Genomic DNA, 72,089 nt, shown 5'->3' on the forward strand with positions numbered 1-72,089 from the left:
TGGTTTCTGTTTCTCGTTTGGACAAATCAGGTTATTTTTGTTCGTTCGGAGACAATAAAGTTAGTCTCTTTTATAATTCGAATAATATTTATTCTGGTCATTTGGTGGATAATCTATATAGGCTTAACTTAAAATAATAATGAAATACTGCAAACAGGTACAAAACAAAAACTAAATGAGAATCCGACATCATTATGGCACAAACGCCTAGGTCACATCTCTAAACAGAGAATTCAGAGATTTGTGTCGGATGGAATTCTTGGACCCCTAAAAATTGGCGGACTTTGAAGTCTGTATTGAGTGCATAAATGGGAAAAACAACAAACAAAAGAAAATTAGGTGCCGAGAGAGCTAAAGATGTCTTAGAACTGATACACACTGATATATGTGGCCCATTCCCTACTGTATCTTGGAATGGACAACGGTACTTTATTACGTTCATAGATGATTACTCTCGTTATGGGTATCTATATTTAATTCATGAAAAGTCCCAAGCCTTGGATGTTTTCAAGTCTTTCAAAGATGAAGTTGAACTTCAACTTGGAAAGAAAATTAAAGCTGTCAAATCTGATCGTGGTGGTGAATACTACGGAAGATATGACGGTTCAGGTGAGCAACGTCCCGGGCCTTTTGCTCTTTTCCTAGAGGAGTGTGGTATTGTTCCGCAATACACCATGCCAGGCAAACCTAGCATGAATGGTGTTGCAGAGCGAAAGAACCGAACTCTTAAGGACATGGTGAGAAGTATGATTAGTCATTCTTCCTTGCCTGAATCACTCTGGGGAGAAGCCTTAAAAGACCGCAGTGTATATCCTTAATAGGGTGCCAAGCAAAGCAGTTAACAAAACCCCATATGAAATTTGAACTGGGAAAAAGGCCCAGTATAAAGCATTTGTATATTTGGGGATGTCCAGCTGAGGCGCGACCTTATAGGCCGCATGAAAGAAAATTGGACTGCAGGACAATTAGTTGCTACTTTGTTGGTTACGCGAGTGTTCACGGGGGTACAAGTTTTACAATCCTGCATCAAGGTCTATTTTGAAACAGGAAATACGAGATTTCTTGAGGATGTTGAGTTTGGGGAAGGAGATATTAGAAATGTTGCTTTTGATGAGGATTCTGTAACTGACAATGATCAGGTCTTTGTACCTATTATTGTTCAAGACACAGTTATAGTACAAAAGCACAATGAGAATCCTACTGTAGATCCAGTTACAGTACAAGAGAACAATGAGAATATCGTTGTTGCTCAAGATACTGCTACAGCACAGAAAAAATAATGAGAATCCTCCTCAATCCCAATCCATACAGCAAGCTCAACAACCTCAAGAAGTGTCATTAAGGAGATCTAATAGAGAAAAGAGAAGATCCATCTATGATCTCAAACAAGCTTCCTGTTAAATGGTATCACAAGTTTAATCAAGTCATTACCTCATATGATTTTGAGGTAAATATTATAGATGAATGTGTATACCGCAAGTTCAGTGGGAGTAAATACATCCTTTTGGTCTTATATGTTGATGACATTCTACTTGCTAGTAACGATATAGGCTTGTTGCATGAAACTAAGAAATTTCTATCGGACAAATTCGAAATGAAAGATCTTGGTGTTGCCTCTTTTGTATTAGGAATCGAGATACTAAGAGATCGTTCTCAAGGTATTCTTGGATTATCACAAAAGAACTATATCGATAAGATTTTAAGTAGATATGGCATGGAAAGTTGTAGACCAATGGACACACCCGTAACTAAAGGAGACAAGATCAGTCTCAAACAATGCCCTGAAAATGATCTTGAGAGGACAGCAATGCATGATAAACCTTATGCATTAGCACTAGGGAATTTAATATATGCTCAAGTCTACATACATCCTGATATATCATTTATAGTGGGAGTGTTAGGTAGATACTTGAGCAATCCGGATATGGATCATTGGATGGCTGTTAAACGCATAATGCGTTATCTAAAGAGAACAAAGGATTACATGCTTATTTATCGGAGATCAGAAAATTTGGAGATCATTAGGTACTCTGATTCCGATTTCATGGCATATGGTTGCGAAACTTTGTCACTAAGCTTCATATAGTAGATGACATTGAAAGGGCCATTAAAGATATTTTGTGACAACAAGTCAGTAAGTACTATACTCCAATAACAATAAGAGCTTGACAAAGTCGAAGCATACAGACATCAAGCTTCTTAGTTGTCAAGGAGAAAGTTTAAGAAAAAAAAAACAGATTTCCATAGGACATATGGAAACAGAGTATATGCTAGCAGACCCATTACCAAGGGATTGAACCCTAAAGTTTTTCATGAGCACACTGCTCGGATGGGTGTCAATATTTATGATGCCTTGGTTTAGTGGGAGTTTATTTCATGCTATATGTCCTATGACAGATATTGAGTTATTTTTCTGCAGAATTAAGTTGATGGTTTATTTCATGTTATATGAAATGTTCATTTTGCAATATTTGTATTGTGTTTGATCTCAATAAAATTGGACCAGCTGGAAATAGACATGCATGAGATCACTTGGCATGTAATTTCCATATTACTCATCCAAATTTGATCTATGTCATTAAGTATATTAGGATGGTGATTGGCGTGGTTTAGTCACGGCATTTAATGTGATAAAAGCTGCGGTAGTTCCATATCTAATGTATGAGACGGACCAGATTGTTAAAGTAATGAAAGAAATAGCATTCAGATGCGCGCATAAAGTTTATAAAATGTGATTATGTCAAGAAAGAATATATGTATAGCCCAAGTGGGAGATTGTTAGGAAATTATTTGATTTCCTAACTTATTTGTGGGCAATACATATATCAATTATAATCACAAATGATGCTATTTCAAATTAAATGACTTATATAATGATGATCTCATTTATTGTTATAAATGCTAATTGAATAAGTCATTATTACTTTTGATTTGGAATTAAATGAGAATAAAACCGGATATTATCTTTTGTTCCTTAGATAATTATCTTTTTGGATTTTAGATATATTATCTTTTGGGTTTTAGATACTATTTTATTTGGGCTTAAGGGTTTAATGGGTGCCATGCTCAAATATAAATAGACTTTCAGGGTTTCGGTCCCCAATATACCAAAGCCGCCTTTGTTGCTCTTTCCCCATCAAAAGAGTTACAGTTCAGCCGCCTAGGAATACAGAAGGCTTTGGTTGAGGAAGATCGAAAGAACCACAAGATCCAAACTCTTCCAATCATAATTTATGTTTATGAATTCAGGTACGCTTCCGCATTATGTTATATTTTTGGTGATTCAATATGGATGATCTGGGTTATTGAAAATTAATTTATTCTAACAAGTTTCTAAATTCCTGGCTTGGCTAGCAATGGAGCGTGAGCCACTATTTGTTACATTGAGAATTAAATTTTTATGCCATTCTTATAATACACACCATTAGCAACATATCCTAGCACATTTAGTTTTATATTTATTAACAAATCATTCAGTTTTTTAGTAAAAAATTATAAATATATTCAGCAGCTACCTTAGTAAAAATAATATTATATAAAATAAGTAAATAATATATATCAAAATGAAATTTAATTTTCAAATATTAACATTACAATTAAAATATTGAACTCTTTTTGCTAATTTTTCTTCAAAATCAACTCTTTTACTTTTAATTTGTCTTTTGAAAAACTTAAAAATACAACTTTGATAACATTTTTATTTAAATATTTTAAAATACTTGTTCGATATCTAATTTTTTAAAAACACAAAATTCGAACGAAAAATGTACGTCTAATAGATTTAATAACAAAAAAAATATTTATTTTTTTAATGGCTTCACTGAATCTAATTTATAAACTTTGAATTGATTTCAATCCATATATTTTTAACTTTAGGTTTAAAAAAAAAAGAAAAAAATTAATTCATTGCTTTGATACTTATATGAAGATTTAAATTTATTATCTAATGATATTAGATTTTTTTTATTCTATTGTGTCCAAAAAAAATATATTTGACTATTTTAATATTAAAAAAGATTATAATTATTAAATTATCGTAACTCAAAATTCATTATTTATACCTTCTCTTTAATAATTTATATATAGATAATAATATTTTTATTCCTAAATCTTGTTACTCTACCATGATTTACTAAGAATTTTATACTATATTTTAATACGTAAATTATGAGAGGATAATTATTTTACAAAAATACACAAATCATGATATATCTTATCACTGTTTATTTGTAAATTTAATAGTATTCTTTAATACATAAATAATGACAGAATAGTAAATTTTTAAAATTGTACACAAAATTCATTAAATATAATTTGCTAACACAATTGTTGCTAAATATGATTCATGTCCATCATGGATTTCAATAATTTTTCCACCATAACATACTAATAAATTTATTTTTTTAATACATAATTAAATTTAAATTACTAAAAATGACATTTTTAAATTTTTTAACGATGTCTCTGTGTATATAAATTTAGTCATTTGTTTAATATGGAGTTAACTACTAGTTTAGTCCTCACACAACTAAAGCTGTGTTCACTTCTTTTTTATGTTTCGCTTTCTTGCGATTCGTGTGTGATGCGAGTTCTGATTGTTTTGTTTAATTTTTTTTTAAGGATCTTAGTTAAATTTCTTTTCATATATGCATATGTATGCAGTCTTATTTTTAAAGACCCTAATATCTCGCCACCTTTAATTTATGAACTTAAACGTAAAATTCTGTATGGTAAGATGTTACACTTTTTATATCATATGATATTGTTTTAACTTTAAAATAATTTATTTTGGTATAAATATGATTTAACATTTATTAAATTTAATTTTAAAAGTTAAATTTGTATTAATATATTATATAAAATTTATAAATTTGTACCTTCTAATTTTATATCTGGTCAATCCAATTTAATTTGATTTATTTTAGATCAATTTAAGGTCGGGTTAAAATAAATTCAGTGAGATATTAGAGATCCAAATCTAATTGAACCATGTTGAGCCCGACCCATGTGCACCACTATTTGGGTTGTAGTATCAATATTAGGATAATTTAAATGTTAGGAGCATAGTTATCAGAATCAAATCGGTAATCGAATTGATCATACTGCTACCAAATTATTGATTCAACTAATAGATTACAAGTTGAACCGATTAATCCATTCATAACTAAATAATTATATAAAATTTAATTTAATTTTTTTATTTTCATAATAAATATCTTTTTTAGTAATTTTATTTTATATTCAATTAATTATTAATTTTAAATTTTAGTAACTCATCAATTAGTTTATATTTATTATAACTCTTCAAGTATTTATAAATTTATATTTATTATACTATTTAAATATTTATAGAAAAAAATAACAATCATAGAAATAGAAAATATATTATAGTTAATAAAATATTATTTTTAAATTTATAAATATAATTTTATTTTATTTACATAAAACATCTAATAAAAAAATTATGTATAAAAAATAATATTTTTTTAGTTTAATTGAGCTTGATCAAGTTTGACCGAATCAGTTTAACCAATTTTAAATAAATTTGACTGAATTTTATTATATTTAACTAAGTTTGACCGGATTAATTATTTGACTAATTCAAATAATAATCCAATTCGAACTAATGACCGAATTTCAGTTCGAATTTGATAACTTTGATTTTGAGTATGTTTGAATTTTATTATAATTTTGGAATAAAAAGATAAATAGTAAAAATGAGTAAAATAAAATAGTTTTATAATTTAATTTACACCTATTAAAAATAATAACAACATAAAAATATATAATAAAGTAATAAACTAAATAAAAACAAATGTTAAAGAGAGACTGAAATAAAAAATAAATCTATCTAGATGACTTAATTTATACCAATTCAGCTAACTTATAGGCTACTTTTAGTAAATTCCAACACAAATCTAGCCACCTTCTAACTAGCTTGGGCAAACAAGGAACTCCAATTCTCACATAATCATGGCCAATATTAATATATCAAAAGATTTATTCGTATCTGAGCTTACATAATATAAGTCCAATCCATTTCATTTTGGTATATAAATTACATTAAAAATTAGATCAGTTAAAATCAGCCTAATAATGCTAGGTCCATTACAAAAGGTTTTGTCTACCTTGGATCGAACTAGTTAGATATGAGTCTCTAAGATTTGTATCTGATCCGATTTAAAGAGTAAATTAAACGCTCTTCTACTATTTCAATTATCACTCCTAAATAGTAATTACTATGAACATGAGAACTAACTTTTCACTCTGCAAAAAAGTAACCATCCATAATCTTCAAGAGTCATTTTAAAAAAATTCATTTTTAAAAGAATAATTGTTTATTTTGTGGTGTTTTAAAAGTAATTTCTACAAAAAATTTTTTGGTCTCAAATTTTTAAGGATCTATCATAGGAGATTGTCAGTTTTGAAATAGGTTAGAGTGGATTTGAAATTTTCAGTGGCTATAGTTATTTCAATAGGAGTTGAAACTAACAAACCAACTTCATGCGATCCTGCAATCAATGGAACTGACAATTGAGAGAGAGGACAGAGTAGTCCGAAAATTTGATAAAAAAAAAGTATTACAGGTAGAGGTACTTCCGACAAATATCACAAGTTATAGTTTCACTAGTACTATTTGGAGAGGATGCGTCCCACCAAGGATTGAGTTATTTACTTGGTTTACACTGGTTGGTAGGGTGAATATAAGGAAAAGATTGTGTAAATTAGGTATTATTGACCAGAATGATAACATGTGTGTTTTATATCATAAGTCTATTGAAACTTCTTTTCACTCGTTCATTAGTTATGAGCTCATTTGGTAGGTGTGGTGTGCTTGGTTGTTCTCTTTTGGAAGGATATGGACTATTTCAAGTACACTCAAACAACACTATGAAAGTTGGACGGATATATCAACGAGAAAGATAGAATGGAAGCGGTTGTTGGTTGATTTTTTTGCAGTCATCTGGACAATTTGGTTAGAAAGAAATAATAGAATTTTCAAAAATTAAGGTTTAAGTGTGATAGATATTATTAACAAATCCTTTACAAGTTACAATGAATGGATTGGTGGTAAATCCTATGGTTGTTGATGACAATGCCAGAAATGACTAGGGGTTGTTATTTTTAACGTTATAAGTTTTTTTTTTCTTTTCTTTTGCTCCACATTATTGTATTAAGCTTTTTTACTTAAAAAAATGATTAAATTTTACATCACTACTCTATAAATACCTCATTAAATAAGTATTTTTTGGAGTCCAATTCTCACATAATCTTATTAAAATTCTTACTAACTTAAGTATTGAAATCCCTTGCAAATACCCTTCAGGTGAAAACGTGAAATAAATAACCGTACCGACAAGCAAGTCGAAACCCTCACCCAAATGATTTTTTTTAAATACATAAATATCACAAAGTATAATATAGTTATGAAATACTTTATTTAATTTTTTTTATGAATAAAATACAGTTTATTCTTATAAACTTTGTCATTGTACAATTTTACGTTTTTATAAAAGCAATTCAATACCTTTACATTCTCAAATGTTAAATGATGCATGACCTTGCTAAATTTTCTTTCAAAACTATCTTTCAATAAAGAGCTGATTGTTTAACTAAGCGTAAAACACATATATGAGATTATTTAAGTTTTTAGTCCTACAATTAGTGTTTTTTTTTTTTGTTTTCAAGCTTTCAATTTATTTATTTAAGTTTTAGTCCCAAATTTTTTAATTTGATCCTTGCCATCAAGTATAACTGATGACTTGGCAACTCTATCTAATCATCATCCTCCCATTCCCACCTTTACTTCCACCACCACTACCACTATCACCACACAACAACAATAAGAATCACTTCTCTTCATTACCTCCTGACGTGTACCCCTCATACTCGGAACTTACCCTCATAATCGGAATCCACCTTCGTACTCGGAACTTACCCTCATATACGGAGCCTACATGCCTAACCCTAATCTGACCTATTAACCCGAAAACAAATAATATCACCGTTATCCACAAACGGACTATACTAATTAAATACCACTCCTGATCCTACGTTGGTCAAAGATATTAACAACAACTCCCACTAGGAATATCGGAGAAGCTCATCAAAATCAACACTCCACTCGCCTATAAAGCTAGGTCGGGTAGAACCTTAGAGTCAGGTTCTTCAAAATACACACTGATTTATTCATTTTATTTTCTCACTGTCACTATTCACATTCTCACTTGAGCGTCGGAGTCCTTTTTGCAAGTGCTCCCGCCGCTGTGTTCCAGAGAGCTGAGGTTATCGTCACTTCGTGATATATGGACGCTGCCCAGCTCGGTCAATGATCCAGGTGCTCGGACGAGTCACAGACCTCGGCGCCTTCGAGACGGAACATTTGGCGCCCACCGTGGGGCACGACATCTAACCCCACCTTATTCCCACGTTATATTTTGTTTTCTTCTTTTACGCAGGGTTCATCGACCTTCTGACATGGCTGACAATGGAGTTCATCAACTCAGTCAGGCTGAGCTTATGACTCAGATGTCCGAACTACAAGCGGAAGTCAAGAGGCTAGCAGAACTATCGACCCAGAACAACAAATGAGAGGAGAGCAACTCCAAGGGCTCGACCCAAGGCGGCACCGACTTAATAGGTGTCAATCCACCTAGGAGAAGCTGACTTTGGACAACCCCTTCTCTGAGGAGATCACTAATTATCAAATGCCGAAGCATTTCACACTTCCTTCCTCTCTTGAGCCGTATAAGGGGATTGGTGACCCCCGGGCTCACATAAAAAAATTTCAATCTATGTTGTTTTTTAACAGACCTAATAACGATCCTGTACTTTGTAGAGCTTTTCCTACTTACCTTGACGGAGCTGCTTTGCTTTGGTTTTCAAAATTATCTGCAGGCTCAATCGCTTCCTTCGAGGAACTAGCAAGATCCTTCATCGACTACTTTGCAGCGGTGCGAATCTATGTACATGGATCAGACTATCTCAGCACCATCCGTCAAGGCCCACAGGAGAGCCTGAAGGATTACATGACCAGATTCGCAGATGCCACCATGGAAATACCTGATCTCAACCCTGCCGTTCACCTACATGCTCTCAAAGCCGGTCTCCGACCTGGAAAGTTCAGAGATATAATCGCAGTTACAAAACCAAAGACACTAGAAGAATTCTGAGAAAGAGCAGCAGGACAAATGGAGATTGAAGAGCTCCGGGAGGCTAACAAAACCGAAAGGAGACCAAGAAGAGAGGACGACAAAACACCCAGATCAGGAGGTACTAAAGACCTCGGTAAACCATTCAAACTCACCCCTAAATTCGACAACTACACCAACTTCAACACAAAGAGGGAAAGGATAATCAAAGAAATACTCAACGCAAAGATTATAAAACCACCAGCAAGAGCCGGAAGTTACCAAGATCAACGATTCGTCGACAAAAACAAATATTGTGCCTTCCACCAAAAATATGGTCACACAACCGACGAGTGTGTGATAGCCAAGGATCTCCTGGAAATGTTAGATCGGCAGGGCCTCCTGGATAAATACATCGAAGGACGGAAGTACAGAGAGAGCGACAGAAACAAAGAGGAACGACAGCAAGCCTCGGCAAGCAAAGATACCAACAAATGGTCAAATAACAACCCACCTAAAGGGGTTATAAACTGCATATCCGGAGGATTCGCAGGAGGCGGCCAAACAACTTCGGCACGAAAGCGAAGCTACAGAGCAATGCTAGCAATCGAAGGAACAATGCCGCCAAACAACAAAGACGCGCATGACTTAGAGATCACTTTCAACCAAACTGACATATACTCGGCCACCCCCAACACAGATGATCCAGTGGTGATCTCCGTCCAAACAGGCGACCTTCTGGTAAGAAAAGTCCTCTTGGACCCAGGTAGTAGTGCAGACGTGCTCTTTTACTCTACCTTTTCAAAAATGAACTTATCTGAGAAACTAATACAACCCTCATCCGGAGAATTAGTAGGATTCTCTGGAGAAAGAGTGCCAATCAAGGGTTATATTTGGCTTAAGACCACAATGGGAAACGACTCGTTATCAAAAACTTTAGATATACATTACCTAATAGTTAACTGTCCTAGCCCCTACAATATTATTCTCGGAAGACCTGCTCTGAACATGTTCAAAGCAGTCATATCTACTTATCATCTTTGTGTTAAGTTTCAGGCACAAGGCGGCAAGATAGCGAGAATACATTCCGACTGCCAACAAGCTCGGCAATGCTACAATGCAAGCCTAAAAAGATCGGACACAAGTCAACAACAACGTGAAGTACAATCAATACAGGGCACAGAGGTATTGTCCCTGGCCGAGCTTGATCCTCGAGGGGACACCCAAGAGAGACCTCAGCCGGCAAATGAGCTCCAGAAGATTCAACTAACCCAAACACCGGAACAGGTAACGTATATCGGTCAAGCACTACAAGGACAACAGAGGTCGGAACTAATAAGATTATTACAAGCCAATGCTGATCTATTCGCCTGGACCCCGGCGGATATACTCGGCATAAGCCCAGACGTAATCTGCCACAAACTGGCCACTAATAGGACAAGCCGACCTATAGCTCAGAAGAAGAGAAACCTCGGGGAGGAAAAATCAAGGGCAGCTTTAGAAGAGACAGAGAAGCTCCTTAAAGCTAACTTCATCAGAGAAATCCGCTTCACCACCTGGCTCTCAAACGTGGTAATGGTAAGAAAAAACTCAGGTAAATGGCGCATGTGTGTCGATTTTACAGATCTAAACAAAGCATGCCCTAAAGACGCTTACCCTTTGCCATGCATCGATAAACTCGTAGACAATGCATCAGGTTTCAAAAGCTTGAGCTTCATGGATGCATACTCTGGCTACAACCAGATCCTTATGCATCCAGGAGACCAAAGCAAGACTGCATTTATAACTGAACATGGTAATTTCTGTTATAGAGTCATGCCATTTGGTCTGAAGAATGCAGGTGTAACTTACCAACGGCTAATGGACAAAGTATTCCGACACCAAATAGGTCGAAACATAGAAATTTATGTCGACGATATGGTAGCCAAGACTACCCAGGAACGATCACACTGCAACGACCTCAAGGAAATATTCAAACAGATCCAATCATACAATATGAGACTCAATCCAGAAAAATGTGCCTTTGGAGTTCAAGGGGGTAAATTCCTCGGATTTATGTTAAGCTCACGAGGAATTGAAGCAAACCCGGAAAAATGTGAAGCAATACTAAACATGACAAGCCCTAAAACAATGAAAGAGGTACAACAATTAGCAGGGAGGGTAGCCACACTTTCTCGATTTTTGCCAGCAGTATCAAACCGATCTTACCTGTTCTTCCAGACGATCTTAAAGAATAGAAAATTCCAATGGACAACAGAATGTGAGAGGGCTTTCGACGAGCTTAAATCTATCTTATCATCACCACCTGTGCTACAAAGGCCTATAATCGGCAAACCCCTATATTTATATTTGTCCATCTCCAACCACTCTATAAGCTCGGTGCTTTTCGTTGAGACAGGAAAGACACAACAGCCAGTATACTTCATCAGCAGAGTCATGCAACCAACGGAACAATGGTATCCGAAGATAGAGCAGCTAGCCCTAACACTTGTGACCACGGCAAGAAGACTAAGACACTACTTCCAAAGCCACACAATAATAGTAAGGACAAACCATCCACTAAGGCAAATATTGACAAAACTAGAACTGGCCGGCCGCATGACCAAATGGTCAATCGAACTCTCGAAATTCGACATTCAATTTCAACCTAGATCGGCCCTCAAAGCATAGGTCCTCGCCGATTTCATCACCGAACTAACACTTGACGAGCATAACAGAACATGGGAGTTACACGTAGATGGAGCGTCAAGTCGAGAAGGAAGTGGAGCCGGCATAATTCTGAAAGAAGGAGACGAAGTAGTAGCCGAACAAGCCCTCCATTTCCACTTCTCGGCAAGCAACAACCAGGCTGAGTATGAGGCCCTCATCGCAGGACTTAAGCTCGCCCTAGACCACCAAGTACAAAGTCTGACAGCACACTGCGACTCCCTCCTGGTGGTCCAACAGATCCGAGGAGAATTCCAGGTAAAAGATCCTTTGCTAGAGCAATATTGGCTCAAAGCAAAAGATCTCATTTCAAAATTTAGCTCGTTTAATATACTACATGTGCATAGAGAACAAAATGTTAGGGCATGCATACTATCCAAACTCGCTGCCACTAGGGCAGATACACAAACATCTGTATTATCACAACTTACACTCACAAAACCAAGCATTGAACTATTATACATAGAAAACATTAACCACCTCCACGATTGGAGAACACCTTTTTTGGAGTATATAAATACAGGAAACATACCTAGGGATGAGCTTAACCATCAACAGTTCAAACGTAAAGCAAGCTTCTATACAAAAGTAGCAGGGGAGCTATATAGGCGCGGTTTCTCACAACCATTGCTAAAATGCTTAAATAACGATGAAGCAAGAGAGGTGATGGACGAAGTACATGAAGGTGTATGCGGAAACCACATAGGAGGACGAGCTCTAGCCGCAAAGATAGCCCGAACAGGATACTACTGGCCGACCATGAAGAGAGATTGCATTGCCAAAGTCAAAGCACGTGACAAATGCCAAAAACACGAAGTCATTTCCACAAAGCTGGCCGAGGTATTGCACAGCATGGAGGTAAGCTGGCCTTTTCACAAATGGGGGCTCGATATCCTCGGCCCATTCCCAATAGCGCTAGGACAGGTAAAATTTCTTCTAGTATCAATAGACTACTTCTCAAAATTGATAAAGGCACAACCCTTAGCAAGAATAACAGCCGAAAAGGTACGATCTTTTATATGGAAAAACATAATATGCCGATTTGGAATACCAAAGGAAGTAATATCAGACAATGGTAGACAATTTACAGATAATAAACTCAGCTCTTTTCTAAAAAAAAATTTAACATTCAGCATCATTTTAGCTCGGTCGAACACCCACAAACCAATGGGCAGGCCGAAGTTGCTAACCGAGTTGTATTGCAGGCAATAAAGAAAAAGCTCGATAATGCGAAAGGCGAATGGGCCGAACTAATCCCAGAGATATTATGGAGCTACAACACCACAGTACAAAACACCACGGGCGAGACACCCTTCAGATTAGTCTATGGTTCAGAAACACTAATCCCTGTAGAAATCGAGATCCCTACGTTGAGAACCGAACTATACGACGAACAACGTAACATACGAGCTAGAAATGCCGAACTTGACTTGGCCGAGGAGGATAGGGAGATCGTTGCCATCAAACAAAGAGCCCAGAAGCAACTAGCGGAGAAGAAGCACAATAAAAAGGTTATTCCGAGGATATTCAAGGAGGGCGACCTAGTTCTCCGAAGAACGGAAGAGGCTGGACGACCTCTTTCGCATGGTAAGCTCGCCGCAAACTGGGAAGGACCGTTCCGAGTATCGAAAGTAATCGGAATGGGGGCTTATAAGCTTCAAACATTACAAGGCAATCCAATCCCAGGAAATTGGAACATTTCCTCCTTAAAGATGTACACATCTTAACTTGTACAACAAGCGAATGAAGGTACTCTTTTTCCCCCTTAAGGCCTTTTTCCCAAAAAAGAGGGTTTTTGCCTAAGGTGGGTTTTAATGAGGCCGGACGCACATAAAACAAAACGCGAAAAGCCACTATCTCAATCCATAAAAAAGCAAACAATACTAGCATCAAAAGTCTAACCGACAAAGCAAAGGTCGGCAAATACCCAGCGAGTTCAAAGTCAAAATATCCAAATCATAACAAACAAACAAAATAGAAATATTTGGCAATTACAACTACGAAGGAGGAACATTCTCGCCATGCTCCTCTACAGTACCATCAACAACTAATTTACCGCCGACCACTATCTTAGTCACGCCCAACCGATCCTTATCAAACTCTGGCGCCAGCAAAGCAATCTGGCTCACAGCACGATCGAATCCATAAGAAAACATTTCCATTCTATTTTCTTCTAGCTCATGAACTCGGGCTGTGAGCTCACCTTTAGCAACATCATTCTCGTTCACATCGGTTTGCAACAGACGAATCTGATCTCTCAAGCGGATCACATCCTCCTCAGCCTCCTTAGCCTTAGCAACAGCATTAATAGCAACGTCCTCTTTTTCCTTCAATAATTTTTCCAACTCGGCATTTCTCGCTTTTTGCGACCTCTCCAAATCAGCAGCTTTATCCACTACCTCCTGCTGCTCAGCACCAATGAGCTCGGCAGTACGGCCAACACAAAGCAAACGAGAAGCGACAACCTACAAACACCCTCCCATGGTAAAAAATAACGTTGAGAAAAACAAACGAAACTAAAGCAACAAACAAGAAATTACCTGAACGAACTTGCCAAGCGCCTCCATACCAATTCGGCGAGTCATAAGCATATCACCAGGATACTGCGACGCCCTATCAGATAGCTCGGCAAAACTGCTCGCTCCAGAGGGAATGAGAACTAGAACCAGCAATAAAGCCGTGAAGTTTCTTCTGCCGATCAAAAGCAAGCTCCCCACCACCAACAGCTTCCTGACCACCCTCAGAGATAACCTCTAAGGACACATCATCCCTTTTCCTTTTGAACGAAGATGTGGGATGGGCAACAGAAGAGAAAGCTTGCTCTCCAGCATCCTTTCGATCACCAGAGCCACCACCCCCTTTTTCCTTCTTCTTATTTAGGAAAGACTGAAACTTGTTAGGATCCAATAAAGGGACTCGACCTCCTACAAGAAACCATCAATATCAGAAAAAGCAACAAAAAACCACAATACAAAAAACACACAACCAAAACAAAGTACCTATATAAGCCTTTAAACCCTCAACATCACCAGAATCATACAAAGATAAAAGTTCAGGGATAGATAAACACTCCCCAGAGGCAAAACACTCAACCAAAAAATCTAAATACGAATCTTCTTCCTCACTCCGCTCCGAGGCCTCAAGAATCTGGCTAGGTTCGGAACACCAATACAGCGGAAATCTTTCAATAAGCTCGTCGTCCAAGTAAAACGGGTACTCAGTCTCAGCCGACCTAATTTTAATGAAGAAAGATTTAAAATTTTTGAAAGAAGACTTGCAAAGAAGGAATAAAGAACGACCCAGGAAGCTACTAAGACAGACCCACAAACCCTTTTGAACCCCTTTAGCCTGGAACAAAGAAAAGAACAAAGGCAAGGAACAAGGGAAAGAAAGACAATCCATCAAACACTCAAAGGCGCGAAGAAAAGCCCATGAGTTGGGATGTAGTTGCGACGGTGCACAATTGAGTTGAGTTAGAACGTCACACTCAAAAGAAGAAAATGGGAACCTGACACCAAGTTCAACTAAACAAGGAGTATACATGTAAAAGTATCCCCAATCACCTCTCCTCTCACACACTTTGTCACTGCTAGAACAAGGAAGAAACTCGATGGCAATACCAGACCCAGCCCTCACGAAATTTGAAACCCTCAAATCAACCACAGACTTGACACTCGTGAAAGAAGACGAACGGGTTCTCACGTCATCATGAACCCAATGGTAAGGATCATCTTTCTTATCTTCAACTGCCTTCAATTTCTCTTTCCCTTTCTCTCCCGCCATGGATAAAGCAATAAACAGTAACAAAGGATGGTCAGAAATACTAACCTTTCGAAGACATTATGGAGTTAAGCCACAAGAAGTTGAAACAGTGGAGTTACGATTTCCAAAACAAATGAAGGATATTACTACGAAGCCCACTATCTTAGTGGATAAAGCAACTCATACCCACTAAGGAACGTGGAAAACCCAAACGACAAGACAACAAATTAAACGCTACACGTTTCACAAAGACAAAGTCAAAAAAATCTTCTCAACAAAAAATCTATTCAAAAACGACCAAGAAAGACCTAAAAGACCCACGTGCAAATTAAAAACACATCAAAGCTCGCCCGCCGTCCTGCACAACGACAGACGACCTTGGGGGCTATGACGTGTACCCCTCATTCTCGGAATTTACCCTCATAATCGGAATCCACCTTTGTACTCGGAACTTACCCTCATATACGGAGCCTACATGCCTAACCCTAATCTGACCTATTAACCCAGAAACAAATAATATCACCGTTATCCACAAACGGACTACACTAATCAAATACCACTCCTGATCCTACGTAGGTCAAAGATATTAACAACAACTCCCACCAGGAATATCGGAGAAGCTCATCAAAATCAACACTCCACTCGCCTATAAAGCTAGGTCGGGTAGAACCTTAGAGTCAGGTTCTTCAGAACACACACTGATTTATTCATTTTATTTTCTCACTGTCCCTATTCACATTCTCACTTGAGCGTCGGAGTCCTTTTTACAGGTGCTCCCGCCGCTGTGTTCCAGAGAGCTGAGGTTATTGTCACTTCGTGATATCTGGATGCCGCCCAGCTCGGTCAACGATCCAGGTGCTCGGACGAGTCACAGACCTCGGCGCCTTCGAGACGGAACACCTCCTATTTCCATTTGTAACAACCCAAAAATCTTCTCATTCTTTTTAATAAGTCACGAGTAATTAATTCAGTTTGTAACTAATTATACATGAGTAAATTGTTGCAATGATTTCACACCGTACATTGATAATAGCTAAGTGAGTTCAAGAAAATTTTTGCCTTTTAGAGGCAGGTTTAATTCCGAAGCTTACCTATGGGGTGTTAAGGAAGGAATGTTAATTGGAGGTTATTAACATTCTTCCTTGCCAAAGGTAGCATGGACTCAATCATGTTCTTGGACAAGGGATTGTTGGCGATGGACCAACCAACACATTGCAAGGATTGGAGTCATATCTTGTCAAATACGGATCACAAAATTGGATGCAATAATAGGGAGTTAGGCACTCATACTCTGTCATCCAATTAACCTATGTTTATATCAAACTTTCACTTGATTTGTTAACCCAAATATATATAAACATATGAATTTATATAATCATTAATTTTAATATTAAAAATATATTAAATAATTGTAAATGAATATGAAATTTCATATAATATATTTTTTGGTTTTACTGTCGTCTTCATTGAACCTAAGTATATTGTATGCACCAAAGATATGCCCCAAATAACATGTTTTACAGAAAGCCAAAGATACGCCACAAGAAACATGTTCTATAGAAAGGTAAGCACTGATACCCTAACCAATCTCAACAGTCGTACTTGACAAACTCTTACTGGGACTCAACCTAAAACCCTGAATCATTTGAGACGAATTAGTGACATTACATCAGAATCTATGCTATCATGCATTGACACATTAAAGCGGAAAATCATTCATATAAATTGACACATTAGAGCAGCCACACTCTTGGCAAGGCCAATAAATTTCACTAGAAATGCCATGGAAGAGACATGACATTAATCATGTGGCAGCAAGAATAAGGTGCAATTAAGAGTAAACCACAAATTTATTACAAAATGATTTACACACATACAAAAAATACACTAATGGTGTGTTTGTTTGAGGTGAAAATGAGAGGAAGGAAAAGAAATGGAAAGGAAAATAGTTATTTTTCTTTGTTTGGTTAAAGAGAGAAATGAGAGAGGAAAGAAAATGGATGGAAAAATTTTGGTAAGATCCACCAATTTTTTTTCCTTCCAACAATGAAGAGAAAATGGAGAGAAAACTAATTCTCTCTCTCTACTTCTAATATTACCCCTTTACTTTTTTTAATGTATTTTATAATATAAGGGTAAAATTGTCTTTTTATAACATTTTTTTTCTTCTTATTTTCCTTTCATCCAAACACATCTAAAAAAAATAAAAATCCACTCAATTTCTTTCCTTTCCTTTCTTTCCTTTCTATTTCTTTCCTTCCAACCAAACAGGACGTAAAAGATCAAAATAACAAAAACATTATCAGATTTTAGAAGTTAAAAACGTGACAAAAATAACTTTAAATATCAATTTTAATTTTTACAAGTGACAAACATATTATGTATTTAACAAACAATTTGATCTGAATTTTCATAAAAATATTTGAATAAATATTTAAAAAATAAATACAAAATATTAGAATAAAATTCAATATCTAGAACTTTCTTTTGCGATTTCTTAAACTCTAATACGCAAAACTAATCTACTTAACTTACAATAACTAATTTTTAAGGGGAAAAAAGTCTCATTATTCAACTCATACTTTCAAAAGGTCACAAAAAAATAAATCAAAAACTTTAAAACTTTGAGAATATAAATTTAAATATTTGGTTGTTCTTACCACATTTTAAAATATTTTATAAGCGTTTTTCTCATTTTAATCTTTCGTGAACTTTTTTCTTTTAGCGTTTAAATCTTGTGTGAATATTTTTGATAGATTACTATGCAATTACTCAAAAGCATTCTGCCTATCTCAACCACATCTGTGGCTCTGTACTATTTGCTTCTTACGTTTCCAGCACAATTCTTGGGCATCAGGGGTGCTATTTCTCAAAGCCAAACAAATCATATATATACTGATATACATATAATTCAAATTGGCATTCTATGCTAACCTACTGCTTATATTTACTCAAGTAGCGAAGGACAAGATGAAATTCTTGACGAAAAGCTTGTTAAGGAGTGTTCCGACGTTATTGTGCGCTACTTCGAGTTCGAACTCTGTCAATAAGCATTTGCCTTCCAGACAAATCCTCTTCATAACCAACAACCTGCATCAAAAGAAGAGAGTTGACACTAATATCTGCACAATAAAAGGAGGTTCTAACAAGGAAATATTCATAAACCAGAAGATAATATCAAGAAAAACTTAAAATGTAGTATGACAAATTAAAATGTAATACTAATTGCATGTAACTAAGAAAACCTGAGATTCTGTTTGTGTTTCGCTAAAATGATCATAAGTTTCAGCTCGTCTGTCTCGAGAAGCCTCACCATCATCATCTTTTCTGCCACCTCTGAGAAAATTATAACTTTGTTAGAGATTTAGAAGTGTGGTGAAAAATCATGTACATGATGATACAGCTGGCATAATATACAACAAAATGCTAACCTGTTTAACCAGTGTTTCGACAATCCAAACACAGCATTAGGATTGGAATTCTCTTCACAAACGATAGTACAACCCGATGAATAGATCTATTCTGGCATCAAGGATCACTTTTTCGAAAATTACAAATAAAACACAACCTCAACGAAGTTATAAATTTTAAAAGGATACACTTCTCTCACGCCCTGTACTCCCTGGTGACCTCTGATCATGCATCTTTGAGGAAAGAAAAAAAGCAAGTTAACCAGTATACAGGGAAACAAAAAAATTGGACATAGTAGAGCAAAAACAAAGCGAATGTAGCATTAACAATAAAAAATGGAAAAACAAAAAAGAAAGACTTATACCTTGCTTGTCTCCTCTAACAAGTCCTCAATTGCAGCAGCAACATCAGGAACAGCATGAGGAACCTGTCCAGCATCTTTTACGGTATTGTCTTCAGAAAAATTCATTCCATTGACATGATGAATACCTGAATATACTGCAGAAGACACCCTATCAGGATCTTCCACAAGCCTTGCCTTTTTGCTCTGAATATTTGATATTTTTAAATCGGTCCCATTACTGGCAAGTCCGCTATATATGCCTCTATTTACTTTGTCTGTCGAATTTTGTGATTGATTCAGATACTGGGACGTCAGATCACTTATCATTTGAACGGCCTGAGTAGGAAATTGACTCACAGTACAAATTCCTGCCTCCCGATCTTGAGCAGTGACTTCTTTTGGTAAAAAATGGTCTATGGCAACAACTCCATTCTGAAAAATAAAAATAAAATAAAATAAAAATTGGAGATCAGAGAGGAAATATGTCACAGAAATGCATGCATTAAATATTTATTCCAGGCTTACATTAAAGTCCTAACTGTGCTGTCAACAGCCACTATAGATAACATTACCTGTTTGACACATTCAAACAGCCATTCGGCAGTAACTGACCGGATCCCCCATTTACAAGCAGCATCATACTTGGGCCCATTCTTGAATTTACACAACAAATGGCTGACCTTCTTCGTTAACTTCTCCACAAATTTAGCTCCCAAAACAAAACACAAGTTCCGTAGTAGAATTCTTTCTTTTTCCTCATATTGCGAAACACAAAACCGAAAGCTTTCAAACCCGGGCAAGGGAACGCGACAGGAAAGTGGAGAATAAAGAATATGACTGCCAACATCCATTAGGTATCCGGCCTTTAAAAGAAAGAACATAATCTCAAGATTAGTATGTACAAGCAACAATAACAAGGACCTAACCCACTAAGTGGGGCCACAACATTAGTAGGTAAACACACAAAAATATCATTAAGACATGGAGAAAAATAATAGATGACGGGTGCAAACTTCTTTTTAGAACATCTTTTAGTTTTACGACTATAATTTACCATTATCAAAAGCCATCAAACTTAATTGTTCAGCCCTCTCCTCTTTGGCTTTTGGAACAGCTTAATATGCACTATTCATGATGACTAGTGAAGGAAAATAGAAGAAAGCAGAATGAAACGAAGGGGAAAGAGGGTGCAGAGCCGAGAACTAGGTGTGCTTTCTTCTGATTAATTGCTCTATTCCACATTTTATCCAACCAGAATGTATTGTACTCACTTTCCATCCTCTCCTCACTCAATAAGGCTATTCTTTCCCAAGATTAATCTATAATTCCTGACCAACTCAAACCCCTCCCCCTCCCTCCCCCCTCCTTTTTTTTCTTCCTCCCTTCAATTGGATACAAAAAGTATAGCTATGACATAAAAAGATTAGCTCTGTAACAATGCACGCCAATCCCCTTGAATATCAGCTAAAGAAACCCCGTTACAAAGAATATATGCACACCAGCTAAGACATAAAAAGAGTACAATGCATGTTAAACATCAGATAAAGGAGCACTATTAAAAAGACTGCTGAACACCAAACAGAAGCCAAAAATAACCTTATCCCAAATTAAAGCCAAAATTTCAACTGTTTCATTCAGTATAAGTGTAGCAAACTGAAAAAATGACTTACGAGTGATTTAAAACATTAAATTCTTGCAGTAATATATAATGGATAGACGAAAACAAAGTTGTCTCTTCCATCAGCTTACACAGTATTAAATAATATCAAGATCTATTACTGATTAGGCATCTAAAAATGACAAAAAATAAACCTGAAATGGAAAACTTGGCTTCGTGAGTACTTGCCCAAAATTAAACTGTGGCTGCTAGGATTACCTGTAAGCAAGATCGTATCCAATGACTCGAAACATATGTACTTTGGGAATTTGCTGTCATCATGGGTGTTACACCATGACATTCAACAGTAAAATGGACACCATGTTTTACTTTCCCACTTATTACTTGTCCTCCCCCTTGATGTATCCATTCGATGACCTCAGCTCTCTAGCAGAAGAGATCATGAGTAAATTACACAACAGCATATAAATACATAAATATATACATATGGAATACTGATGAAAAGTCATCACAAATACACTAATCGCCATATTTATTTGGTATCAACAATTCTAGATTGTTTATAAAACTGTCCAAAATATAATAAATCAACAACAGAGTAAATTAACAGTTGGCACATTAAGAATATCAATACATTGGAGCTGATAGTGTTTCAATGTAGAGAGAAAGTTTGAGGAGGAAGTATACATACATAAATAGTGGAGTGCTGAATCTTTTTCTAGCTAACAGTTATTTACAGACTGCTATCCTAGCTGGCAGAGTCTGTTATCCTAGCTGGGAGCTGTTGTAACTTTTTCAACAGCTTCCAAGCTGCCTGTGGCTTATAGACACTTAACTCTACTTACTCTAGCTCCTAGTTCCATCAACTCAGCTTACTCTATTAGAACCCAGTTCAGCAACAAATTGCCAAAGTTATGGTCAGTGAACATTGTTTTGAAAGGTTAATGTAGAGCAGAAAATCCATTTGGTTATGTAAAATCATATGTTCATTTTTCAAGTGAAATTCAAGGCCTTGCAAAATTAGTGTTTTTGCAATTTTTTGAAGAACCAATTATTATACAGCCTAGGATAGCAAGATGAAGATTTTCCCTTTTGAGGTAATTGTAAGAAGCATAGGTCAATTCTAAGTTCATCCGCGTACATTAACCTTCCAGATACATTTCTCCAAGCACACCATTCAGGATTCCTATTATCTGTTCTCCAACTTTTCTAACATAATCATAGTGAGCATTGATCCTCCAGTTAAAAGTCTATTCTACACATCATACTTATAAAAAATATTTTACTTACCCTTTCTTCAGGAAATAAATCCGAGAAACAAAATATTTTCCCTTTGAAAACTGTTGTGGACTTAACATATTCTACACTGGGATCACGTTGTGTCACTGTCATCTTTGGAGCTGTCATCTTATTAGAAGCATGTTGATTTTGCCCCATTGCTTTACTGAATGAGTGAACACTTGTACCCACATCCAGTTTATCTTTCCCCAAAGATACTGGCTTTACACCTCCAGAGGCCATAACTCCCACCACCTGAGCACTCTGCAAGCTTTTAGGAAAACCACAGCTTTTACCTTGAACCATGGACATGCTTGTTGATGCTCCTTTGACAATGCTTCCTAAATTTAGGAAACCAGAGAACAACAAAAGCAATTAATTTCAATAAAGCATATTCACTATTTCGGATTGACTTACTAAAGAGCATTTACTAGCCTGAACAATTAGCATAACTAAGACTAAGATACACAACAAAGATGAACACAGTAATAGCAGACCTTTTGGAACAAGTAGATCAGATGCAATGTGTCTCCTTAGAACAGGGACTTCTTTCTTTTCACGGTTACAATCTTCAAGCCAGGACGTTTTAACAACATAAATGACACCTAAAGCAGCAAGACTCCTTACATCCTTCTTTTCCCTTAAAAATCCAAATCATGTCGAGATCAGTCATAACTATTAGCAATGAGAATTTTTGCCAAACTGTGCACATGAAAATAGTCACATTAGTGAAAATAACGTCCAAATATCATCAACATTAGCATTGGTAGCAACTTTGCACAAATATTCAAGGAAGTTATCAAACAAAGAGATGATAGATATCCATGAAGTTTCTTCATAATCTCAAAATAGACTCACGATTCTGAAGGGTTTCCAACAACTATGTGTGTCAGCTTGGCATTTAAAGACATATATCGGGAACCTCCACCTTTCCGCACCATATTAACTAGTTTCCGCATGTCAGAAGCTTCAAAGCCAACAAGAAAGATTTTGCACTCGGATAAGTACAGATCATTATCATCAGATTCAGAATCATTGGCAACAGGGCCATCAAGGTTCAATTCATCACTGGGCTTTCCTCGAGGTGCTTCAGCATTTGTATCTTTGACAAATGTAGCAACATTTGTAAAAGAAGACGTGTATTCTGAACATGTAGCTTCTTGGTCTTTATCTACAAACTCAGCATAAGAAGAAACCAGCATGTTTGGATCTGTAACAGCTGAGGATACTCCAGATTGAAATTTACTAATATCCGTTTCTTGGCTATGCTGTACATCTATGTCCTTAATCACTTTCTGTGAAGATACAGGTCCATTCTGAACTGGGTAGGACTCCTCGTTCAGACATGCTACCAATGAAAACAAATAAAACAGAACAATGGATACTCAGAGTGCAGTTGAAACTTAAGGGTTGATGTAGAAAAGGAGAGAAAGTGAGAGAGAATATTTAAGCATTAGAACTCTGAATAACTCTTTTAATTGTTTGAAAAATGTTTCTTTTAACAACTGTATGAAATCATAATCATAATCTTCAAAAAGTTTCTTATACTTATAACCTGTTTTCAACTTAATATTATTAACTTTCGATTCTAATCTATTTTGAAATTTACCCGACCTAGTTTTAGAATCTGTTCTCCAATGATATAGAGAATATCAAAGTGGTCTTTAAAAGACAAAAGGTGTTACAAAGCTATTAACATGCATATGTTACCTCTTCGAGCAATAGATTGATCAAACCATTTCCTCGTCACAGTATAAATATGGCCCCAACGTTTTGCTACCTTATATTTGTCACCTTCAGGAGCTTAAAAATTGTCAAGAACACAATTATGCACCATGCTGAAGCCACATCAAAAGATGTTTGAGTTCAATACTGAACTCAGTGATAGAGGACCATATGCACAAGGGGGGAAAAAACATCATTTGAAGCGTTTATGCAATTGCAAGCAAAGAATGACATCAAAGCACAAAGACTATACAAGGTGGGACACTAGGAGAGAAGAATAAAAGTTAGCACATCAGCAGAAAAGCTCACTCATACAGGAAGCCCAATATTGCAATCACACAGCAATACATTATCAAAATGAGCCAAATGTTAATGTTGACTTGAGATGAGAGTATGTCAAGAAGCCAACAGCCAACTTAAAAAGAATATTAACTAGAATTAAGAAAGATATGCAGCAGACACTGAAAGCAAGTAGATTGTGCCTATTTTGATATCTGAAAAAAAAAAAAGAAAAGAAACACCCTCATTAAAAGTAGAGGACCACTGGAAGGATATATCAGAAATCAAATGAGTGCACTTCTTTGTCAATTCTGCAGAGTACTTTCCACCATTTTGTAAAGTAAGCTTCTCAATCTCTTTGCGTTTATCTGAAATAACTGAAGCAAATTAACATCCATGATCCAACAATTCTATTATGACCAAGACCAACAGATAGCTATGTTATAACCTGCTGGAATCCCAGTAACACAAATCGTCAACCCGGAGAAAGGAAGGACCTTGTATGACTCCTGAGGAACAACACGATGCTCCTCTGAGCATTGCTTTAACCATTCATAAGTAACTATTGGTTTCTTCAGTATATTCAAAGCCCACTGCAAGACACATAAAGGATATTTGTAAGACGTATATCATGAATATCCAAACCTCCACAAAGAGTGGATGAGGGATAATGGGTTTTTCAAATTTTATAAAAGAAGAATGGACATCCTGAATAATTATAATTGTCAAACAAGTTTTTGAAATGGCTATATTTCCACAATCAAGTAGACCTCTAGATTCGGTGTTTGAGATTTGAGAGGGAGTCAGATAGACCAAGAAACAAGATGACTAATGGAAAAGAAACAAAGGATGAACAAACTGAGCACTAGTTCTAAATATGTGCAAAACTGTTGAACCATTAAACATCTGATATAACTATATATTCAGGTTAGCAAAAGTAAGCAACATTATATATCAGATCATGTGCTATATCCGAGACTGAGACCAGACCTTGTATTTTGCAGCCAAAACATTTTTCACAATGACAAAGTTCAAATCCAGTGATGCTTTAGTATGTAGAAGACCACCCATTTCAGTCACAATCTCTTCTATCTTAAGCTGTGTGTTCACATACATCAAACAAACAAATTTAGAGCATAAATGAGAACAGAGAGAATGATAAGACATCCGACAAAATAATTCCTTCTGTGTGCATAAATAAAACAGGATAATTGAAAACAGGACCTTTAAGTAGTCATGACAAACTGTTAGAAAGATCAACACGGTGAAGAGGAAAAAAAACCAAACTTATCCATAAAATTTACATTTAAGGGATGAAACAACAAGCCTTATCCTAATAGGTGGGGTAGGCTAAATGAAAGGGGACAAGCAAGAAGAAAATTATGAATGGGCATAAATAATAGCTAAGATCAACAGATATTTAAAACCAGAAGTTATTTTGTACAAACGGAAAAATCTTATAACTCTAGTTGTTGAATTACAATATTACTCCAACTGATTTTTCATTCCTCCTATATCCATATATCACTTTTTTCTCAAATAGTTTTAGATACATTACAGTTGAAGATGGGAAAAATCATCCAAGCATAGCCAAAAATGCAGTTCATGTCCATGCTGAATTGCTGATAGTGAAAGTGACAACAGTTTCAACCTTAAGTTCAGTTGGAAAAAATAATAATAATAAAAACAATGATTATCAAAAAATGGAAACATGCACAATACCTTCTCATTGGTATCGAAGCCAGATGCAAGTATTTTGACACCATCCATGGCAAGGCAACACGTAAATCCAACTTTAGGCAAAGGCTTAAGTTCTTTAGCACATGAAAGAACACATCTGGGTCCTGTCCAATAACAACTAAACATAACTGAGGAACAAAACCAATTTTCCTTGCCAATATCATAACAACACATGATCAGTGAATTCTGAACCACATAGATATTCATTCATGCTGCAATGATTTTTTGAAAACATCAATGATTCTGCATTTAACTGTCAAATTGGTAGCACTTTCAGAGACCTACCCTAACTACCAGCAATCAGCAGGCATTTAAAATCATCACTGCAACAAAAAAAATTAAAACAAAAAGGAAAATGGAAACTTATACTTTCAACATGTACCAAGCAATTTGCAGCCTTTGGCTTTAAGATCCTCAAACTTCTCCTGCAAAACGTAGAAAGAAAACACACCAGTTTAACATTAGTCAGTTAATTAATTATGAAGAATTGGAATTAAAATATTAAGAGAGCAGAGAAAACAAAAGTGGGAATGAGGGAATACATGTTTACTGCAAGAAATGACATGGTAATCATTGGGGCCATTGCGGGAAGGGTCGCAGCAGAGGTGCACTTGTGCACCGTTGTCTTTGAGCACATCATGAAGAGTGTCGAATACCTCGGGCGGAACCAGGTTCCGTGACATGAACACGTTCGCGCCATTGAATACCTTTGCCTTTAACATATTACTCTTCGTTCTTTGATCTGTCTGTCTTGGTGGTGCGCTGAAGCATAGATTCTTATGGTTGTGAGGTGAATGAAAGCAGCCTCTGGAAGGATACCTTGAGAAGATGAATCGGTGAGAGTGGATGAAAGATTAGGTTTATGCAGTGAGCCTGAAAGAAAGCACTACACAATAATGTTTTTTTATAGACAAGTATTACGTGCTCACAAATCAAAAACTGTGTCAGCGAGTGACTGGTACATGCAACTTCAATCGCAATCAATCTTATACAACCTCAAAGCTAACACAGACCAACAGAACACAGAAAACCTCTTCACAGTCCCAATCCAGCCCTTGTGTATCTACTGTAACCACATTCTAATCATAGTTTTTTATTGCGAATGGCAGCTCATGGTGGTGAGCCAAAAATCCGCCATAGAATTATGGCTGATGGTGCTGTGGGAAATGGTGGCTTACCTAAAAATTACATATATATGCACAAAAAAAAGAAGTAGAAAATTTGCAAATGTATAAAATTATAAAATCTAATTAATTTAAGCAATTTTCTACTCATAAGGCATTCAATTAATTCAGCAAATGCAGTAGCAAATTCAACAAATAAACATAACATCAAGTCATAACAGACATAAAACATATGTAAATTGAAATAAAAGATGGAGAAAAAGAGGTTTATAAGATAACACTGAACCTATGTACATAAAAGGGGAAACCGGAGAAAGAAAAAAGGAATCGGAAGCCGATGGCTTGCAGAAACTAAGTTATGAAGAGAGAGAGAGAGGGAACCGGTGGCTTGCAGCGGTGGCAAGGAGTGGCAGCAAGCAGTGACGGCAAGGAGCGGCAGCAAGCAGTGACAGCAAGGAGCGGCAAGTCAGCAACGGTGGTGCCTGGCACATCAGTGTGTCAGCGAGTCAGCAACAGAGGTGCCTGGCGTGTCAGCGTGTAAGCGAGTCAAAGATAACACAAGAGAGAACATCAGAGAGGGAAGATGGAGAAGGAGGAAATGGAGCCAGACGGTGGTACCTGGCACTGCACCAGTGGTTCTTCTGGCAGCAGTGAAGAGGGTTAGAAGAGAGTTTTGGGAGCATTAGAGAGGAAGAAGCTGTTTTCTGAAGAAAGGAGGCTGAGGAAGGTGAGTTGTTGCATTTAGGATTTCCTAAATTAGCAAAATAACCCTCAAATTTAAAAAAAAATCCCAAAATGCCTGCCATTTCTGCTGTTTCTATAGCTGGCCGCCATGGCCCCACCATGAAAAACTCGTTGCACCGAGCACTGAATGGCTGTGGGGATGAATTCTGCCACGTCATGGCAGCACCATAAGCACAATTTTAAAACACTAATTCTAATTAACTCTCTTAGCAACATTCAGAATTTTTGTCAGCATCAATCCAACTAAATTTTCATCTCCAAACATAGCAACATTACTGTACAAATCTCTAACAAATTCATTAACATTTTCACCTAACATCGTCATTCTAATAAATTTGAACATAACATGACAACAGCAACAATAACACTTATAAGATCAAGAAGGGTATGATATTAGTTTATATAGATGCAATCTCGATCCGCTAAACCACTTCAAATTAACTTAAGAGGAAATTACGAAGCATTTCCCTTCTTTAACAATTACAGATACCCCCACTTTTCCTAGTTTTAATCATACAAAGACCTTCCTTATATTATTACTACCATTACATATACACCCACTTACCTTAATCTCATAAATCAGTAACAGTAACAGCAACAGCAGTTCCATCCAGACCTTGAATTATCACATTCCACCAAACTCAAATTGGCATAAAATCCATCTAACAACAATCTTTTCACGAAAATATCTCAACACGCTCCAATTATGATGCACTCATAAATAGGTTTCAGTTATACAATTCTGTCACTGTCATCAGCACACCAAAACCACCCAAAATCAGCATCGAAATATTTTCACCAAAATAACTTCCTTCCTTAATAGAAGGGATTGGGATGATTCATCTTTACTCTGCCTCAATTTAGTACCATCAGTAACATAGATGTAACTTATTTAACACACTTATAAATAGCCATAAACCAGTTGACCACAAATCACCAGGCACAAGGTTCAATCAAATAAAGATTAAGAATTTCAGGAAAAAAAAAAAAATTGCCACAGTCTAACAGGCCACAGGTGGATCAAAACCCTTAGCTAAAAAGTAACGAAAAAATAGGAAAAATAGGTTACAAATCTAGATTTTGTTTGTGAGAGATGACTGACATCGAGTTTATACTGTTGAAACTTTCATAAATAATATCCTAAGCAAATTGAGATCAGAAGAAACAGGTTAGCAATCAATCAAAATCATAATTACATCTGATGCTTCAAGTTCATTAAGCCTAACAAATTAACTTGATGAAGCCTAGATGAACCAGGTCACTCTACACGAGAAGAAGTGATTTATTCTATGCAAAACCAAAGAGGAAGATAAAAGGAATGAAGTCCCCAATACACAAACTAGAATTTATAGCAACTAAAATCTACATTTCATACCATGAACATTTTACTCACTGCACTTATTATCAACTCCGAATTATTAACTTTGATTTACTAACATTCCTTTTGCTTTTACAAACCATATTACTACATATTTGAAAACCGAACCCCATATCAAACCATTCTAGCTACTACTACGATGGTTCAAAGGTTCAACTGATTTAACCAAAGTTCAACTAGAACAACTGCAATATAATAAAATAATATTTAAACTCATAAATAACCCCCTCCTCCCTCCCCAAAAAAAACCTTACATAAACATATTCTAATTAACCAAAAATTAAAAATAATTCTACTAAGATTTTTTTTTCTTTTATTTCAGTAATACACTAATATTTGAGAACTCAAAACCAAAAGGAGAACCCAAGGCAAGTTCAAAGCTCCAGATCAAGATATATATACCTCACTCTATATATAGTTATACACTCTTATCCTAAGGGATCTATCTATATATGTCTACAAAGAAAGACATACTAGAAAGCAGAAACAAAGTCTTGAGTAAGTACCCCCATCTAAACCAAGAGCTAAGTACTAGTTTATCAGAAAACAAAACAACCTCAAAATAATACAGCTATATACCAATATAGCTAGTTTGGCTCCCACCTCTAAAACCGCTTGACTGCTGGCTGATAAAATTTCTAAGCTTTCAAACTAAAAAAATAATTGTTAAATACATACCGAAATTGTTAGAGAGAAGAAACAGAGCAGAGCATACCAGATCTGAAGGCGGCGGGCTGCGGCGTGGGAAGAGCGGCGGCATGCGGCGACGAGCAACGAGTTACAAGGGAGCAGGGGCTAGCAGCAGCATCCGGGAGCTTCAAGGGAGCAGAGGCGAGAAGCCAGCCATACTCAAGGGTGGACAGGACGCGACAACGCGAGGAAGGGGAGCAATGGCACGACGGTGCAAGGCAGTCCGGCGAAGGCACGACCACTCGAGATGGGAGGCAATGACGCTACGACGTTAGGCAAGGCAGCTAAGGCGCGACGGTACGACAACACGTGGTAGGGAAGCACGCGGCGGAGAGGGTTAGGACGCAACACGCCACTACGAGAGCGAACAGGGAGAGAGCGGTGAAGGAGAAAGGATTCTGGTTCTGGGCTTTTGGCGGGATTAGCGTTGGGTTTATCAGTTTTAGATCAAAACGGCATCGTTTGGCGGTTCAGGCGGTTTTCTTCAAAAAAGTTTCAAAAAACCCCGGCTTTCGGGTTAGGATTTACTAGTTTTTTTGCCCAAATCTTCAGTTTAAAGTGTTGTAAAATAATTATAATTGTGGATATCATATTATGGAGTATGGAGTATTTTTTTTTTTGGTTTATCCAAACGGTATCTCCCAACCCGACAGGTTAAGGACTAATCCGTCACGGATCTGAGCTCCATTTAAGGGTCTGCCGCTGGCCAATGGGTTGCTGCATACACAAGGCGGAATTCGAACTCTCGACACTTGCTTAAGCGGACAAGTGAGCTGACCACTCGACCAACCTAAGTTGGTTTGGAGTATGGAGTATTATTATACATAATGGAATTCGGGTGGCAAAGTGGGTCGGCCTGCTCCAACTCGTCCTGCCTAGGCCCGTCTTATAAATGGGGCTAGCTGGCCCACCCCGTCAACTAAGATGGGTTTAAAATGCTAACCCGTCTCACTTTATGGCGAGTCGGCGCCCTAGCTCGCTTAACTCTTTTTTTTTTTGAAAAATAAAATTCATTAAAATTAACCAAAAATAATAATTAAAAAATCAAATACAAATAAAAAATAGTCAAATTATAATATAATTTCTTTACTATCTTTTTTTATTTTTAATTTCAATAAAATTGTTCAAAATAATATTTATCAATAGAACCATTTTTATTTTAAAAATAAGTTACATAATTTGAGCAAATATACGAAATTGTAAAATAAAATAAATAACTAAAAGAATAATAAAAACAAAAACAAAAAAAAGTGTTTAAAAATTTTATAATTATTAATTTTATAATAGCAATCACTCTTTTATTTAATAAAAAATTTAATAAATAAAAATCTTCGTCCCGACGGACCGGTCCACCCCACCCTGGTAAAACCCGCTAATTTGACGGTACGGGTTTGACAAATTTTTTTAATTTGGCAAGCTCCAAATTCTAATCCGACCCGTCTTTTTAGCGGGTTGGCCCGACGAGTTCAACCCGTTTTCGTACCCCTGAATGAAATATGGAACATTATCATACATAATGGAATATAAAATATTATTAATTAATAGATATAGATTTTCATTATGTATTTTTATCAATTAATAAGTGGATTTAGTAAATAATATCATACTATTATTTATTTGAAACTTTTATCTATAAATCTATAAATAGATCCTAAAAGAAGGTTTTAACACACTAAGTTTACATGAAAAGTTTCGATTACCTTCATAGCTCATAATTTACTTGCTCAGAGATAGCGCCTATTAGGTAAAACGGTGCTCTGTTAGGGCTTTTATCGTAGCGCCCTATTAAGGTGGGTTAAACTCTCAAAATCAACACTTCTTTACATATCCCAAAGTTGCTACTATTACCAGACATGGACGAAAGAGGAACATATCACAATCACTATAATCCAAAGGCTAAAGGGAATAAGGAGGATGTGGTGTTAATTGAGGAGGAAGACATATCCATTAGAGTACAAGCCTATAAAAAAAAAAAAAAGCCTTATGGGGAGAACCTTTGTTGATCGAATATTCTCTGTAGGCACAATGGAAAGCGCTATGAAGGCAATATGGAGTAGACCGGAGGGTTTTCAAGTGGTAGAGAAGGACTGCAACCTTTTTCAACTTTTCTTTGAAGACGAGGATGAAGCAAAGAGAATTGAAAGAGGATCACCATGACTATTCAAAGGGTACGTGCTCCACATTAAAGAATGGAGTGAAGGAGGAGCTCCGATTTGGATTCAATTATGGGGTTTGCCTGAACAATTCAAAAGCCTCGAGGTAGGACGCAAACTGGAAAACAAAATTGGTTCAATCACAACATTGTAAGGGAAAAGGAAGCAAGAATTATAAAAGCACAAATAGAGATAAATAGCTTCAATAAATTTAAAGACTTCCTGAAACTGGCTAGACCGAATAAGAAAATTATGAAAATTGGACTCCATTATGAACGTTTGGGAGTAATCTGTAATTACTATGCTTTGCTAGGACATGAAGTGAGAAATTGCCCAAATTTTTTGGAGGATTCAAAGAAGCAACAAGTCAAAATGGAAGGCATTTGAAATTGGGTTAAAGCAGCTCAGGTAGATAAACGGGAAGAAAGAAAGGAAGCCACTGAATCAGAAGTAATGAGGAACACTGGTGGCTCCTTCCCACAAACCAAGGAAAAAACCAGTTCCCTCATGACTACTGGAGGAAAAAAAAAGAAAACTTCAGAATGCAATTCAACCTCATGCAGAGAAGTAAGCGAACATATGGTTGAGAGAAATAAGGGCAGCTCTTGGAAATCCAACCCAGAACCGATTGGTACATGGGTATTGGCAGAGATTCTGATGCCGGTGAACACTGAGAAGATTGTGGTGACAAATGATGATAGCCTATCTGCAAGATCAAAGATGAATAATCTGAAAATGCTAGCCAGACATTAAGGAAGTTCGAAATTGATGTATGCTGGTAGTAAGAAAGGAAACATTGGAAAAGAGAATGAAAGTAGCTGGAAGAAAGTCTACTTGGAGAATGATAATGATGTTGCTTAGAGGGTGGAGGGTGCCAGCCGTAAAATGGCACCCTCGGACCCATGAAGGTGCTAATTTGAAACTGTTGGGGTTTGGAGAGACCCTTGATAGTCTAAAACTTTAAAGGAATGTGTCGATTCCACTCTCTTGAGGTTGTGTTCCTTTGTGAAACAAAAAAACCAACTTCAATTGGTGGAACGTAAGCTAAGAATGTGCAGATTTCATGATTGAAGAATTATTTATCCAAATGGGATGGCTGGAGCATTAGTTATAGCGTGGAAAGAGGGGGTAAATATAGAAGTGGTTGCAGCGGATTACTCTTACATTGCAGCCAGAATAAAGGATGAGGTTGCAGATACATCTTGGGGATTAATTGGAGTCCATCTGAGTTGCTCTGATCAAGTTCGGCTAATGCAGTATGGAGAAATCTCTGATGTGTGCCAGCAACTTCAGGAAAGATCGTGATATTTAGGGACTTCAATGCAATTGTCAGTCAAGAGGAGGGCTTAAGGCATGGAGTTCTATAGTAGAGTTCACAGAATTTATAGACGATAATGGATTGGTTGATTTGGGTATGGCAGGTAGACCTTATACGTGGTCTAGTCGCAGAAGGGGGGTGGACCTTGTCATGGATAGGTTAGACAGATTTATGGCAAATGGAGATTGGACAACTATGTTTCCAACAGCTTCGGTTCTGAGGTTTATAGAAAATGGCTCTGATCATGAACCAATTCTTTTGGTCTTAAATCCTCAAAAGGAGAAATCCAAGCAAAGATTTAAGTTCTAAAGGGGTGGTGTGGCCTTAAGGAGGTTCGGTCACTAATAACTAAAGCATGGAATACTCATTTTGAGGGCTCAACCATGTTTAAATTAGCACAAAAGCTGAAGCTGTGTAGGCATAAGTTAGTAGAATGGCAACAAAGCACTAACTGAAATTCCAAGAAGAGATAGACAGGTTGTGTGGGTAGATTGAGATACTTAAAAATGCAGGGGTGTTTAGGGGAGACGCGTTAAGTTTGTTGGAAAAGAGACTAAAAAGGGCTAATAGCAAAGAGGAGAGCTACTGGAAGGAGAAGTCAAGAATCAAATGGTCGAAAGAGGGGGATAAAAACTCAAAGTTCTTTCACCAATCCTTCCAATCCTGGACTCGCAACAACAAAATCTGAAAATTGAAAAGGAGTAACAGAAGCTACGTGACTTCCCGTGAAGATATAGCAAAGGTAGCTGAAGAGTACTTTCGGGCCATTTTTTCCTCTACAGAACATGAAGACCCAAAGCCTCTATTTGAAGACTTCTCGGCCAAGGTCTCCCCAGCCATGAATTGTCGGCTTCTTTCACCAATTTTCTTGGAAGAAGTGAAACGAGCAACCTTCAGTATTAATTCTAACAGTGCACCAGGAGACGATAGTTCCAGGGCAAAATTTTTCCATTTCTATTGGGATGTTGTAGCTGAAGATGTCTATAAGGCAGTGAGGAGTTTCTTTGTGAGTGGAAGAATGTTGAGGAGTTTTAATTATACTCAAATCTACCTAATTCCAAATATCACTGATGCACATGGTATGTCTCAGGTTATATCGATTAACCTCTCATCTGTTGTCTACGATATTATTTCTAAAATAATTGTTCACCGGCTGCAATCTATTATGAATTTGATGATTAGTTTTAATTAGTGTGCCTTTCTAAAAGGGATATTAATTTTTGATAACATCCTTATTGTCCATGAATACATGCACTACTTAAAGAACAAAAAGAGGGGCTTAAACTTAGAAATGACGATTAAGCTGGATATGAGTAAAGCCTATCATAGAGTTGAATGGCCTTTTATATGGTTTATGTTGGGGAAGTTGGATTTTAACCCTAAGTGGATTAAATGGATTCAAGATGTGGTTACCACCGTTTCTTATTTTATTGTTGTTGAAGGACAACCATTTGATTTCTTTAGATCAAATAGGAGTATCTGACAAGGTGACCCCTATCTCTATACCTATGTCTTTTTTGTGCAGAAGGTTTATCCTATTTGCTACATAAGACAGAGCAAAATGGTATCATCTCTAGTATTCAAATTAATAAACAGTGCCCCTCAATAAATCATTTGTTATTTGTAGATGAATGAATCTTATTTAGCAGGGCTAATGAGAAGAGTTGTGATAATATCCTTTATCTACTTGAGAGATATGAATGATTGAGTGGTCAAAAGGTTAACCTGGATAAATCTACAATCTTCTTTAACAATAACACATCCATGGATTCTTGGTTGGGTTTGGTAGATAAGCTCAACATTCAGAACTTCGGGGACCAAGATAAACATTTAGACCTCCCGTTGGTAGTACAGAGATAAAAAAAGGCCATTTTCAATAAGATCAAGGAAAAAGTTAAACGTAAAGTATAGGACTGGAAACACATACTACTAACACCAGCAGGTAGGAAGATTTTAATAAAAGCAGTGGGTGCGGCTATTCCCACATTCTCTTTATCCTGTTTTTAGCTTCCAAACACACTCTCAAAAGAGATACATGGAATTCTTCAGCTGCTTTGGTGGGGTCGAAAGGGGGGCAGAGAAGAAGATGGCGTGGATAAGTTGGGAGACGATGACACGACCAAAAAGAGAATGGGGTTTGGGCTTTAAAGATCTTAGAGCTTAGAATCTAGTGTTACTAGCTAAGCAGTGTTGGAAAGTCGCAACTCAACCAAATACTTTACTATCTAAAATATTAAAATGCAAGTACTTTAGGTACGATAATATAATGAGTGCTGAGTTAGGGACGTTACCGTCATAAGGTTGGCGGGACATCCTGGAAGGAAGCACTGTGCTTGAGAAATGCCTGATTTGGAGCATTGGAATTGGTTTAGTGGTTCGAGTTTTCCATGATCCATAGTTGCCTTCACTATACCCGTTTCGACCTTCTCCTTCTCGGAGCCAGAAACTGACTATCAGATCCCAAGAATCGTATGGGTGAAGGACCTCATCCTGCCAAATGGGACATGTAATAGTGAATTGATAAATCAAAAAGTCTCAGCAGATATTAGTCAAAGGATCCAGGCCATTACAATCTCAGATGAAGCGGATAAACTCAAGTGGCTCCACACTAAGAACAATAATTTCGAAGTGAGCTCAGGTTACAGAATAGCATACCAGAGTAAAAATTGGAAGGAGTAAAAATGAGAGAGTATGTGAGATATAGTAGTGGATACATTGATAATGGATCTATGGCCAAAGCTTGGGGTTTGGTTTGCCTCGCTCTATCTTTCTCGATTTGTTTGAGCTGCGCCTTTATGCGTGTCAACTCTTGGTCTTTTTTGTGAAAATCAGGGCCAAAATACTGAGTCTGGATATATGTCTTGAGGTCTTGATCAAGTTGTTGAGCTTGCCTGGTTAAGCGTTCTTTCAATTCATTGACTTGGGCTTGCATAGAATACACTTGTGCAGACAGCTTGTCAGTTTTTTCAACAAGTGTTTCTAGGGTATGGTCAATTTTTAGCAAGACTTTATTTTGACTAATAGCATTATCAGTTTGCCACTTTAAGACCTCATCTTGTGGTGTGGTTGACTGGTATCCTTGTGGAGTTACTCCCTTAGGGGTTACATATGGTCTTTGAGCGACTCGTTGATCATCAGTGGTAACCTGAAGAGGAGGAAACTCTTAGTCATAAGATCGGATAGTAGCCACACATGGTAGAGTAATAGGACTTCTCAAAGGATGTTCTTTGAGGATTTTTTGGGATCTCTTCTTTAGATTGAATCTTGGTGTTTCATCAGGTTCATCTGGTGAGTAAATCCTTGGTGGAGCAGCACATCTCTGCTTCTTTTTCTTTTTTCTTGACTGCTTTCTCAAGCATTCTTCTTCCTCAGAGTCACCCCATAAATCATAATTATAATTAGAATCACATATACTAGGATCAACATCCCATATAAAATGGTTATTAGTGTGCGAGACACAAACAGGTTTTCCTTCTTGGAAATAATGGTTTGGGGGATCCTCTTGCTCACTTGTGTGTTGGATGGTAAGAGGAGAAATAGTACAAATTCTCCTGAATGATGATTGTCCTTTTGTTCCTGGCTTTTGGAAGACTGTTCTAACAGTTCCATCTGATGCTCGGCTCATGACCGAAGGCATTGTTGTATGCACATCAGGAACGTGTTGTGGAAAGCTCTTTCATAGTTAGAGATCCATTCCAAAGGTACTATAGAGGAAAGTTCTTCTGTAGTAATCATTCTTGGGATGTTAACTATGATTGGCCCATGATTCTTATCAATGAACATTAAAAGAGCATCTTCTGTGGAACTTGGAAGGTTTAGATCTAAGGCATGATCTTGGACTCTATACAAGCCTTGATGCTGGAGTGTAGCTTGCTCAGCACTAGCATTTTGTGTCACTCCATTCCGTTGGACTTGTATATTGATCCTTTGAGCAAGTGTTAGATTAGTGAGTCTTATGATAAAATTGGGAGAGATCGTGAGGATCACACTTCCATTTGTCAAGGTGGTGACAAGTACTCCAATAAGAGTATGTTGGTATTCTTTGAATGTGGTATCCAGGAGTGTAATCTTTGCTGTCACAGGTAAGCCTTTTCTGCCATGTAAGGTCAGGATTAACCTTATCGCTCCTAGATGTAAATGAGTGTACCCTTGTTGCAGGTAATCACGAATAAGCTCTTGTGAGATCTCAATCGTGACATATTGCTCAGCACCTGTGGCTTGAAGGCCACATTATTGTAAATGTGAGGTCTGGATAATTTCTTTTGACAGGAAGTGTAAGATTTCTAGCGATGAGATGACGAATATTGGTTATGCCTGATCGTTTCTGTTTGTGGTAAAAAGTGTATGGGTTTATAAGTGTTTACTGGGTTACAGGTATTTTTAAACCATTCTCAAAAGCAAATTTTTTTTGCCAACCTTGTACATGAAGGGGCAAGTGTTGCTACCATTATTGGTACAAGCAAAATAATTAATGACTCTAGAAGAGTTGTTATTTTGTTTTCTAGAGTAACAAAACTCACATAGATAATGCGTTGTTATTTACAAAGTCTCAAAGGAATTTGTTAAGTTTTAAAAATATCCGTAAAGATGGATATCATATTGAGAAAGTAAATAAAGATAACAATGAGTTTCTCTGTATTACGAGTTGTAATTCAAATAAGAATGTCATATTAGAAAAATTGTCTATACTCTCTTCTGATATATATTATACTCATATTAGTACAATTAAATCACATGTTATAGTAAACCAGAAGTTTATTAGCACAAATGAATTCACTATTTAGAAAGACCGATTAAGTCACCCTAGACAATAATAATGCGAAGGATCATTGAAAACTCACAAGGGCATTTATTGAAGAACCATAAGAATCTTCAATCTAGTGAGTTACTTTGTGTTGCATGTTCTCAAGAAAAAATTATTATAAGGCCATTGGCAACAAATATTGGATTTGAATTCCCTGAATTTCTTGTGCGGATTCAAGGTGATATATATAGACCAATTCATTCACTATCAACTTTTTAGATATTTTATGATCATAATAAACGCATCTTTAAGATGGTTTCATATGTACTTATTATCATCTTGCAACTTGGTATTTAACTTTGGAGACTACTTGCACAAACTATAAAATTCCAATCAAATTGCCTTAACAATGTTAATGAATTTACTTCCGAAGTCTTTGATACTTATTGTATGGCCACTGGCATAAGTGTTGAATATCGTTACTCATGTTTATACACAAAATAAGCTAGCAGAATCACATATTAGACTTCAATTGATTGCTAGACTTTTGCCTATGAGAACGAATTTCTCAATTTTTGCATAGGAGCATACTGTTTTACAAGCTACAACACTTATTTGTTTAAGACTAACTAGTTACCACAAATTCTCTATTTTACAATTGGCTTTTGGCCAACTGCCAAATATATACAATGTGAGAATATTTAGATGTGTGATGTATATTCCAATTGCTCTACCTAATCACACCAAAATGGGACTCCAAAAAATATTGAGAATATATATTAGGTATAATTCTTCTTCTATTATGAGATATCCAGGGATACAATCAGAAGAAACAAAGCCCAAATATCAAAATATAACATTAACCTAGAGAATCACATCTTTCTTAATTTATGCCAAGTTGCCAACAGAACAGCAATTCAAATCTCAAAAATTCAAATCTCAAAAGAAAAAAAATAACACGTGATTGGCTCCTTTGTCCCTCTTTCCTTCTCTCTTGTGTTGTTTGGCTGCATTTTTATCTCTGTGCACCTTACTAAAGAGAAGTGGAAGTTCATTTCTTTTTGACAAAGGGTTGAAGGAAAAGCGTTTTTTTTTTTTTGGGGGGGGAGAGACGTCGGGATTAAAGCTAACTGAATGCTTCAACTGGACAAAAGTTCATGCCTAATGAGTTCCTCAAAAGCCAATGGTGGCAGTAGAAGTAATGGTGATTCTCGTGCGATTCACCGGTTCAATTCCAATTTTACAATTGGACGATTTTCTTTACAAACCGAACCACTTAAGTCATCAATTTTCGATTCGACCGACCGGTTTTCCAAATCATGGGGACAAGGTTATTTTGTGATCAGTCAAAAAAAAAAAAAAACTAGCGTTTCAAAGCAAAACTAATTTCTCTTATAATGATATTTTTTGAAAACTTAATGTCGTATAATAAAATTAAGTAGGGCTTATTTATCCAGTATACATTGAAAGAAATCTGCATAAAGGATAAATTTCTACGCCTCCAACCCGGGCGGTATGATGATACTTGAGAACATCAACTACAAGGAAATAACAACATGCAGCTTCAAGATTTATACTCGCATAAACTACGCGTACACCTTAGTAATCAAAGCTCTAGCTGCGAATTGAAGACTTCAATCAATTTCAGGTCTCTAAGCAGGAGAGAAACATCAAAAAGCACAAATTGTAGATTAGATGCAAGCTACCTGAACCCCCACAGAACACACACCTCTATCTACGCTCTCGTGAGTAGTCATCTTCCATAGCAGGATCGGCATGCATTTTTCTACCAAAAGTCTCATATGCAAAGTCATCATCAACATTCTCCATGGTTCTCCCAGAAATAAATGCCTTTGTACCCATTGTTGTAAAAGGCATCAAGCCAAAAGCACGAGCAGTTTTAATCTCTCTAGCAACCTTCCTTTGAGCCTTCGCACTAATGCCAGTCTACTCAAAGACATCAAGAAATGGATGGTAAGATCTCACAAATCAAATACACCTGACGAGAGAGAGAGAGAGAGAGAGAGAGAGAGAGAGAGAGAGAGAGAGAGAGAGAGAAGAGAGAGAGAGAGAGAGAGAGAGAGAGAGACCTTGCTTCTCTTAATAATTATTCCTGCCTCTGTTATGAAGTTTGCTAGGAAACTAACATTCTGCATATAAAACATTAAATCCATCAAGAGTCATTCCAAGAATAGCAGTACCAGAGATCTCATACATTAGCAATGGATCCTCATTAGCAAGAATGAAGCAAAAAGATAAAGTTGCTGCACAGATTGTCACAAATATTCCGTTACCTTCATCTGCCTTCACAGCAGTAAAGTAGAATTACCCAAAACTTCATGATGATTAATTTATTATTAACATGAGGGACAACGAAAAAATTATTAGGTATGAGTTGCCAATGAAAAATGTAAGCCGAACTTTTTACACTTTCATTTAAATTCACATCAAACTGGCTATTAAAATTCACACTATGTAAACTTCATTGCATCTATTAAATCAACTGAATATAAATAACATCTGCAAGTCATTTCTTTGTCATAAAACAAAAACATGGCAAAGGCTAAGACAGTATCATAGTTGACTCATTGGCACCATTTCAAACAATCTTTGAGAAGATGAACAAAAATGTTAACAAGCTAATACTTTGTAACTCTAGTGCAGCTTTTTTTTTTTTCCATTATGCTAGTATAACCTATGCCTTAAACATCTGCATCAAACCACTCACAACATTAACTAAACCTTGTCCACCTAGTCAAGTCTGCTAACAAACCACAAACGAATAGCAAGAGTTTTATCTTTATTTGTGTTTTACTAAGTTAACCACATGGATCAGCAATGATGGATGTATATTTTAGGTTTTCAACACAGTTGCATGAGGTAATTTTCACATAGCCATAGCAATCAGAATGGCAGGGTAATTAAACCAATGATACAGACTTGTTCTCATAATGGAACTACTCCAACAGAGTTCATAAGTGCTAACCCTGAAATCTGCCTGACTAAGAACTTCTTTCGTGGTTATTTGGAATTCATCCCTCGGTTTGGGTTTGCGTACGCCAGGTTTTGTAAAGTCAAGATCCTGTATAAAGAAACTGTACAAATCAGAACTCCATTATGATACACTTGGTACAAATGAAAACCAAAAAAGGTTGCAAATATCACAGGGATAAAGGAAGCATAGCAGTTAATGGAGTCACACAGGAGGTAAGCTACGAATTTAACATTAGCTACTATGCCTGAGGCTCAATCTGAAATCTGAATGACCCTATGTTATTTCATGTAATTTAAATCCTTCCATGCAAAAAAATATAGTTAAGTTTTTATTATTATTTTTTTAATGAAGATTTTAGAAGGGACAGGAAAGCAAATCAATACAACAGGCTGGAGGTAAGAAATCTTCAACAAAGATAAACTGCAAGGAAAAAAAAGGGAACTCTAAAAAATAACTAAGCAAACAACAGCTATTAGTCACCATGCAATAGACCAAAATGATCAATATTATCACAAAAATCTTAGAAAGGAAAAGAAGGGAGTGGCATTTGTGACTCTCTCCAGCCACCCGAAATTTTAAACATGCCAATGCAATATAGATATTTTGTCTCTTTCATGAGAAGTATTAGTAAAAACAAGGGTTGATTATAATTACAGTGCCTTTTTCTAGTTAAAAGAAGTCTCCCCTGCTTTTCCAACTGGTACCTACAATGTAGATAACTCTGATCACCCACCTGAGTTCTGTCTTTGATCGGGTGATGATAGCCCCACCACATAAGAGGTTGCCATACTTTCATTTGTTTGGTGCAATTAATTCTTCGACAGATTTTCTTTTTTATGGAAACTAGTACTACAGCTACTATATAATATATTTTATTTGTTATGTTTCAAATATTTCATGCGTTTAGAGAGGCAATGCTGGTTTTGATGTGCGGTTGTAGCTGAAAACAGTAGGAGACATTCCATGGTGCACTTGAAAAGGAATTCGCAATCAGCTGTAAGTATAGTCTACTTGCAATTAACAGGTTTATGAAACAAGCCAAACGTCCTCTAAGAGAAACAAACACAATATTTCAGAAAAGAATTGTAAATACACTTCAAGGAATACTTTTCCATGAAACATCTGTGTATAATTTAGTTTATCATTACATCAAAGATTAATTTAAACGCAAATGCCAAGACCAAAATAAAAAAATAAAAAATAAAAGTAAAAATTCATAGAATGTCGGAATGTTAAAGCAAAATGTGGAAATATAACAGTGATAAGCAGCGGGAATGAGCCATTTTTATTTAACATACCCTTAATTCATATGTTGTGTAAGGCCAAAAGGTGGCATCATATCGAAAAGAATAGTCTTCTTCTTCGACTTCATCTGAATCATATTCAAAGTATCGTGCAGCATTCTTCAGTTTTCCATCCATTCCATCAGATAATGTGTCAAAACTTTCTTCTAGATCATCCAACCATGAGTTGTCACCTTTAGATCTATCTTGAGCCTTTCCCCAACGAGAAACCTTTTCAAAAAAGGAATCAACTGAGGAACTTCTCCCAGGATTATCACCAAAAATCCGCCCCTCAAACTCCTCGGGAGTCTCTAACTTATTAGTTTGCTGATTAACAGTGCCATTATCTGCTTGAACCTCCGGTAAGGGTTTCACAAAGATAAGTAAATAAATCTGAGAAAGAAATTGAACATCTAGAGATGTTGTATAAGGGCAAATTATCATCTTGGTTCCAAACATTGAGGGTATGTATTAATGTTGTTCCTAACATTTTGGTTCCAACGATGGAGGATATTGTTGTCCTCTTCCCCATTCCCCATCGTCATTGTGTTCCCATGTCTATGTAAGAACAGGTTCTTTGCTAAATTCCTAAAAAAAGACAATTTGAAAGGATATACACCCTCCTTTATTGATTTTTGGTGGACTTAAGTGGGAAAGTTAAAGTCACTTTTAAAACGTTTGGGACGCAAATAGGACGGAAAAAACATTAGGAATAGCATTGTATTTACCCCAAAGATTTGCAACAAAAATAATACTACCCTTGTAATAAAGGAAGCAAGCATGAAGTTCTCAGCTGAGCATATTATAAATTGAAATGTCCAGAGATTTTCTTTAATTTCACTTCTATTCCTTCTTCCTTCATACAGCACATCGATTTGCCCCTTCCAATATGCACATTGTAGCAGCAATACTATAATTATTTTGCATAGACTAGGTAGACACACAAATATTATAAAAGAAAATTCTCATACTCTTCAGCATTTGTACGTTCTTTCTCTTACTTTATTACAGCTATCTTGTGATTCGATGTGTTTAGGATCCATTCTAAAAGCAGGGTCATGCATACTTCTAGATCTTTAGGAATTATTAGTTCTCAAAATAGCAAACAAACATGCCTTTAAAAGGTTCTAATGACATGCGATATAATGATGTAATTTCGGAATCACAACACTAAATCTGTAGCAGATAGCGAGACAACAATATAAATCAGCAGGTTACAGTTAATAATGATGACTTCTATAATATAGTTACATCAACATCATTTTCAAACTTGAGAATAAAGTAATAACTAACAAGACATTCACAATTCATGCCCCAAATATGCCTAAAGGAACTAAGTCTAAAACATGTCGAATGTAAGCAGATCCAAGAAGTTAGGGTTGTGCATGGAAACCTTCCTGATTGGAACCAAACCAAATTGTAAGCAAACCAAAACCAAATTTAAAAGCCAGATTCCATTTTTTTCATAAAAGCAACTTAACTGTTTTTTTTTCTGCTGCAGATCAAAATTTGTTTGACTTGGTGTAGTTTTTTTATTACCAGTTTTACTTGATAGAAAGAGTGAATGCTATTTGCCAGTCAAAATCAGCTCATAAAGCCAGCGTAAGGAGACTTTAAAGCTTCTGGTGGGAAGAGACCCCCCCCCCTCCCCAACGCAGAGAGAGAGAGATAGAGAGAGAGAGAGAGGGGTGAAGAGCTTTTCTCTTTCAGTAAGTATGTGTACAATAAACTGCTTCAAAAATATTGAGATGTCATAAACCAGTTTTATATTTGGTTCTGCTTTTACATGAAAACTAAATCATGCAAAACTCTAAGTATAATTTTGGGAAGAAAATCTATCCCTCAAAATCAGATTTGTTTAGCAACATTTACAGTCACACACTATCAGGATTAAAAACAACAAGATTTTCACATGGTCAAACAGATACACAAGCTCAATCAGACACAAAATTAGAACCAACACACGAAAACATCCAAATAATGAGAAATATCAACTATTGATATCAGCAAAAAGAAAAAATGGATAAAATCCAAAGTACCAGTAAACTGCCATGTAGAAAGTCTTCTGAGCAAATGTGTCTGACGAAACTGATTTATCGAAACAAAATTCAATGACCTACGTGCAACTGAGAGTATATTCATTGTTCTTTTGGCTGCTTCTCCTGCTCTTTTAACAAAACTTCTGCTACAAAAAGTGGTCTGCTGTTGCTTTGCAAACCTTCCCAATTTACAGAGGGAAAATGTTACAACACTAATCACAAGAATAATGCTACGAAAGATTGAAGAAAGACAAAATTGGAGGTTTTCTTTATTCTTTAACACAAGGATGCGAGAACTGAACCGGCGGAGTGATTGGTTCCAAGATTCAGTGGTCCAACTATGTTTGAACCGTGGTCAAATCAGTTTAATTAAATATAAAATAAAATTATTTAAAATATACCAATATAAATTTCAAAATATCCAAATTCACTGATTCAATGATAATAAAATTCAAAACTTTACTTCTCACACAATACTTCGTCTACTTTTCAACACAAAAATTAAACAGCAACTCGGCAATAAAATTAAGGATAGATTACCAATCAAATTAAACAGCGAAAATCTCCAATTACCAATCAAATTCATGAAATTAGGATAAACAAAAAAATCCAATTAAACAGCAAGTCAGCAACTCAACAAAAACATGGCAGAAATGAGGATAAATTACTAATCGAATTCATGAATCATTAAGCAAATTCAATGCGGAAATTGAGAATGTCAAAATGTCATACTAGGGTGGGCAGAGACGGAGAGAAGAGGCGAGTAAAGACGTGGCCGGAGAGGCGAGTGGCAGAGATGCCGGTGACCCGAGCGAGTAGAGACGCTGAAAACAACGCGCAGGCGGCAGAGAAAGAGGCGGCGATGCAGGAGTTGAACGGAGTAGCAATGAAGGAGGAGAGGTCGAACGGAGCAACGATATCGGCGACGGCAACTCCGTGACGTCAGACAAGAAGAAGGAAGCGACAACAACAGCAAGGGTGGGGAGGTTTCGTGGGTAATGATTTAGGGTTTTTTGTTTTTTCAGCGGTAGACAACTTTGTTTAAGCTCCTTTTACAAAAAGATAAAATATAAAAAAAAAATTGGGCTTCGCGTGATTGGCTTTGCCGGATTTTTAATCGGTACACTACAAATTGGATTTTTATTAGAGTCCCGTTAGGAAGACAATAGATTATTTGTGTGTATAATGGACTAAGTTACAAAATGAACATTTTTTATATTATCTAGAATAACCATTCGAGTACTAAAGATAATAAATATCTTTTCAAAAATTTAAACTGATTTTGGAGTTTACAAAAAATTAGACTCTTGACTTTTCGGATCTAGCGCTCTAATATCATGTTATGATACCACTCATCCCAAAAATTTAGCTGATAGAAAAAAGTAACACTAATAATTATATCTTTAATATTTCATAAACCTCTATTATACACATTGTACAAATATTCTATTGACTCCTTGTACTTTTCCTTTTTATCAAGGTTGAGCCCATTACTCCAATCCAATTTTTAGAATTATACTCTAACACATTGTTAGGCAAAAGTATTATTCTTTAAAAAAATATTTAATAAAATAAATATCTTTTAAAATTTCGGTTGATGTTTGCTATAATATTTTAATTTTTATGGAACAATTTGAGTTATATTAATGTAAGTATAAAATAATTGAAAAAATTTGTTTAGTATAACGTATTTCTAAAAGTATAATTACTATGGTTGCCGATAAAAAATGAGGTGTTAAGATAAAGGTAGAAATTTTTATGTAGTTAATTCATGTGAAGTTAATAAATGGAAGTTATTAGATAATAATTTAGTTAAATCTATTAAATTATTTAATGATTTTCAACTATCAATTTTATATGAAGTTAGCTATTTGTTGTACCTGGATTTTTACCTAAGACAAAAGGCAAAAGACAAAAACAATTACTTGATCGTTGTTTGAAAATTCACGCAATCTTTAGAATAACTATTAATTAGACATTAAACTAGTCTTTAAATAGAAATTTAAACAAATAATATAATCATATTATTTTTTAAAAAATACTTAAAAAACCAAAAACACTCTCAGTAGTTGTGCATACATAGTAAAATTGAAAATTTTAAATAATTTTTTTGAAAGCTGAAACCAAACTCTTGTACCATATTTTTATATTTTTAATTAAAATTATTTACTTTTTAATTCCTCTTTTTCACCTTTTTCTTTATCTTTTAATTTTTTTATTTTATGTTTTTTCTTCAGCACCTTACATATTTTTTGTGTCTACCACTTTTGTTTTTTTAATTTACATCAAAGCTATAATTGAGACATTGAGACATTTATAAAAGGAATCATTTTCACTCTTTGAATTAAGATTGTGAAACAAAACTCGAAAAATATTAATTTATTTGTTGTTAACAATGAAATAAAAAGTCGAGTAAAACAAATGGCCATACTCAGTAGGAGAGTGTTAATAGATTATAGTTCTATAAAAAAAAAAAAATTTGTTTGAATGGATTTTAAGTAATGTCAAAGTTGTTTTTTTAGTGGGGATGACAAGGGGATGGATAGGAGTAGATTTTCGTTCTATCCGATCCCACTCAAAATACAACTACTAAAAATAATACAGTACAAAATATGAATAATATAAGTTCATATAAAGAATTATAATATCTGATATAAATACAACCACTAACAGCTGCCATTTTTATATTTACTATTATGTCATGATTATGCTAACAACAATATGAAAAGAATAACTTCATACTCAAGTATAAATAATTGCATACACACAGTGCCTCCTATTAGAAGTATTCTATATAAGAGTTATAAATCATGTTCCAAGGTGACCATCATTGTTGTTTATTGATGCTTTTTTTAGTTTCCTTTATTATGGAATGTGAGAAACAGTATCAGGATTGTAATGCTTTGATGTATGTTGCTGTGTGTTGCATAGCTTTGTTTGCTGTGTTTGTCGTGTCGTCTGTAATGTCTTCTCACTGCCTGATGGCTTTAGTGAGTGCTCCACTTATCAAAAAAAAAAAAAAAAATTCATGAACACTAAAACTGATATTTGTAACCAGAAACATATGCTTGTATGCAGTTGAGAAAATGCAAATCTGAATAAGAACAAGTATATAACTATATTGGAAGGATACTGCTACTTTACTAGAGGTCATTTCATGTATCGGGGATGGATGAATGAAGCAAAATAAAGAAAAATTATCAGCCTCAATTTGTAACTTGGAATCATAATTTGTAATGGTCAAATACAATGTTTGTAACCAAATGTAGATGCTTGTATGTATTCAAACTTCTCAGGTCATGCTGAGCTACCTGGGGTGGTCTGTGAAGTTTGATTATCATGTCTCTGATTCTATCTGTATATTGCACGGGACATGGTAAGTCACATGAGGTGGTCTTTGAGGGGTTAACTGTCAACTCCGGGAACAAATTTGGATTGGCCGAGTAGTTAATTCACTTGTCCACTTAAACAAGTATCAGAAGTTTGAATCCCAGCAATCTATTAACTTTACCACAAGTCATGAATCTCAGCAATCTATTAACTTTACCACAAGTCATGCCCAGGATGACTCGTGGAATTTAAATCTCAAGTTTGGAATAGTATACAAAGACAAAAAGAAATAGTTGTAATTGAATTAAAGAATTACATAACCCAAAGACCCTAACCCGACCTTTGGATAGTATTAGATATTTCTCAACACTAGAGAGGAAGAGGAGGTGGAAGGAGAGGGGTATAGAGAGCAGGAGTGGAAGGCAACAGGAAAATGAACACTTGGAAGGAAAGATAAAAGAGAAAGAGAGAAAGCACAAAGTTTTTTAATTAGGAAGAGTAAAATAGATATTTTCACCAAATATATTTCATACCGAAATTTATTGATTGTAAATCAGTGTGGTTATTAGAGAAACTTTATCCTTATTTATTTATTTTACTTTGAGCTGTGAAGTTATTAATAGTATGAAATCAAGTGTTTGTTCTATGTCCCTTGGTGTGTGTTTCTGGTATTTTATTTCTTTTGAACTGATCCACATGATTTCATGTATCAACCTTTTTGTTATTAACCGAGAGAGAGAAAAATTAAAAAAAAAATAAAAAACAAAAATATTGATGTAATATTGTGTTCCTAATGTGCGGTGAGCAGAAAACCTCAGTGATCCCCAAACAGCATGACTTGGCATTTTCATTCCAATTGTTTCTAACAAATCAAAGCTACAATTTGTGGTGTTTTATACTTACTCAATCCAAATACCACCAGAGGTAAGACCTGGAAATGTTGAAATTCATATGAAGCACGAGAACAGTTTTTCAACATTAAATTTAATTTTCGACACACAATACCAATAGGATAGAATAGAATCATGTAATTTCTGGATTATTTTCTCACATGTAGAGGTGAAAGTTCCAAATCTTCCTATAATGAGATGTACAGTACTCATTAAAAATATCTTAACTGAAAATCTTCAGTAAAAACATCAGCCTAATCTTGCTTCTCTATGCAACACCTGCAGGACAGAAACAAACTAATCTGGTTTCACGAGGATTGAGAGAGCTCCAAATAAAAAATGAGAAAAAGAAAAGAAAAGAAAAGAAAAGAAGAGGACCAGGATATCAAGTGTTTGATTAGGACTTGAGAAAAGAATGGATGAGCAATGGCAGATTTGAAAGCAAATTCAATGGCAACTTTACCTCTTCAGCAAATTTTATCAAAATCGTTGTCCTAGGTCGTTGTTGGCCTTCCACAGGCACAAAATGAGCAGTTACAACAGCTGGAAACCCGGCACCGTCCAGAACACCCTATATGGATGAATGAAACAAAACAAATCACAGTTTAATGCTGCACAAGAAAAATCATAAAACAGGTTGAAGGTAAAAGACACACATACCCGTACTATTCCAGCAACAAACGCTCCACAATTAAACGTTCCCATATCCTTTGGAATAGAAATGAATCTATAAGCAATAGATGACGCATTAGGTCATTGTTATTTATGTTCAAAAAGCAAGTATGTAATTACTGTGTAATAAGACATTCGTTGATGCTAACAAATGCTGTCACCTGTTTACTAGGAGCTCCTTTTCACTGATCATGTATTCATCTTCATGTTCAGTTCCTTTTTCCAGAGAGTCTGCTACCTAAGAAAAGGGGGGGAAAAGAGAGTAATAAGATAGTAATAATTTAGATAATTGCTAATTGACCTAATCCATACGGGGAAACCAGAACAGAACACAAATTAGTGAAAATGTTTGCTTTGCATTATCTCCACAAATTAAGAATAAGTTCTTGACCATTACATAGAAGACACTGATGATCCATTCATTTCTACTCTTACATAAATGATGGAGGGCCAAAACACATGAAACCCCACGCAGCCATGGGTCTTGGGTAGAAAAGGCAGCCAGCCAACCATATATTGAATTCCTCCAAGGCGGTTTTATGCACACATTGGTAGGGCAACATTCAATCTTATAAACATTTTTGTCTTCGCAAAAAGCTGTATTGATGAGTTTAACATGGGATAGAGAGGAAGAAAGAGTTCAAAGAGAAGGAAGTGGGGTGCAAATGAATATTACTTCATGGTGGTTTATTGAATTTTAACCTTCATTTATACCTACTCTATATATATGTCTTCATATTGAATAATTCTCACAGTTCAAGCATTTTGTATTTGCATTTGTTGTATTGGGTAATAACAACATGATATCTATGTTTGTTCAACATTTACAAGGTCTTTTGACTTGGCACTAATAGTTATGCTGTACTCATCCCAAGGAGGCAACGACCACATCAGATCATCAAAGTGAACCTCAAGGATCAAATTCAAATACTTTCTACAGCCTCACAAGCTTGTTAACACTAATCACCAAAACAACATTTGCGTAAAATCTAAACAGTTTATACTGTCCTATTCTTTACAGCTAAGATAAAATTGTTTTTATAAGGTAATGCTGGTATTCCTTTTATGAGTTAGAATTTCCCAGAACCTTGTTGCGATTCTAGAAGGGCATACCATACTAGAATGAGAAAGGTTATTCCATTGTAAAACATAAGTTTATTTTTATTTTTGCATTAAAAGATTATGTTACACAATATTTTCAGTGTTCCAGATATTGGGTATAAAAGAAAAAGTTGATAAAGGAACTAACCTTTCCGAATAGTACTTTCCACACTGTACTGTGTACAAAAGAGAGAATTCCTAACAGTCGTGTCTCCCTTCTGTTTCCCTGTAGTTTCAGAAATTATTGCTATTTCAGTCATCCTAAACTCATGAAAAACTATAGATGTCCCAGCTCATGGGCAAACCCAAATAAGTCTGTTGCCTATATATACAAACAAAAAAACGTATAGATCCAATAAACCTACCTTCCTCGAGGACAAATCAGTATTGAATAAATAATGACTATCTCTAGATTCTCTCACTATAAAGAGAATGTTACAAGACAAACAAAATTGTAGTGTCAAATGTGATGGTGGCAAAGAAGCATTATATAGGAAGGATACTTCTATTAATATACTACTCTACTCATATAGACTCATGCAAAGATTTCAAATTACAATACTGATAATCTCGAGATAGTGAGTCACTGATCTTGTCAGTAACACATTATATTAACAAGTGTATTAATAGGCACGTCCATCTTTTTAATTATTAAATATGTAAAATTGTTACAAAATTGAGATTAGTCAAGATGGTAACTATCTAACATTCTAACCAAGAAGTTTGGGTTCAAATTCTATACATAGCAGAAAATGTTTTTCAGAAGGATATTTTAGAAACAAAAATCTTTGCACCAAACCCCTCCTCAATCCCCATTATATATACTAGAAGTAGATATCAAATCATAATCAAGTATAATATACACAAATAGAAGAATCTAATATGTATATGAACATCAAGAACTCAATATATTTCAAAGATTCGCAAATACGTGTCCTTTTCTTCTTTCAAGTTTAAGCAATCAAATCTGTCAAGAAATATTGATAGAAACAAATTGCTCACAAGTACAAGACTGAAGACTCCAGCAACAAAGCTCAAGGATCAGAATGCAGCATAAAATGATAGTTTTATCTATGGACATTTTAGCCAATAGACATAATAATCCTTCAAAGATAGGAATCGACTCTTTCCATATGTCAGCGTCCAGTGTCAAATAATTGTTCCTAATCAGATAACTAAGATTTTGCAGAGAATTATGATAGCAGATTTACCTTATCCCTGTGGCAAAGCAGCTCTAGAACTCGGGCCCCTACTGCATATCCAGCATCCTCCAGTCTAGTGCATTTAACATTGATAAATATCAGCATACTTTATATTGATTTCAAAACATAATAAAAGCAAATCATCAGAACAATGGTATTTTTAAAGCCAGGTCAATCTCTGGTTCCTATAATCTAAAAACATTATCCCTCAACACTAAACATAAGGGTAAGTTTGGGTGTTTAAAAGAGGATGGAAGATATTGGTTAATAATATAATAGAACAGAAAAGTGTGGAAGGGAGTGGTTAGTTGTATGTTATTAACTTATTATATAGTTTGGGAGTTTAAGACGAAAGGAAAAGATGGTTTAAGACTTTTGTTTGGGAGTTACACAGTGTAAGCGAATAGAATGGAAATAGTTATACTTTTTTTCCTAGTTGTTGGTGTGCTTTTTCTCATGTAATTGTGCTTTAGAAAATTTAAGGGTAAAATAGCAAAATAAAGAAATAAATAAAAAAATAGATGACCAAAAGTTCTAGTGTCCCCTCCTCCCTCCTCAAGCCCAAATCTGTGGATGGCTGATATGGGTTTTAGTGTCCTTCATTGTACTCCTTCCCCTCCTATTAGTAAATGCCCAAACATGTGTAATGGAAGTTTCTTTGCCATGCCATGCTACTGCCTCATACTTTGATCTCTCACACTTTCTACTCCCATACGCATCAAAGAAATCATCGTCGAAAGATAATTAAAAGTAACATTAAACATTCAGTCCCTTGTATCTAGAAAAGCGATATATCTTAATAACAGAGCATTTTACTCATCATAAACACAAGATCAAGTTGGTATTTTCTTCACCTTCGTTCAAGCTCGCCAATGTTGTCAACCTGAGTTTGGTTGTACTGGACAAGCTCAGAGAACAAGAACGCAAATGCACTCAGACTAACCTGCACCGAATGCATCAAATTATTCCAAGAAATAAACACATCAACAGACTCAGAAGTCAGTGAGAACCATAATAATCTATGATTGACTAAAAGATTTCAATCTTCCGCTGACATTCCTTAGAAAATAATAGCATTGAAATGCGAGATCTCAGAGAAATGGAGGGATTTCAAGTGAAGGGAAACCTAAACCTAACTAACCTCTTGCTTGCCCTTGGTGAGAGGCTTGTCAAGGACATTAGTATACTGCTTCATCTTTCCCACACCGATCATCTTCTGCAATTGCAATCACCCTCAAACGATACCATATGAATTGACCGGAGAAGAAAGGGTACAAGATAATAAAGACTGAAAAGCTAATTAGCTTAAAAGAAATGAGATCAGTAGCACTGCACCTTGCAGCGGAGAAGAAGCGGAGGATGGGAGCCGCGAGAGCAAGCAGACTCAAGAAGCAACGAGAAGAGGGGACGGCGAATCGGAGAAGGGTGGCGGCGCCGGCAAGAGCTGAAGCAGCGGCTGACAGAAGCAGCAGATGGCGAAGGCGACGAGAGACGAGATTTCTTTTGGGCTTTGATACGTTTTGTGGTTCTTTTGGGTTAATAATCTGGTAGAGAAGCTTGTTCAGAAAGATTTTATTTGGGTTTAGTTTAAGTTTTTATTTTTTATTTTTATTTTTAGTGTTTTTTTAATTCTAAAAAGGAAATAGAAAAAAATAGGAGGTGAAAATAAAAAATAAAATTTTTATTTTTATTTTTTTTAATAAAATTTTAAAAATAAAAAATACTAAAAATAAAAATACAAAATAAAAATACAAATTAAATGTATTTTTAATAGTTTAATTAGTTGAATTCTACGATACACAAAAAATACATAGATACGTCGACACACTAATTTTAAAATAGTATAACACATGGGATACATACATATATATATATAATATAAGGTATTTTTAGATAAATTTAACGATATTTTAATATTCTATCAATATTAAAATATAAATTAATTCTTTAATTATTTTTAATGTCTCATTTTAATTATATAAAGTATTTAAAATATTTTTATTTTAATAAATAATAATATATATTATTTTTAAATTTATTTTAAAAATACATATTAAAAATTAGGCTAGACATATTGCACGTGATAATATTTAAGTGTGTTCAAACATGTCTAAAGATTATTTTTTATTTCTTATTAAAACATGGTTGGACACCGCAGACACGCATGTCGGACGAATGTCGATGAGTGTCGTATCCAAAATGTGTCCGATACGCAGACATGACAACTCAGCAAACTATCCGTACTTTACTAAAACAATTTTAAAAAATAATAAATATAATCTTTTTTAAATCTGATATTAAAGAATGGATATTGTCGTTCTAATTTTAAAAATATCACTCCTTTTCTATAAATTATACAAATATATAAGATAAAAAAAAATAATGTATAATCATGTAGAGAATGATATTACCAATAAGAATAAGAATAACAATATCTGAAGGTTTGTGAATGACTTAGAAAAGAGGTGTTGAATTTATGACCTCTTTATTGAATCTATTTTTGTTTTTTGTTTTTGACTGGAATAGAAACTTAGTTGCTGATGCGTCTAAGTTAAAATTTAGGAGACAATTTGATTTTGTCTCTTGAAAATGCGTTCAGGAACAGAACAACTAGTTACTTTCGGATAGCTACAGTTTGAGAAATATATAATGCACGAGACACTTTTATTTTGTTTCTTATCGAAGTGAAACAGAAGAAGAGTAGAGAAGAGAAAATCACACAGCCATGTATCTTAGTTTAGCCACCACGTGCAATATGACCTATATCCATTCTTTCCTACAACAATGGAGGAATTTTCATTATCTTTTACAAATATTACAAACACCAATTTCTCTAGGATTCAACCCAATCCTATTTGGGACAAACCTAACTTCTACCTAAGTTAGAATTGACTAGGTCCACTCTCTAGATTTTCAACCACTAAGGGTGTGTTTGGGAAACCCGTTGGAAGGGAAGAAGCACGTTTAAATTTCTTGAAAGTTTCAACTTTTTGTTTGGCAAATTTTTTTCTCATGAACGCAGAAGTGATTCTGCTGCCAAAACCAGCGTTTACAAGAAGCAACTATTTTTAACTTCTGCATTTTTTTAACGGGCTTTTAGCCATAGATACTAACCTTTTATTTACTTTTTACCAATTTTATCCTTTGTATATGTTATTGTATTATTTATAAAATTCTTGTTATTTCTATTTATATGAGCTCTAATTTTCTATTATTTATTATTTTTATTTTTTTAACTATTTGTTTGACATTATACACTTTTATAATCGTGATTTTTATGTATTATGTTTGTTATTATCTTTTTATAATATGATTTATTAATTCTATTAGGTAAAGTAAATTAAATAAAAAAATTAACTGTAAATAATAATAATAGTAAAAAATTATAACATACTAAAAAAAAGTACTAAAAATACTAAAAATATATTATATAAAAAGATCATTAAGAACTTTTAGATTTGTTTCAATCACTTAATTTTTTTTTTATTATTTTCAGTACTATCTTTTATAATTGTAATTCTCCTATACTATATTTTAGTGTAATTTTTTATAATATAGATTATGATTCCATTAAAAAAGATAAATTAAATAAAAAATTAATCATATATAATAATAAAATCATAAACGTTGAATTTCAAATTAATATTAAGAATAAGATTATTGAGAGCACTAGAATAAGAGTACGATGTAAAAAAATACTAAAGTAACATTTAATACTTAAAAAATGTAACATATTTGATTAAATATTCTTTTATATATATATCTAAAATATATAATTTTTATTTTTATTTAAAAAAATATTTTGTCTATTTTTATATGTTATTTTTATTTTAGTAAGCAAATATTAATTTTATTATAAAATTAACTAATAAAATCTATTTAAATATCTAAATTAAAACAATAGGATAATATAAAAAACATCTAAGTTGATATCCATTTTAGTAATTTTTTATCTAAAAGTGATTTTGAATGGTATAAGCCAAACAATATTTATTTTACTATAATTCATTTTGATACAAAAATTACCAAACATAAATCACTTTAACACAAACCTACTTTTGACTAAAATCAAGTTTGCAAAATCAATTTTATGCAAACTTCCGTTTGACTAAAATCAAGTTTGCAAAATCAATTTTATGCAAACTTCCGTTTGCAAACTGTAATCCAAACACACACTAAGTGCTCACCTAACTTAGCAAAGAAATCACCTCAAGATCATGTGTACAAAATAGAAAAATATACAAAAGAGTTTTGACATAATTTTTTGGCTTTTTCTAATAACTCTCTTTATCTTTTCTCTTAATGGCTTTTACTAATTTCTCACATAATGCCTTTTTCTATTAAAAAAAACAAAGAAAAGATGAACACTAAAGAATAGGAAATTTAATGTAAAACTCTGAAAGAGAAGAAGGGTTAGCTTGAAAGCTATGAAAACCCAAATTTGTGTGCTCACTCCTTGAATCAATCTCTGGCCGTTTACCCCTTTAATAGAGGAGTAAAGCTTCCAAAACTTGAACCTTGGTTTGAGCAGTTAACTTTCTTCTTTTTCAATGTCAGAGCAGTAGTAGCAGTAGCGCAGAAGACATCAGCAGTGATTAAAACAAATATGCAATCAAATCCAACTGCTTCTCTTTCATCTTTTTCAAGGATCTGAACTGTATATCAAAATTTTGGCTCCAGATTTAATTCTTGACCCTTAATTTGTAATAGAGTTTCATAATCTCTACTTTCTTCAATTTTTTAGTTTGGTGCTTCGGGGAGAATAGTATCTTCAACAAATTACCAATAAAGCACTAAGATGAAAAAGATTTTTTTATTTATCTCTTTGATTTGATCTGACTTTTGAATTCTAACTTTTGACTTGCTTAGTTTTGACAATCTACTTTTTTTTTTTCTTTTGATTTGAACCCTAATTAGACTTTTTCTTTTTTGCTTTCTTTTGGTATGCTTCACGTGAGTGTGAGAGAGAGAAGAAAAAAAAGAAGAGATAGAATGGGTTTTGTGGCTTTAATATGGTTCAGATAGAAATGAAATTTCATTTTTTGGTTAGCAACCATTTTCTTGGATCATGAGAGTGTGATATGGTCTTGGGCTTGAATCAACAATTTGATCTTAAGTTTGTTTTTTATTATGATGAAAAAGTGTTGGTATGATTAGTGATCAGTAGCAAATATTTCCTTAAAACTTATGGGCCTGAAGCTTGCTATTGAGCCTGTATTGTTTTCTATTATTTTTTACATAATTTATAAACTAATTACTCACATAATTAAATTTTTAACACAATAATAATGTTTAGTCATTATCAATTAATTTATTATTTTTTTTAAACTCAACAATCTCTTTCTTGATGACAGACATTATAAAATAAATTATAAATAAAAAAATAAAAAGAGTTTAATAAACTTTCTTTTGATGATACAATCTTTAAGTTTGAACTCTCCTTTCTTTTATTCTATTGGCTTTCCTTAAATGTGAGCTATTTTTTTAACCCATGATAATTATTCAAGTAATTTTCATACAGAAAAATATACTCACAAACAAATCTTATTATCAAAAAATCCAACCAATAATTTTTTTTAACCAGCCCAAGAACTTGTTTTTAAAAAAAAAATTGCAAGCTGTTAGCATCAACCAATCATAAGTAAAAAATTAGAACTGTAATCAATCAATGTTTTTAAAATAACAGCCTTAATCAATTAGCACCGACTAATTCACAAATAGTTTATGCAAAGAACAACATTACTAATTATTCATGAATTAAACAATCTAACAATTCATTTTTTTCCTTCAAACTCACTCCTCCTTTTGTTATTAAGGAGGAGTAGTATTCCCTACACAAAAGTTTTGTTAGGCGTTAAAAAATGTATCAATTCAAGTTAAAATCCTACAAAATCACTATTACAGTTATCTAAAACAAACTAAAAAATATCAAAATAACATAATTTAAACAGTAGAAAACAAATTTTCAAAATTAGCAGTAGTGACAAGGAGTTAGACACCAAATCTCTCGTCTTCAATTTTTAAAATATATTATTCTTCATGTTCAGACATCATTTGGTCATTTTTCAATGATTTAATGTATTTGAGAAGTACTTCAACTCTATTTTACGATTTTTTTAAAGAGTTTTCGTTTTGAATTGCAAGTATCTTATCTTGTTGGTTAGAGTTGATCACGTTCTTAGTGAGGTTTACAAATTCTTACAACACATCTTTGACAATACTATTTACCAAGTACTTGTTGGAAGTTGATGTACCAGCTGCAGATGGAGGAGAGATACTTTCATCTTCTTCTTCTTCCATAACTGTATCCTTGGCAGTCTTAGGCCTTTTATCCTTTGTCTGTTTGACTACACTACCGCCTTTAAGAGATAAAATTCTATTCTCTTGAGTCTCATTTTTCATATCAACACCAAAGTGCTCAAAGAAACAAGTAAAAAATATGCCATATGGTAATGAAATATTTTTGTCATTTTTAATACAATTATACATATGATGCATCATTAAATAAGCAAAAGACATTTTAGTTTTGTTAATGATGGCATAGAGAATCAAGGTATCACAGAGAGTAACTTGTTGATATGAACCGCTTTGAGGTAAGAGAATGTGGGTAATGATGCAGTGTAACTGGATTTTGATAGAACCTAGGGTACGGTGGTTAGGAGTAACATCATTCATGAGAGAAATATTTTCACATATGTTGGCCAAAATATTCTTGTGTTAAATTCTCATATCATTGTCCCATTTTTCAGTGATATAGGCATTGACGCCAACATCATAATAATCTAGGATTTTACCAATAGATTCTTTGTTTAAATGGATTTTACAGCCTTTAACATAAGAGTGGATAGATTCCTCATGATAGTACATATTGACATAAAATTCTCTAATTAAATCAGGATAAACAGGTTTTCGAATTTCAAACAAATTTTTTCAATTCAGATAAATGATGTTTTCAACAAAGTTTATTTCCTTTTTAATCAAAGCCTTTAAATCAGCCATATATGTTGAACACAAAGGTCTTTTAGAAACAATAGCTCAACGAAATTCAAAGTTCATACTAGATGAAAAATAGAGAGGATCATAGTGAAAACGTGAAAGGTTTCTGAAATGTGATTTAAAATCAATAGGATCATGGTTTTTCTGGTTCTTTTACAAAGTTGAGAAAGGGTCTATAGTTACCTTTGGGTGCTTTACTCGAGGGTGCCAAACGTCCTTGTGGACGAGATGAAAAACGAGGAGGAAGAGATAATGATTGTTCTTCTCTAGTCATGGACTTCTTCCACTTGGTATTAGCCCTAGAAGTTGATGGACGGTGGAAGGTAATCTTGATTCGCGCCATGGTTTCTGGAACTGGAGAGAAGCGTGAAGAGGAATGAAAATGTATGTGGATGTGGGTATGAGCTTGCCCTTTTGGTGGAGGGTTTCATGGAGCATGATAGGCACCCGTGTCTCTTCGTGTAGCCACCTTTTTTTTCATCTTTATAAAAGAGCAATGAATGCAATTTTGAGAATTGATGGAGGTCAGAAGAGAAAATGAGCGATTTACATAGAGAAACTGCTATAAATGCTTTTTGAAAACACAAATATATTTTAAAAATAATTGAAAATGTGTTTCAAAAAATAAATGGTAAAAGAAATATGCAAGCAAGTAGTTGAAAAGACAAGTCAAAAAATTTTTTGAAATTTGAACTTGATTTGATTTGGTATGGTTGAAAACCCTAAGAATAAGTATTTGAATTTATAATTAAGAATCCAATAAGGCCAACTTCATAGAATAATTTTTTTTTACCCAATGGTGGTTTTAAGGAAATACAATGGTAGTACTAAAGATTTAGTTTTGACCCAAAAAATAAATTCAAAAGTACCAATACTCAGTCTTATCTCCAAAGAACCTAGAGAGATTCATCATCTGTCCAATTTTATCTCCTGTCGACCTAAGAGACAAAATCAACCAGAAGTCAATATTATCAAATTAATTTATTGATTCAGCACGAATAATACCCAGGGCAGTTCTCGACTTGCAAAATTTGTCTTCAGACAAAGATTTTGTGAATATATCAGCAAGTCAATCTTAAGATTAATGTGAATGGTTTCCTTTTGCACATGTTCTCTAATGGAATGAAATCTTACTTCAATATGTTTAATTTTAGAGTGTAGAACGAGGTTTTTATAAATGTTTATTGCACTCATATTATCACACATTAAGGGAATACTATTCACTTGCAATTTGTAATCTACAAGTTGGGTTTTAAGCCATAATAATTGAGAACAACAAGATGATAGGGCTATGTATTCAATCTTGGCTATGGATAGGGCCACAGTAGCTTGTTTTTTGCTGGACCACACGTTTAGTGACTGTCAAAGAAAGCAACAAATTTCTGAAATGTTCCTTCTATCAACTCAATCATGGACGAAATCTGCATCGCAATAACCCACTATACGATTTAGAATACCAAAGGCCAAAATCAGAAGTGTCATTTATATATCTAATAATTCCCTTGACAGATGAAAGATGAAATTTCTTTGGGTGTAATTGGAATCTAAAACAAATTCCAACACTAAAAATTATTTCCGGTCTAAAGAAGGTTAGATATATAAGAGATCCGAAAAAGCAAGGGACCCGTCTGTGTTGCCTTGACTTCGTCGTCTCCGAAGTTTGCCTCTCTCCCATGCTTACTGATGTCGAAATTGGAGAAGTAAGAGTGAAGAAGATGAAAGGACAAAGAAAATGAAGGAAGAGTATAAAAGTGGAATAAAGAAAATTAATAAAGGGTTAGGAAAATGAAGATAGAATATGAACGTAAAGTGAAGAAGATAAATGTTGAACTAATTGAGATTTGATCAAAAAAGATCAAGAGGACACAAAAAAAGATTTTCTTTTATTACAAGATGGAATTTGATAGAAAAAATATTTCAATTTTTTAAAAAAATATATCAAAAGGGTATATAATGTCTTTTATTATGTATTTAATTATTTTTATTTTTTAAATATAAATAAAGACATTTGACAAATTTTTGTTTACTACTTTCAAACATAATACAGAAGTATAAAAATATTAGAAATTATATTTGTCTCCCTATCGTCTTTATTTTTATATTTTTATCTTAGATATAACATTTAAATATAGTTTTAAAAAGACAAATTAAGTCCATATATATTCCATTATTAAGAGGGATAAATTAAGTACTACAATTTTTCACGTAATTATTCACTGTTATTTTTTTTCTTAAAAAGACTTATATCAGAATTTTTTCAAATTTTTATTTGATATTATACAAGATGTCTCTGGTACGAATTGAGAGGTGGATCGAAAACTTGCGGGTCGAGGCGGATGCTGTAACAATCCAACTTCTAGCATGTCTAGATCATATTAGAAATTGAATGTTACCAACTTGTTTTTTCTTTTCTGTATTATTAATTAATAAATATAAGCATGTACGTTGTTAAAACACCGCAAATTTTACAAGTAAATTTTTTTTTTAAAACAAGAATAATTTAAAGTCGCATACCCTCCATATATCAAGGGATAATTTAACATTCATATACTTAAAACAAAAGATAACAGAATATGGAGTAACACACTATAATATACATCATGTTACAGAAGTGGCTCAGTTATATAAGCATATAGCTATAGTACAGCACCCCTAAGTCAGTGACTCATATAGTATGTACATATATGTACATAAGACGCCCCAGGGCCTGGCCTGACCAAAAGCCCCTAAGCTGGCACCCAGGCTAGCCTAACTCTATGATATGCCTATTCTCTCTAATCATGCTAACAAAAGTGAGGGAGATACTCTAATGTACTGAAGTTAGACTAGGCGTCTCAAAAACTCTCCTCAATCCTGGTCCAGAGTACCTCAGGGAAAACCACCGGGCGAATGGTGATGCTCGCCTGCTGGCGCCTCGCCTGGCTCATCGTCATTGCTGTCAGAGGAGATAACTATGAAGTTAGGATCTTCCTCTGGATCTTCTTCTTCCTCGTCCTCTTCTTCTGCCGGAGTGATAGCAGAGGAACCACTGCTGGCCACAGGAACCATAAAAGGATAGCTACCAAACAAAATACAGTCGGGAGAAGGAGGTGGCGCCTCCATGATCTGATCATACTCATGTCCCTGCTGCTCATCAAAGACAGGAGGCTCGATCGGCTCAGGTAAAGGATCAAGCTCGGGTGGCAACACAGGAACACCCCACTCATCAAGGACAAAAGGTGCAGGAGGTGACTCATGGATAGGCTGGGCAGGTATAGGCTCATCAGGTAGAGGAGGTTCAGGTGGAGGAGGATAGTCAGGTGGAGGTGGCATCTGCTCCTCAGGATGAGGTATCCCAGGTCCGCCGGGGTGTAACCAAGAAAAAGGAAAATCATAGGGTGCATCAGGATTAAAGTATGTTGTCCTAATAGGGTACTGGAAAGGTCTACCACAAACTACATAATTACGGATACGAGGTACCACACAGTAGATGTAATACTCGCCGCGCACCGGGTCGTGGATGTACGGTGGATCAATCTCGTAGAATAGGACTCCTGTGTCCATCTGTAGAGGTGTAAGGGGTAAGAACTGGGGAGTTCTTAGTAAGGTCGGGGTTTACAGTTAAGTTCATTTATAATGTCCGTGGTCATAGAAGTATAAGTAAATGTAGAGTAATATGTACATAACAGCAACATAAACTAACACATGAACAAGAGAGAAAATAGGAAGTAAATGCACATTCACACATTAATATGCAATCACACAGTTATGCTCAAACAAACAAGGAATAGAACAAGAACACAAGAAGATAAGCAATAAATAATGCACAAACAAGTATGATGCATGTTTGTCCCTACTGCAGATAATGAGCTCATTTGTCGGTTTCGACCCGCACCCGACGCAATCCGACCCTCCAAGTCAGATAGGGCCTTCCAGAACTTAATCCCAGATTAAGTACCGCATACCCTCTACCAAATGCTCTCGACTTGCAGGGCTGGTATTTGCTCAGGTCTCAATATACCGCAGGTATGCGAGTTAGGCCTCTACGAAGCATTCAGCTTGCAGGGCTGGTACTACTCTACCGCAGCCTGTCTGGGAAGCAACATCACAATACGGGCGTCCCCGCACAACATTCACAAGCATTGCCCGAAGGCTCATAATTCAGATATAACCATACTTTCCATCACTTAGCAATCATCATAAATCAAGCATTACAACATCACAGAAAGCTCATTTTACAATTCTCTGTTTACTTTGTAATGTCAGGTACACAGCTATATCACTTTTAACTCCTTTTCTTTTTAACATAAACACAGGTTTCAAAATCTTGTTTCTTTACCTCATATACCTCTATATATTCTCTTATACCTCTTCTTAGGTGTTTAGTAAAGGAAATTAGAGAATTCTGGACTCAAAACTGCCTACGTGAGGCTTTTAGGAAAAACTGTCTTTTTATCAATATTTTATTATTATTAATTAAATAATATTATTATTAAAATAATATTATTAATTAAATAATATATTAATATTTTATTATTAAAATAATAATATTTTATTTAACTTTCAAAAATTGCATTTGACCCCCGGACTTCTTGGAAATTGCACTCTGACCCCTATAACTTTTAATAATTGCACTTTAGCCCCTCAACTTTTGATTAATTAATTTTCAACCCCAAACTTTTTAATAATTGCATTTTGACCCCAAAACTCCACGAATACGTGTTCTCATGTTCTTCCAAAAACCAAAAACATTTTTCCAAAAGTTCATCAGATTTCTGCTTGATTTTCAGCTAGTTTTTCAATCTTTTCGAAAACCGATTTGAACCCGATTTTTATCAAACCAAAGAGAAACTTTTCAGCCATTAAATGCACATCAAATAAGCACCAAAAATCATGATTTTCATGGCTGGAATGTCACGTTTTCCAGCAGCACCAACAGCCACTTCAAAACCATCATAAACATGATTTTCAAGCATTAAACAACAAGATTTCATGATCAAACCATCACACAAACACCCAAAATCAAACCTCAAGCAACAAGATCTGATTTAACACTTCAAGAACACAGCCAATCATTGATTAATTTACCAAACCTTACCTCCTTTGCTACTGTCCAAGATTGCACCAAAAACAAGCTTCCAGAAGCACTTTTACGCCTATTTTAACATCAACAACAACTTTAGAATCTTATGAACCATGAAGGCTGAAACTTCATGATGATGAAAAGAAGGTTTTCCTCACCTTAAGGTAACTAGAAATCACGTTTTCTTGGAGCTTTTGGTGATTGAATAAGAGATCCTAAGAGAAAACATGAAGAAAACATCATTAGCTTAAGGAACCACCATGGCCGAACCTTCAAGGAGGAGGAGCAGCCTTCATACCTTGATTTACTCCATGAAAAGTGACATAGAAATGAAGAGGAGGAAGAGGTGAACACTTTGGTAAGATTAGATTTTTGATAGGGGTTCCGGTTTGAGAAAGAACGGAGAAAGAAGCTCAGGTGTTCATGGAAGTTTCATGGTTTTCTTTCATGGTGTTCTAAGCTTTTCCAAGAACAAAAATGATAGCCAAGCTGTCCAAGGAAGGCCGTGGCTTTTGGATGATGATTATCCAAAAGTTACTTGTCAAAATATCTCATAATTACTAAAGCTAGATGTATTAGAACTTAAGTAATTACACTGCTAATGGATAAACATTAAGTTACTTAGTGTAAATGACACTAGTAACTGGATAATCATAAGAATAAAAGATATATGATGAAGCATTAGCAGTGCTAAGTTCATCTAAGAATGCCGGTATTATCCGTTACCGGTAGATTTCTAGCTCAGTTATTATATTATGAAACATAGATCAACATTAATCACAGTAGAAAAGATAATAATATAATATTCGAAATAAAATAATAATATATGAATATTATATTAATATAATTTTTCTCTCGAAATTCGTGACCGGCTCGTCACATAGAGACTAACCACGGAAATCAGAATTTTGAAATTCGGGCCCGAAGTGGCTCAAAAACGCAACTCTTCGCGACGTGCCTTCTTAGATTAGGAGAGGTGTCCTGTGCAATCAAGCTGCTGACTCTCAGCAGCTTGATTGACGCAGCACCTGTGCAGTGGAGGTGCTTATATGCATAGAAATTCCTAAAAATTCTGTAAAAATTCCGTTTGATCCCGAAAAAGCGCCGTTTCTTCGGGGCTAGGCCGTTACATTCTACCCTCCTAAAAGAAAATTTTGTCCTCAAAATTTCAATTACCTGAAAAGAGAAACGGGTAGTCTGTTCTCATCTTGTCTTCCAGCTCCCATGTGTACTCTTCAGTCCCAGTTTGTCCCCATGCTACCTTAACCAATGATACTGTCTTGCCTTTAAGCTGTTTGTCACTTCGTTCCACAATCCTGACTGGTAGGGTTTGATATGTCAAGTCGGCTCGCAGCTGTACTGTCTCTGGTCGTAAAACGTGGCTTTCGTCGGGATTATACTTTTTGAGTTGTGAAACATGAAAAACATCATGAAGGTTTGACAAATAAGGAGGGAGAGCTACTTGGTATGCTACTGGACCGACTCTTTTAAGAATTTAAAAAGGACCTAAGTATCGTGGATTCAATTTCTTAGTTCTAAGAGCTCTACTTATTCCAGTCGTAGGTGTCACTCTTAAGAAAATATGGTCACCTTCGTTAAATTCTAAGGGCCTACGCCTAATATCTGCATAGCTCTTTTGTCGACTTTGGGCAGTTTGAATCTTCTCTCGAATGTGCTTAATCCGTTCGGTAGTTTCTTGTACCAAGTCTGGCCCCAAAATCCTACCTTCCTCCTTGTCATACCAGCATAATGGTGATTGACACTTTCTTCCGTAGAGGGCCTCATATGGTGCCATTCCGATACTCTATTGATAACTATTGTTGTAGGCAAACTCAATCAATGGCAAGTATTTGTCCCAGTTACCCTGTTGGTCCATCACGCAAGATCTCAATATATCTTCCAAGGTACGAATTGTTCGTTCTGTCTGTCCATCAGTCTGTGGGTGATATGTTGTACTTAAGTGCAACTTCGTCCCAAAAGCTTTCTGTAGAGCTCTCCAAAATCTAGAAGTAAACCTTGGATCTCTGTCTGACACAATTGATGAAGGTATTCCATGCAATCGTATGATCTCCTGAATGTATAACCGGGCGAGTTTCTCCAAGCTGTGACCAATTTAAATTGGTAGAAAATGCACTGATTTGTCAATCGATCTACAATTACCCAAATTGCATCATGCCCGGCAGAGGTTCTTGGTAACCCAGTAACAAAATCCATCGTAATCTCTTCCCATTTCCATTGCGGTATCTCCAATGGTTGCAGGGTTCCAGGTGGTTTTTGATGTTCCACCTTAATCTTCTGGCAAGTGAGACACTTTGAAACATACGTTGCTACATCTTTCTTCATTCCCGGCCACCAGAACATCTTCTTCAGGTCTTGGTACATTTTAGTCGTTCCGGGATGGATAGAAAATCTGCTTTTATGAGCTTCGGTCAGAATGTTCTTTCTCAAGTCCTCCTGAGCAGGTATACAAATTATGTTCCTATATCTCCATATTCCCTCTTTATCTTGGCGTACCTCTTCCGGCTGATCTGCCTTCATCCGTGTTAACAATGCCAGCATTCCTGAATTCTGGGCTTGAGCTTGCTGAATAGCTATCTTAAAGTCAGATGTTAATTGTAGTTGCGCCATAACAATTCCTCTTGATGTCTCTCTCATTCCTAATTTTAAGTTTTCAAAGGCTGAGATCATTTCTTCTTCCTTGATCATCATCCAGGATATGCCCAAACTCTTCCGACTCAAAGCCTCTGCGACTACATTTGCTTTCCCAGGATGATAGCTCAACTTAAAATCATAATCTTTTAAGAATTTCATCCATCGCCTCTGCCTCATATTAAGGTCTTTCTGATCAAATATATACTTCAAACTCTTATGATCAGAGAAAACTTCAAATTGGGCTCCGTACAAATAATGCCTCCAAATCTTAAGTGCAAAGTCCACTGCTGCTAATTCCAAATCATGTGTCGGATAGTTTCTTTCGTGAGGTCTTAGTTGTATCGAAGCATAAGCTACCACATTCCTATGCTACATCAATACACATCCAAGTCCTTTAAAAGAAGCATCACAATACACCTCAAAAGGTTCCTGTGGGTCTGGTAACACCAAAACTGGCGCCGTCGTCAACCTTTCCTTTAAAGTTTCAAAGCTTTCTTCACACTTTTCTGTCCACTCAAACGGAACTTCCTTCCTAGTAAGGCAAGTCAAAGGTAAAGCTATCTGTGAAAAACCCTTGATAAACCGCCGATAGTATCCTGCTAACCCCAAGAAACTACGAACTTCTGTAACTGTCTTGGGTTGCTTCCATTGTACTACGGCCTCGATCTTTAAAGGATCTACAGTTATACCATCTCGTGTGATCACATGTCCCAAGAATGCCACTTCTGTCACCCAAAACTCACATTTCGACAATTTCGCATATAGCTTCCGTGCTCTTAATATTTGCAACACAATCCTCAAATGTTCTCCATGTTCTTCTTCTGTCTTGGAATAGATGAGGATATCATCTATAAAGACTACCACAAACTGATCTAGATACAGACGAAAAATGCGATTCATATAATCCATGAATACAGCAGGAGCATTAGTCAGTCCAAAGGACATAACCGTATACTCATAGTGACCATACCTAGTTCGAAAGGCAGTCTTAGGTATATCTGATTCCTTCACCCGGATTTGATGGTAACCTGACCGCAAATCAATCTTCGAGAATACTGTCGCACCTCTCAGCTGGTCCATCAGATCATCTATCCTTGGGAGTGGATACTTGTTCTTGATTGTGATCTTGTTCAATTGCCGATAATCCACACATAACCTCATTCCACCATCCTTCTTTTTTACTAGTAACATTGGAGCTCCCCATGGTGATACACTCGGACGAATAAACTTCTTCCCCAGCAATTCATCCAACTGCTTCTTTAACTCTGCTAGTTCCAATGGTGACATCCGATATGGTGCTATAGAAATTGGTCCGGCTCCAGGAACCAGATCAATACTAAACTCTATCTCTCTCTGAGGTGGAAACTCAGGTATATCATCCGGAAAAACATCAGAAAACTCCTTCACCACTCAGATTTGCTCCAAGTCTTGTTCATTAGTTTCTGAGCTAGCCAATAGTAGAACATAACCCTCTAACCCACTATTACTAGAAATAACTCTTAGGGAATTCAAATAGAAAGTACAAGACTCAACTGGTTCAGTGTGCATTTCAGATGATGGAAATATAGCAATTCGTTTAAAACAATCAAGGAAAACATGATGCTTAGACAACCAATCTAGACCTAAGATAATATCTAAACCACACAAAGGCAAACAAACCAGGTCATGTATAAAAGTCCTAGCCTCAATAACAAAAGGCACCTGTTGACATACTTGACTAGTCAAGGCATTTTGAGATGTGGGTGTACGAACAATTAGATTATAATATAACATGGTAAATCTAATCCCAACTCATGCGCAACAGTCTCGGAAATAAATGAATGTGATGCATCAGAGTCATACAGTACAGTTAAGAGTCGAGATTTGACATAACAATGACCTTGGATTAGGGAGTCTGATTTCATTGCGTCATCAGCAGTCATAGCAAACACACGTCCTTGCTGTCGCGGCCTATCTATTCCTTGTACTGGCTTCTTCGAACAGTCCTTAGCCATATGTCCAGGCTGACCACAAGAAAAACAGATAATTCCTGTAAGCTGACAAGGTCTACTTCCATGCTCCTTTCCACACTGCCTACATACTAGTCGCATCTGCGCCTGCTAAGGTCGCTTACCCATATCCTGTCTCATTCTTCCACCATTCCCTCCTGTAGGACGTGCATGAACATTTCTATTCTGATTGTACACTCGTGAAGGCATTGCTCCCTGCTTAAAATTTCTTCCCTGAGGAGCTGTATACCGATTATAATTCTGAAAAGAAGATCCTGGGCGATTCATCCGAGCTGTAGCTATCTTCTTAGCACAGTCCTCTACTAGCTGACTCTTATTAACCAACTCCGCAAAATTCCGTATTTCCAATGGAACCACTGAGTTCAACAAATCTTCACGGAGTCCTCCTTTAAATTTCAAACATTTCCACTCTTCGAAATCTGCTGGATTCCCTTGACAAACCTTGGAAAAACGACATAAATCTTCAAACTTCCTTGTATACTCAGCAACAGACATACTTCCCTGTTTTAACTGCATCAACTCCATCTCCTTTGCCTCACGAGTAACTCTAGGGAAGTACTTCTTATAGAACTCTTCTTTGAAAGCATTCCACAAAATATTACCCTCATCTTGCTGTAGTAAACGTTGAATGCCCTGCCACCAGTGCTGAGCATCCCCTTCCAACATATAAGTAGCAAATTCTACATACTGTTCTTCCGGGACATGTTATGCCCTTAAGGACCTTTCTATGCCTCGGAACCAATTATCAACTTCAGTTGCTACAGTCGTACCCTTGAACTTCGGTGGATTAACTTTCAAGAAAGCAGCTAATGTCATAGGCCTATCATGATTCATGTTATCTCCATCACCGTTCCCACCATTCTCACCGGTACGATCATTGTTACGCTCTCCATTACGTTCCCCCAGACGGTTAACTGCTCGGGTAGTAGCAGTCGCCGTTTTACGCACAGCCTCAGCCATAGCGTGAATCGCAGCAAACAGATTATCATCGTTTCGCAGCGGATTGTTAACAGTAGACCCTTCCCGATCGCTACGTCTCCGTGGAGGCATCCTGATTCTGTTCACACCAAACAATCAATACCAAGGTGATCAGTCTTAATACCTCAAGTTGGGCGTGAACATTATCAGAATGAAAGCACAAAGACATTCATGCAACACATATCACATAGATACCCTATAAGCATGAGACACACCACAGAGCATGCAATAAAGCATGATTCAGTCCATTCCCCAGGCTCTAACAGGAAGAACCGCTCTGATACCAAATTGTAACAACTCAACTTCTAGCATGTCTAGATCATACTAGAAATTGAATGTTACCAACTTGTTTTTCCTTTTCTGTATTATTAATTAATAAATATAAGCCTGTACGTTGTTAAAACACCGCAAATTTTACAAGTAAATAAAATGAGGATGTTTTTATTGATAATAAGCAAAAAATAGAAATACATATTATTAGGAAAAATATTATGATAATTAGTGCTTTTGCATGGATTTAATATCCAAATGGTTTAAGACTTTAAGCACCTTCTGGATATGAATCGGATTGGATATCTGAAACACACTATAAAAATTGTTGAACCAGAAACAGATTTATGTTAATTAAACCTGACTTGACTCAATAAACAAAACAGGTCTCACACGCAGGAATCAAACATAAACTAAGTATCTTAGTTTTAATTTCCAACCTGACTTGAGGAGCAAGTCTAGAATCTCCACCCGCACCTGCCCATATCATAAAATCAAGCACATATAGAAAAAGCAACTTTTTACCATGCAAAATTATCTAGTATTAAGGGGAATAAGTGAATAACCGCTGCAAGACTTGGATCAAGGCCACCCTCTCTAATGAACAAGTGCTTCCCTATTTTATAAATAGGTGGAAATTCAGGTACAGTCGACTTCACGTAAAATTGATATCTGAGAACCGTTAAATGATTTGACTGATTTAATTAAATTTTCATCTAATGGTTCTCAAGTATCAACTTCACGTGAAGTTGACTTCACCTAAGTTTTCACCTTATAAATATCACTATTTTGCACGCAGTTGAGTTTCAACTTAGTTGCAGCACTGTTTTATCAAAATACTTACTGATTTTGGTATTGGAATCTCTTACAATCACGTACCTTTTAACTATTATTTAAGAACATATAAAAAAACATTTTTTAAGAGTTTAGACCATCATTACCTTAGAAGTTATCTAATATCGATTAACAGTTCGAGTAATAACCTCAAATCATTTAATAATGGTAAAATATACTTTATGATCAAACAATTTAATTTATTCGGCATTATTAACTGTAAAATTTATTCTTTTAAAATGATTATTTTGGTGACTACCATAAAAATGTTATATTTTTTTTTTCTTTTCCTTATAGTGCATCTTATTGAAATGACAATATATATATATATATATATATATATATATATATATATATATATATATATATATATATATGATGCACATATATGAAACACAACAGGATACGAAATATGTTGACACAACACGAATTTTAAAATCTGATAAGACATGGGACACATATATATAAAATATAAAATATTTTTTAGATAAATTGTAATGATATTTTGATATTTTATTTATATTAAAACATAAATTAAATTTTTAATTATTTTTAATATCTTATTTTAATTATAAAAAATATTTAATTTTTTTATTTTAATAAATAATAATATATATTTCTAAATTTATTTCATGAATATATCTTAAGAATAAGGCTAGATACGCTAACACGTGATGATATTTAGGTGTGTCCAAAACTCCAAACGTGTCCAAAAAATATATTTTTTTATTAAGACACGGTTGGATATAACAAACATACGTGTCGGACGAGTGTCGCATCTAAAATGTGTCTGACATGCAAATACAACAATTCAGTAAATATTTGTACTTCGTAGTACATGATCAATTTATAGAAATAATTAACCTTCTGTTTTTAAATAATGGCCTCCTCATAAAAGAACAAAACTCCCAAGATAATGTGGATATGTATCCTTTCAATTTTTTATTTGACTTGAAAAGGTGAAGTGTGACCTTTTATCATACAATGTCGTTAGGTAGACATTGAAATTTGTAAATAATGTGAACAATGAGTTATACTTACAGTCCAAATAACACCTTTACCTAGTTATTCTAAACCCTAGTTTCACCACAACCATTCCACCCTTGCGGCCCCTGTGATGATGCTCATCACCGCCTCTCCTGTGATGCCGCTCATCACGCACTATCACGGACACGAAGTTTCTCAGTGTCGCATTCGTCCATCGTCACCGTAACGAAGTCATATTCTTCTTTTCCGTCTCGCCGTTGCCTCGACAAATCTTTACCCAGCGTCCTCCCTAATGCCTCGTCCCTTCCCAGTGTGGACGCTGCCGCAGCCCTGAACCAGCGCCGATTGTTGGTGTGGTATTTATAACCCACACTACTTACCGGCAAGTGCACTGGGTCGTACCAAGTAATACCTTACGTGAGTAAGGGTCGATCCCACGAGGATTGATGGATCAAGCAACAATAGTGTTTGATAGGATTAGTTAGGCAAGCAGAAAAAGGTTTTGAGATATTCAAAAAGTTTAAGTTCGAACTCAGAATATAAAAAGGATAGACAAATAAATAAATTGGGAATAAAATATTGAGAAAACAGTTAAGGCTTTGGAGTTATCTATTCTTTCGGATTGAATTTTTTTACTAACTATTT

General features: G+C 35.3%; 5 protein-coding genes and 1 long non-coding RNA gene across 17 annotated transcripts; 2 read left to right on the forward strand and 4 right to left on the reverse strand.

Moving 5' to 3' along the window:
* Positions 1–8,708: 8,708 nt before the first annotated feature.
* LOC140184519 (uncharacterized) lies at positions 8,709–9,173 on the forward strand. The gene has a single exon (XM_072236285.1). It carries the CDS (start codon positions 8,709–8,711, stop codon positions 9,171–9,173), a length of 465 nt encoding a protein of 154 aa, XP_072092386.1.
* A 9,161-nt stretch (positions 9,174–18,334) lies between these two features.
* Positions 18,335–30,415, reverse strand: LOC112795707 (uncharacterized). 9 transcript variants are annotated; one of them, XR_011880857.1, is made up of 19 exons: positions 27,499–27,909; positions 26,536–26,812; positions 26,376–26,418; positions 25,976–26,097; positions 25,244–25,351; positions 24,702–24,846; positions 24,530–24,621; positions 23,960–24,053; positions 23,108–23,597; positions 22,747–22,889; positions 22,262–22,590; positions 21,230–21,397; positions 19,926–20,216; positions 19,500–19,785; positions 19,375–19,437; positions 19,199–19,243; positions 19,031–19,116; positions 18,845–18,935; positions 18,335–18,689 (listed from the first exon to the last, which is right to left on the reverse strand). XR_011880857.1 is itself a non-coding variant. In XM_025837826.3 (18 exons), the coding sequence occupies exons 2-18, from the start codon at positions 26,713–26,715 to the stop codon at positions 18,612–18,614; spliced, it is 2,916 nt and encodes a 971-aa protein (XP_025693611.1). In that variant the 5' UTR covers positions 26,716–26,866; positions 29,955–30,415; the 3' UTR covers positions 18,335–18,611. The 9 variants fall into 9 exon arrangements, 8 of the variants coding, with proteins under 8 accessions (XP_025693611.1, XP_025693617.1, XP_025693615.1 ...); XM_025837826.3 differs by lacking the exon at positions 27,499–27,909 and adding an exon at positions 29,955–30,415 and having other exon boundaries at positions 19,375–19,785; positions 26,536–26,866; XM_025837832.2 differs by lacking the exon at positions 27,499–27,909 and adding an exon at positions 29,955–30,342 and having other exon boundaries at positions 19,375–19,785; positions 25,976–26,111; positions 26,536–26,866.
* A 1,185-nt stretch (positions 30,416–31,600) lies between these two features.
* LOC112795709 (uncharacterized) lies at positions 31,601–34,588 on the forward strand. The gene is made up of 2 exons (XR_003198933.3): positions 31,601–32,188; positions 32,396–34,588. It is a non-coding gene; the product is annotated as an uncharacterized lncRNA (long non-coding RNA).
* A 4,925-nt stretch (positions 34,589–39,513) lies between these two features.
* Positions 39,514–45,548, reverse strand: LOC112795710 (uncharacterized). 4 transcript variants are annotated; one of them, XM_025837835.2, is made up of 7 exons: positions 45,194–45,540; positions 44,462–44,640; positions 42,438–42,769; positions 41,131–41,226; positions 40,235–40,294; positions 39,851–40,091; positions 39,514–39,762 (listed from the first exon to the last, which is right to left on the reverse strand). In XM_025837835.2, exons 2-6 carry the CDS (start codon positions 44,562–44,564, stop codon positions 39,876–39,878), a joined length of 807 nt encoding a protein of 268 aa, XP_025693620.1. In that variant the 5' UTR covers positions 44,565–44,640; positions 45,194–45,540; the 3' UTR covers positions 39,514–39,762; positions 39,851–39,875. The 4 variants fall into 4 exon arrangements, with proteins under 4 accessions (XP_025693620.1, XP_072090958.1, XP_025693619.1 ...); XM_072234857.1 differs by having other exon boundaries at positions 42,438–43,303; positions 45,194–45,504; XM_025837834.3 differs by having other exon boundaries at positions 39,514–40,091; positions 45,194–45,548.
* Positions 45,549–48,609: 3,061 nt separating this feature from the next.
* Positions 48,610–53,255, reverse strand: LOC112795711 (uncharacterized). Its single transcript, XM_025837836.2, has 9 exons — positions 52,992–53,255; positions 52,798–52,872; positions 52,511–52,599; positions 51,666–51,729; positions 50,603–50,680; positions 49,515–49,591; positions 49,342–49,408; positions 49,145–49,252; positions 48,610–48,960 (listed from the first exon to the last, which is right to left on the reverse strand). The coding sequence occupies exons 2-9, from the start codon at positions 52,867–52,869 to the stop codon at positions 48,931–48,933; spliced, it is 585 nt and encodes a 194-aa protein (XP_025693621.1). The 5' UTR covers positions 52,870–52,872; positions 52,992–53,255; the 3' UTR covers positions 48,610–48,930.
* A 10,238-nt stretch (positions 53,256–63,493) lies between these two features.
* LOC140184520 (uncharacterized) lies at positions 63,494–65,509 on the reverse strand. The gene is made up of 3 exons (XM_072236286.1): positions 65,305–65,509; positions 64,891–65,187; positions 63,494–63,573 (listed from the first exon to the last, which is right to left on the reverse strand). Exons 1-3 carry the CDS (start codon positions 65,507–65,509, stop codon positions 63,494–63,496), a joined length of 582 nt encoding a protein of 193 aa, XP_072092387.1.
* Positions 65,510–72,089: the final 6,580 nt, after the last annotated feature.

This window comes from Arachis hypogaea, chromosome 4, assembly GCF_003086295.3.
Source record: "Arachis hypogaea cultivar Tifrunner chromosome 4, arahy.Tifrunner.gnm2.J5K5, whole genome shotgun sequence".
Taxonomy (NCBI): domain Eukaryota; kingdom Viridiplantae; phylum Streptophyta; class Magnoliopsida; order Fabales; family Fabaceae; genus Arachis; species Arachis hypogaea.

What these genes read in the sequence shown, in the direction of transcription:
- LOC112795707 (XM_072234852.1), bottom strand. Translation starts at nt 27,608, where the DNA reads ATGTGCCAGGCACCACCGTTGCTGACTTGCCGCTCCTTGCTGTCACTG. An exon ending in TTTTGGCTGCAAAATACAAG is followed by an intron (nt 24,847 to 25,243) that starts GTCTGGTCTCAG and finishes TGTGTCTTGCAG; the next exon opens with TGGGCTTTGAATATACTGAA. An exon ending in TCGAAACACTGGTTAAACAG is followed by an intron (nt 18,936 to 19,030) that starts GTTAGCATTTTG and finishes TAATTTTCTCAG; the next exon opens with AGGTGGCAGAAAAGATGATG.
- LOC112795710 (XM_072234857.1), bottom strand. Translation starts at nt 42,881, where the DNA reads ATGTTTGGAACCAAGATGATAATTTGCCCTTATACAACATCTCTAGAT. An exon ending in ACACAACATATGAATTAAGG is followed by an intron (nt 41,227 to 42,437) that starts GTATGTTAAATA and finishes TTCTTTATACAG; the next exon opens with GATCTTGACTTTACAAAACC. An exon ending in TTAGTCAGGCAGATTTCAGG is followed by an intron (nt 40,295 to 41,130) that starts GTTAGCACTTAT and finishes TTTTATATGCAG; the next exon opens with AATGTTAGTTTCCTAGCAAA.
- LOC140184520 (XM_072236286.1), bottom strand. Translation starts at nt 65,509, where the DNA reads ATGGCACCATATGAGGCCCTCTACGGAAGAAAGTGTCAATCACCATTA. An exon ending in GCCCTTAGAATTTAACGAAG is followed by an intron (nt 65,188 to 65,304) that starts GTGACCATATTT and finishes GAGTCGGTCCAG; the next exon opens with TAGCATACCAAGTAGCTCTC. An exon ending in CTACCCGTTTCTCTTTTCAG is followed by an intron (nt 63,574 to 64,890) that starts GTAATTGAAATT and finishes ATGGTTTTGAAG; the next exon opens with TGGCTGTTGGTGCTGCTGGA.
- LOC140184519 (XM_072236285.1), top strand. Translation starts at nt 8,709, where the DNA reads ATGCCGAAGCATTTCACACTTCCTTCCTCTCTTGAGCCGTATAAGGGG.
- LOC112795711 (XM_025837836.2), bottom strand. Translation starts at nt 52,869, where the DNA reads ATGATCGGTGTGGGAAAGATGAAGCAGTATACTAATGTCCTTGACAAG. An exon ending in GGAAAGTACTATTCGGAAAG is followed by an intron (nt 49,592 to 50,602) that starts GTTAGTTCCTTT and finishes CCCTTTTCTTAG; the next exon opens with GTAGCAGACTCTCTGGAAAA. An exon ending in AAGGAGCTCCTAGTAAACAG is followed by an intron (nt 49,409 to 49,514) that starts GTGACAGCATTT and finishes TATTGCTTATAG; the next exon opens with ATTCATTTCTATTCCAAAGG.